Source organism: Bacillus rossius, chromosome 2, assembly GCF_032445375.1.
Source record: "Bacillus rossius redtenbacheri isolate Brsri chromosome 2, Brsri_v3, whole genome shotgun sequence".
Lineage (NCBI taxonomy): Eukaryota > Metazoa > Arthropoda > Insecta > Phasmatodea > Bacillidae > Bacillus > Bacillus rossius.
In genome coordinates this window covers 6,145,511-6,217,599 of record NC_086331.1, presented here as the reverse complement: position 1 = coordinate 6,217,599, position 72,089 = coordinate 6,145,511, and the positions used below count along the sequence as shown (strand labels likewise).

The 72,089-nt window shown below is 37.0% G+C and overlaps 1 protein-coding gene across 3 annotated transcripts; it reads left to right on the top strand.

Moving 5' to 3' along the window:
* Positions 1-43,741: 43,741 nt before the first annotated feature.
* LOC134529058 (protein artichoke-like) lies at positions 43,742-70,915 on the top strand. Of its 3 annotated transcripts, none has more exons than XM_063362760.1 (3): positions 43,742-43,897; positions 61,491-61,676; positions 66,949-70,915. In XM_063362760.1, the coding sequence occupies exons 1-3, from the start codon at positions 43,835-43,837 to the stop codon at positions 68,845-68,847; spliced, it is 2,148 nt and encodes a 715-aa protein (XP_063218830.1). In that variant the 5' UTR covers positions 43,742-43,834; the 3' UTR covers positions 68,848-70,915. The 3 variants fall into 3 exon arrangements, with proteins under 3 accessions (XP_063218830.1, XP_063218831.1, XP_063218832.1); XM_063362761.1 differs by lacking the exon at positions 43,742-43,897 and adding an exon at positions 47,577-47,697; XM_063362762.1 differs by lacking the exon at positions 43,742-43,897 and adding an exon at positions 47,577-47,697 and having other exon boundaries at positions 61,488-61,676.
* Positions 70,916-72,089: the final 1,174 nt, after the last annotated feature.

Genomic DNA, 72,089 nt, shown 5'->3' with positions numbered 1-72,089 from the left:
AGGCAAGCAGAAAACACGGAAAGATCCCCACGACCTTTGCCAAAGTGCGACGGTTCCTTCGGAAAGAAATGGACGATACTACATCAAGTGGCGGGGCTTCCCACTTTGAATTAAACAGTGGGTAACAGTAGTATGTAAATGGCGGTCCGGGGACTGGCTTCTGGGTGTGGTGCCGGTGGTGCCGACCGCCATATTGGATTGTGACGTCACGGCAGCCATCTTGGACTCAAAAATTCCTCAAAATTACTCAAAATTACTCAAAATGACTCAAAAATTCCCGTTTCGAGTGAAAATTTCCGGTTTTAGTACTTAAAAATACCAGCAACTAGAAATGTCCATATGTAGCCTTAAGCATCCATGTCTACAGACTCAGATAAACCTCTGACGTCAACATGGATAATGACGTCACCGTTGCAGTTTTCGTTACGCCCACCATCTTTAACATTTTATTTATTATCCGATTTTAATGAAAAAAATTAAATTTTATAAAAAATTCAAATAATAATATTTGAGTAAAAAATATTTAAAAAACATAAATCTACGACACGGAGCTCTGAGTCCTCGGTTCGAACCCGGTGAGGGCAGAAAAATAAAAATGGCGACAGATCCTTCCCTCGCAGTGGCTGCAGGAAAACTGAATCCCACCACTTTTTTCAAAGAATATATATCGTCAGTTAGCATGACGTCATGTCCGCCATCTTGAAAATCCGTAATTTTTGTGTTAGAAAATCGGGAAAAATTTAAAAATCATTAAAAAAATTAATCAACCGAATTAGATAGTAAATATCTTTAAAACCACCGTTGCACTTTTCGTGACGGCCGCCATCTTGAAAATCCGTAATTTTAATGCTAGATATGCGGGAAAAAGTTCGAAATTCATTTAATAAATTGGCAATAAATATACCGATTGATTAGTTCGATTCCTGTCCTTGGTTCAAAACCGCTAAGAGCAAAAAAAAAACCTTCAGATACTTCCTCCACAGAAGCCACCTACAGACTGATCTACTGCCACCAAAACCAAGGTATACAGGTATATACCATCAGCTGGTATGACGACATGTCCACCATCTTGTCTTCATCCGCTGGAGACCTCCATCTTGTTTTCGTCTGCTAGAGTGTGCTGATACCATGTTAGTATAATCTTCTAGTCACCATACCTTTGTCTTCAACTGTTGGCATTGAACTTTGACCTTGACCTTGAAATTTGACCTTGATCTTTAACTATGACCTTGACCTTCAAATTTGACCTTGACCTTGAAATTTGACTTTGACCTTGTCGACCATCATGGATCCGACATTTTATGTTCAGTACATGCTACCAGGAGCTACCGCCTGCTAGTGGTCATTGCCACCATCTTGTTATCAACTGCTAGAGTGCGCTGACGCCATGTTAGTTTAATTCTTACCCACTAGAGTGCAGTAATCATTTATTAATATTGCTGTGACACCCGTCATCTTTTCATTTGGCCGCCATCTTGGAATTGTGTAATTATTTAGCTAGAAATTCGGGAAAAATTCCAAAATTCACAAAAAAAATTGACAATCATTCTACAGATTGATTCGATCCGCTCATGTCCTTGGTTCGATACACGATCGATGTAATAACGTTTAATTTTATGTAAAAAAATAATAATTTCGTTAAACCATGTTCAAAATTCTTAAAGAGACTTTAAATCCTCTACTACCATCATCCTATAAGCCATCAAGACCAACATATTGGAAAATTCGTAATAATTAACCTAGAAATTCAGGAAAAAGTTCAAAATTAATTGAATAAATTTGCAAACAATATACTGATTAATAAGGTCGACTAAGGTCCTTGGCACGATCCTGGACGAAGCTAAAAGAAATTTAATTTAAATACCAGAAAAGTGTAAGGTTCGAAAATAAAACACTGTAAGTTCTTTCTCAAACATAATATTTATTACATAATTTCTATCCTACTACAGGATCACTTGCGAAAGCCAGCAATCTTATAAACATTTAGCCCTGCATAGACGTGCAACGACTACTTCTTAGCTCCAACAGCTCCAACTGCTCCAAATGCTCCAACAGCTCCAACAGCTCCAAATGCTCCAAATGCTCCAATAGCTCCAACTGCTGCAAATGCTCCAACAGCTCCAACAGCTCCAAATGCTCCAAAGGCTCCAAATGCTCCAACAGCTCCAACAGCTCCAAATGCACCAACAGCTACAATGCTCCAAATGCTCCAACTGATTTCAATTACTTTTTTTTATCGAACTTGACATGTTTATATGCATGACTTTATTAGTATACATTTTGGATGTCAGTGGTGACTTTTTTACACCTTTAAGTGATAAGTTTCATTTAGAAATGAGCTTTCGAGAAATGATAATATATATTTTGAAAAATATATTAATTTTTCTTCAAGTTTATACACATGCCTTAATTGAAACAATTATTTTATGTAGCCAGCTTCCCTCAGTTCTTTAAGTATGAAGGTTATTTCTTTGATGTTCGAATAGTTTCCTGCACAAAGCGAACCATGTAGAATTCTGAACCTGTCAACCAATATGTTAGGATCTTCCCATGAGGTACAATCAATCTCTTCTGCTACGTTCATCTTCCTTGTATGTTTATAATAAATATTATTATCCCTGGTTCCTTCTGTTTCCACACCAACTACAAGGTCACTTTCATCATCGAGTCAGTGATTATCACAAGCTTGATTAGGATAATTTATTTTGTTACGTAGTTTCAATCGTTTTGATCTCAAGCCACCATCACTGTCTTCGCTCTTGACCGCTTTAGGTGCTTCAGCACAGTACTCAATCATGTCAGCATCACTAGCTTGATCAGAATAATTCATTTTATTACGTCGTTTCCATCGTTTTGGTCTCAGGCCGCCATCACAGTCTTCGATCTTGACCGCTTTAGGTGCTTCAGCACAGTACTCAATCATGTCAGCCTTAGATGTGTCAGCACAGTCATCGATCATGTCAGCCTCAGATGTGTCACCACAATCTTCAATCATCATGTCAGCTTCAGATGTTTCATCACAGTCTTCAGTCTTGTTAGCTTCAGGTGGTTCTCCATCTTTCACATTTTCATGGAGTCGACTAAATATTGATGTAAATATATTTTCATTTCTAATGGGGTTGCAACTTTCTTCGTTTGTTTTTAATTTTAAATTATTGTCTTGATCTATATCAGTATTTTTAGCATTAGCTTTTTTATATTCTTCATAATCATTATTGTCGTCTAATATTCTGCCTTCGTTCCTCTTCCAAGATGTTGGAGCACAGTCTTCGTTATCTTTATTCATCTTAGTTGTACAGTTCTTGCAATGTCTATCCAAGTAATATCTTCTACCAAAGGATTTATGACACTGACTGCAATTAAATGGTTTTTGACAAGGACCCAAACTACACTCGCTTCTCTCATGTCGTTTAGCATTCTTTCTCAAGGTAAACACCTTGCTGCAGTATCTACAGTGATGTCGGTTTGATACAGCTACAGGCAACCAACCAGTGTACAAGTTAGCTTCTGCGACTAATGGAAGATGCAAACTAAGAAATTTAAATTAAAACCATTACTTAAATAGAATTTTTTAAATATTTCGTCAGCGAGAGTTAAGTTTACTCATGCAAAAGTACTGGTTGTAAGTAGTTCTGCTTTTCATCAACAGATGACGCCACGTGTTGCTTGCAGGCAAATAATATTTATTTCTTTTATGCGGGATGCGGGATGCTTACTAACGATCGCAAAAGAAGGATGGCTTCGCTAGACTCCAAGGAGAAGGAAGTTTGTTCTTCCAGTTAGTGTTACTCAGATTTCTCAGGGCTTATTATTATTTGACTGAATAATGATTTTTTTAAATTCCACCTGATAAAAATATTGCAAGTGGTGATTTAGTAGCAGAAATTCACTAATTAAATGTAACCTTGAATAAAATGACATGTCTCATTAAGAGTAAAACTCCTTCATGGAGAAATCGGTTTCTCAGAAATAACCAGAAGCACTTGGAGAAACCACAGGAATGATCGCAAGCACACGGAAAAAACCATTAAAATATTGACAAGAATAATCAGGAGCACACGGAAAAAACCATCATAATATTGACGTGGATAGAAGGATGGCTACGCTAGACACCAAGGAGAAGAAAGTTCGTCTTGCATGTTAGTGCTTCACAGATGTCTCATGGTATATTATTTGACTGAGTATCTGAATAAAATTACCTGTCTTAGCCACCAAGGTCAATGCAGTTTGTCTCAAAGCATATTATTTGAGTGAGTAATGAGTGTTTATTTTTTGAATTCCACCTGGAAAAAATATTGTAAGTGCCAATTTATTAGCAGAATTTCACTAATTAAATGTAACTATGAATAAAATGACATGACTCATTAAGTAAGAAATCCTTCATGCAGAGAAAGATTTCTCAAAAATAATCAGGAGCACTCGGAGAAAACCATAAGAAGTCTAGCCAGGAATAATCAGAAGCATTTGGAGAAAACTATCAAAATATTAACAAGAATAATCGGGAGCACACGAAGAAAAACACCAAAATGTTGACAAGGTTAATCAGAAGCACTCGGAGAAAACCGCCACACGTTTTCTTTGATATCATAAAATTACAGGGGAAAAATATTTAATAAAAATAAATAATAAAAAATTTAAAATGAAAAAATTACAAAAATACATCAATAGATTCTGCTAGCTTGTGAACATCTCATTGTTGAGCAAAGATAGAGTTCTAGTACAAGCCAGAATCAGTTGGAGAGTTTGGAGCATTGTAGCTGTTGGTGCATTTGGAGCTGTTGGAGCTATTGGAGCATTTGGAGCATTTGGAGCTGTTGGAGCTGTTGGAGCATTTGGAGCAGTTGGAGCTGTTGGAGCTAAGAAGTAGTCGTTGCACGTCTATGCAGGGCTAAATGTTTATAAGATTGCTGGCTTTCGCAAGTGATCCTGTAGTAGGATAGAAATTATGTAATAAATATTATGTTTGAGAAAGAACTTACAGTGTTTTATTTTCGAACCTTACACTTTTCTGGTATTTAAATTAAATTTCTTTTAGCTTCGTCCAGGATCGTGCCAAGGACCTTAGTCGACCTTATTAATCAGTATATTGTTTGCAAATTTATTCAATTAATTTTGAACTTTTTCCTGAATTTCTAGGTTAATTATTACGAATTTTCCAATATGTTGGTCTTGATGGCTTATAGGATGATGGTAGTAGAGGATTTAAAGTCTCTTTAAGAATTTTGAACATGGTTTAACGAAATTATTATTTTTTTACATAAAATTAAACGTTATTACATCGATCGTGTATCGAACCAAGGACATGAGCGGATCGAATCAATCTGTAGAATGATTGTCAATTTTTTTTTGTGAATTTTGGAATTTTTCCCGAATTTCTAGCTAAATAATTACACAATTCCAAGATGGCGGCCAAATGAAAAGATGACGGGTGTCACAGCAATATTAATAAATGATTACTGCACTCTAGTGGGTAAGAATTAAACTAACATGGCGTCAGCGCACTCTAGCAGTTGATAACAAGATGGTGGCAATGACCACTAGCAGGCGGTAGCTCCTGGTAGCATGTACTGAACATAAAATGTCGGATCCATGATGGTCGACAAGGTCAAAGTCAAATTTCAAGGTCAAGGTCAAATTTGAAGGTCAAGGTCATAGTTAAAAATCAAGGTCAAATTTCAAGGTCAAGGTCAAAGTTCAATGCCAACAGTTGAAGACAAAGGTATGGTGACTAGAAGATTATACTAACATGGTATCAGCACACTCTAGCAGACGAAAACAAGATGGAGGTCTCCACCGGATGAAGACAAGATGGTGGACATGTCGTCATACCAGCTGATGGTATATACCTGTATACCTTGGTTTTGGTGGCAGTAGATCAGTCTGTAGGTGGCTTCTGTGGAGGAAGTATCTGAAGGTTTTTTTTTTTGCTCTTAGCGGTTTCGAACCAAGGACAGGAATCGAACTAATCAATCGGTATATTTATTGCCAATTTATTAAATGAATTTCGAACTTTTTCCCGCATATCTAGCATTAAAATTACGGATTTTCAAGATGGCGGCCGTCACGAAAAGTGCAACGGTGGTTTTAAAGATATTTACTATCTAATTCGGTTGATTAATTTTTTTAATGATTTTTAAATTTTTCCCGATTTTCTAACACAAAAATTACGGATTTTCAAGATGGCGGACATGACGTCATGCTAACTGATGATATATATGCTTTGCTGGTAACAGATGCAGAAATCGAGAAAATCTAAAGACTTTAATGGTTGCTTTTTTGTACTTCCAATGTTGTAGAATTTACATAATAAAATGGTTTAACAAATGTGTTGTTTCGTTTCTTGAACCTGGTTTTTTTTTTTTACTTTAATAGTAAAATGTTAAATTGAGGTTATATTTAAATAAATATATAACTTAAAATAAAATTTGTTTTATGTTGACCAAGGATTGAACCGAGGACAGGAATCAATCGAATCATTTAATATATTAATAGGGATTTTCAAAATGATTTTTGGACCTTTTTTTTTTTTCGAATTTTTAGTTTGGTAAGTACATATTTTCAATGTGGCAGCCAAGATGGCTGAAAAGATGGTGGATGCTACGATTTGGTGATTTTCACTAAATCACTCTAGTGAGTAAAAAAATTTAGGCTGGCAACACTCTCTAACGGTTGTTAACAAGATGGTGGATATCACAGCCATGACAGCATACTATTTGGTACAATAAACATTCCTTTCTTTTAGTCTGGAGGTTCAGACTGCTGTTGACCTCCGTGGAGGCAAGACTCATTTCCATTTTTTGCCCTCATCAGGTTCGAACCGAGGACTCCAAGGTCCATGAGATAAGTGTGTTTTTTAATTAAAATTTTACTAAAATTGTAATTAAATCTATGTAGTTATAAATAGAGACCCGTAAAATTCGCGGGTTCAATGACCTCCAGGATATACTCCAATATCCTCTACACACTCAGGCAAATGCCAACTGTTCATTGGCTGCTGACTTCTGAGTCGTCTCGACTGGGTGGCCTGTGATTCGACACTTCTATGAGTGAGGATCTCTAATTGGCCCTCAGTCCTCCAGATTAACAGTGAACCAATGGCAGAAGCAAAACTAAGGTATAATTATTTGAATTTTAGCATAACACGAAATGAACCCGCGAATTTTACGTGTCTCTAGTTATAAATTAAAAAATGTTTTCAGTTTTTATGATAATTAAGAAATACTAACAGGCCGGCCGAACTTATAATACAAAATGTTGGAATTTAAAATGGCAGAATAATCTGGAAAACAAAATGGCTTCCAAGATAATGACTGTGATGTCAAATTTCTGAATGGCAATATACGAAATGGTTGAAAGTACTCGAAAACAATATGATTGCTGTGATGTAATAATTCAAAATGGTGAACGGGATTAAAGGAAAATGCCAAGGTCATGATTTCACCGTAACTAATTGTGCGATGTTTTGGATTGCGGTAAATGTCTTCCAAGATGGCGGCCAAGGTCATCTGATATGATGGCCGTGAAGTCACAGTCCAAGATGGCGGACCCCGACACCGACCCCACACCCGGCACTACTCAACATATCAATTTGTTAAAAAAAATATATTCCCTCAGGTTCCTTACCAATACGGGATAAATTAATTAAGTAAATTTCTCGATATACATTATACTAAAGATAACTAGAGACCGGAAAATTTCGCGAATTCATTTCGCGATAGGCTAAAATACAAATAGTTATACCTCAGTGCCGCCTCTGCTGTTGGCTCACAACTCACCTGGATGACTCTGGGCCAATGAGAAACACCCAACCGAAGCTTTATCGAATCACAGGCTGCTACGTTGGGACGTTTCACAAGACAGCAGCCAATGAGTGGGTGGCATTTTACCGAGTGTACGTAGAACTATGGAGTTCATCCTGGAGGTCATTGAACCCTCGAATTTTTCCGGTCCCTAAAGATAACCGATTCATGTTTGGAAGAAGAAGGACGTACAGATAATATTTGTATTAGGTGCTTTGCACATTTATTTCTCCTCGTAGTGGACAGCCTGCTACTGGTATATGCGTGCGTTAGTAACCCGCCAGGACTCTCGTGGCGGGAATATGTCCTGCCTCGGAGGACATCCGCCGAAGCTCGGGCGTATCCGAGCTCAGCTCCTGCATCTGTCATCGTCCGAAGCCGCGAGCCAGCCCCTGAATCTCTTTGCCGGGCTTCAACCCTCCCCCTCCCCCCCCCCAACACCCCTCTGACAAGTCCTGCGAGGGAGGACTTCTTTCCCTGCAAGGCTGAGAACTACATTCGTGCATCGCCTCGCCACCTACAGTTTCCCTTCCCCGTGGGAGGGACATAAACCCTGTGAAAAACGACGCCCTCTGTAATAACTGCTGTTATTCTTTCAGCCCGAGAGAGGTCCATGCGTGAAGCTCGGATGTATACATTAATGAAAAATGAAAATAGTTAAGGTGGTGTCAGGACGCTGTGACCTCTATTGAAGTCGAGTTTACTAACGCAACATCTTCAGGACCACGGCTTGGGTGAGCGCTTGTATATTCCTTCTTAACAAGGAAGATATTTTTGAAGTGATAACGTCTTGTAAATCGATGAACGCCGGCTGCACGCACGAAAAATTTGTGTCACGTTCCGCCTGAGCCGAGCGTGCAAGAACCGGCCAACCACCGTGCGAGAAAATCTTCTTTAATATCAAACAGGTTAAGGCGGGCTTTTTAACTAATTGTTCTTGATTATATGTAAACAAATTATTTAAATTCAAATTTGCAAAAACTGTGTCTAAAATTTGAAAATTAAAAAATTATGAAATTTTTTAATCAATGTTTTCCTATGACGTTATCGCGTAAAATTATCGTCCGTAAACCGACTTTACAGACAACCCCCCCTTGTTTTTGTTGCGTGTATACTACTAGGTAAATCCTTGTTTCCCAGATCTTCCAACTAGACTTCCACAGAGTGTGATTAATAAGAAATGACATAAATAAAAGCCGGTTCGTTTCAATTTTATATTTAATTAGTACTTGCATTCAAAAACCTCATTGAAAAGTCAAAGAATTGTTGACGTGACAACGTCTAATAAATCGATGAACGCCGGCTGCACGCATGAAAAAGTGTCCCGTTACGCGCATTGTTCCGTTACGCTGTGTCCCGTTACGCTCATTGTACGCTTGCGCCGCATCTATCTCTCTTCCACTCGACTGTTTATAAAGTGAAGTGAAAAGTTAATGTGGTTTTCATTGCTTATTACATAAAGTTTTATTATTCTTGCATTTTAAAAATCTGATTACTAGAATAATTTCAAGTATTTATTATTTTTTATTAAAATAATAATGAATCAATTTTATTCATAAAGTATGCAACCATTTCATCAATGTTTTGTTATGACGTTGTCATGTTAAACTATCGTCCGTAAACCGACTTTACAGACAACCAATTTTTTTTTGTCTTTGAGTAAGTAATTAAAAAATTATTTTAAAAATGTAAATGTTATTTTTGTGTAAGGGTGAAGAAGAGATGGGAAAAACTATTTGAACTAAGATATCATGGTACATGTTACAAGCTAGTGATTTCTATGGTTGAATGTCAGCTCAAAGAAACAGTGGCAATTATTATAGTTACACGTAATCTGTAACTTTATTTTAAAATCTTTGTTTGAGAAAATTAAAAAAATTGTGTTTTTGTTTTACTATGAACAACTCTATTTGGTCAAAATTGTTTAACATAGCAGTTCCAATTTTCTTATTAATTTTTTCATGACAAGTTTTAATGAATTGATTTAAAAGAGTATACTTATTTAAAAAAAAGTACATGCTGCAAAAAAATTATAATCAAATTATAGTATACGTATCTTAATTAAGTTAAAGTTCAAGCAATAGCACAAAATATTGTCTATTATACTGAATGAGTCTGAATTAGGTTGCCTCTTCATTACGACAAAATAAGTTGAAAACATCTATACAACTCATGGTCTAAAGTGATTCCTTAGGCTGATATACGTATATAAAATTGGAGATAAACAACAAATTTTTATTGTAAATAATAGAGAAAATGTGAAATTCAGAACACTAAGAATCTGAATTATGTTTAATGGAATGATCTTCTACAAATCATTTATTGTGTAAGCTTGATTTTAGTGAAACTAGATATCTTAGATTTTCATAAGCAAAGCGAAATTATTTCTTTAAATTAATTGGGAGTAACACATTTATTTTCCACTTATTTTTGTGACGTGTTATTAATCACAATTATTTCATTAAAGTGAATTTTCTATAGCCACAGGCCATCTTCACACGTGATTGGTGTTTATTCAAGAACGTATAATTTTAATAACGTGTGTAAATTAGTATTGTTAAACAGTGTTATATGAGTGTTGTTTTAGCTGTGTAACTAAATATTTTTTGCTGGTATAATGTTTTTCACACTTTGGTCTGACAGGATAATTATTTGTCACGTATTATTATTATTTTATTAACTAAATCACAACCGTATTATAATTATGAGCCCAAAAGCGTGTAAATATGTTGTCACAATAAGAATAAATTAGTTTAAATTTTTTTTAACACTTTTATTTTCACTTTGTGCAATATGGTTATAATGTAAAGAATTAGCCTACTGTGAGGAAGGTCAGTGCCGTTTAGTTTTCGCGTCGCGGAGCGGCGGACATGTTAGACATTGTTCATTCATTCGACGGCAGAACATTATCAATGCCTATGAATACATTGCAGTATGTCTGTGTAGCCTATTGGCAGAATCTGTTGCACTGTAACTCAATGATAAGGTGATATTTGTAAAACAACACCATCAGTCTAGAAAAATGCTCGATCACATCTAATCTATATCTTAATATAGGGCCTATATAAATCCAGTGTCCTGATGTTTGTTTCCAGTGAACTTTTCACCAAGTCAACCGATTTCGATGAAAATTGGCATTTATGTCTAATTTTTTTCCAACTTGAGAGAAAGGATAGTTTTTATTTCGATTAATGGTCTTAATAATTTATAATTAATAATAAACTGATTATCAATGTTGATTGGTGTTATTAATCGTAAGTTTCATAAGTCTCAAACAGATGGAACCTTAAATCAGTTTTTTACAGACAACTGTTGTACTGTCTGACATAAATATCTCATAGATGGCGCTACGTTTCAATTCAAATTTTATTTTTCTCCATATTGTGCACATTTTCGTTGATCAATGTACTACGTAACCTCGCTTTTTTTGTATTATTTTTTATTTTATTCTCACGTGTTTACAATTATTTATATATTTTTTCAGCTGTCAATCTACAGATATAATAATAAAACAAATAATATTAGCTAGAGAATCAGAGTTCATCAAATTTTATTTCATGTTAAAAAATTTGTAAGTATTAATTAATTCTACTTTTCCTGCAAATTTTATAATCAAAGTTTATAAAAATTACAAAAATATCTATGTATTAAGTGCTTGCTTTTTATTTTCTCATTTTGATTTAATTTTACCAACTTAATTATTATTTTCAGTAAAATGCCACCAAAAAAATCGAATCTCACTCAGCCACAGCAACCCGTGGCCGGGTCTGCTAGTACAATATAAAATTAAATTAAAAACTAATATATTGTAATAAATCCTAGCTTTGATTAAAAACTTTTTTATGGTCTTAGTACTTCAACAGTGATCAATATTTATTGTAAATTAATCAATATTGATTGATCAATAATTATTGATACCCTTACCTGGTGTATTGAAGTGAGTTATAATTTTGTTAATTCGTGTTTATTTATTTATTTCTATTTGAAACAAATTAATAATAATTACAAAAAAATTAGGATACTTAAATACTTGAAAAATAATGAAAACTAAAATTTCAGCGCTGTGTTATCTTGTTGTTAAATTGTATAAATTGTTTTGTTAAGTAATAGCTACTAAGTTATATAATAAATGTGGTTGAGAATAAAGTTAATCGAATTAGAATTACTTTTTAAATTGCAGTTATAATTATTTATCGTGCTATAGTTGGGGGTCTTGAAAATCTTAATATAACATTTTATGGTATGATTATTTAAACATTATTATTGTTAATTATCCATTATTGATTGATCAATAATTATTTATATCCTGAGCAGTTATTTTGAAATGAGTAATAATTATGTTTATTTAAAAAATTGTCTTCTTTCTCTCTTTTTCTCTCGCTGCCGTTTTACCCATTACAATATACTTACAAATCGAGGTTTGAATTACCAAAGAAGTTTCACATATATCACATGTACTGAGTCACACGCGGTATTTTTTTTTGACGTGATAACGTCTTATAAATCGATGAACCGGCTGCACGCACGAAAAATTGTCACGTTCCGCCTAAGCCGAGCGTGCAAGAACTGGGCAACCACCGTGCGAGAAAATATCCTATAATATCAAACAGGTTAAGACGGGCTTTTTAACTAATTGTTCGTGATTATATTATATATATTATATATTTAAATTTAAATTTTCAAAAACTGTAAATATATTTGAAAATTAAAAAGTATGCAATTTTTCATCAATGTTTTCTTATGACTTTATCGCGTAAAATTATCGTCTGTAAACCGACTTTACAGACAACCCCCTTTTTTGCGTTGTTTTTCGCGCGCTTTTTAAAACCGGCCCTGGGGCGGGAAGTTTTGTGAGTGACCTCTCCTGCTGTTATGTCGCCCTGATACCACACCGGCGAAGCAGAGAGCGGCATCTGGCCGGCCTGCCTGGTAGCAAGCAAGTAAGCGAGCTTGGAACAAAAAATTGGTTATCTGTAAAGTACGTTTACGGACGATAGTTTAACGTGACGTCATAATAAAACATTGATGAAATGATTGCTTACTTTTATGAATAAGATTGAATCATTTTTATTTTAATAATAAAAGAATAAATACCTACTTGAAATTATACTAGTAATCAGATTTTTAAAATGCAAGAATAATTAACCTTTATTGCCGAAATTGTTGTTGTAATAAGCAATGAAAACCACATTAACTTTTCACTTCACTTTATAAACCGTCGACGAAACAGTTCACGAATAGATGACTTGTAATTAATTTTAAAAACTGGCGTTTAGCTATAAAGTTTAAATATAATTATGAACAAGTTTTCATATAAATAAACTGTAATCCAATATCTATCATCAATTATATGAATCACCATAATGTTTTAGTCAATTGTAACATAACCTATTACTACTGCACTCGCCGACAGAGTAACGGAACAATGAGCGTAACGGGACACAGCGTAACGGAACAATGTGCGTAACGGGACACTTTTTCGTGCGTGCAGCCGGTTTTCATCGATTTATTAGACGTTGTCACGTCAAAAACAGTAAGTACAGTAAGTAAACTCCCTATTATCCGCGCATGCTACGAAAAAAATACAGCACATATGTAAATCTGTATTTTATTACAAGTGAGCAAATTTGAACTGTACTGACGAGTGTATTGTGTGCAGTATACAGTAAAACGCCACAGGCTAGCTCAGTGCGAAGGCGCAAATAACTCACGAAGCGGCTTTGCAACACATCGTCGGACTGCTTCACTATTTAGAGGAACAAGACGATGCGCAGTTGGCTGAAAAACTTATGTTGCGGAAATTCAATCAAGAATTAAGAAAAGATGTTTACAAAGCAAGGAACAAAAACAAGTGACTTATTTCTTCTAAAAGTTATAAACTTAAAGAGTGCTTTTTTAGAGACTAATAAAGTCTCTAACTACGTACAGTTATGTACTTACTACTTACTGTATCCTTGTTACGAAGTACGTACCAAGCACTTTTATGTTTACAACACAAAAATGTATTGTATGTTTATTATTCAGTAAAATACTCCAATTTTAGCATTATATAATAATTTTTACTGATAATTGTAACTTTTACTGTACATACATTTGTAGATTTTTAAGATGAAATTATTAATGTTTCCTTTTCTGTTTCCCATTTTCGGCTCTTTTGCGGATTATCCGCGATTTTCACTATCCGCGGTGGCCCTGCCACTTAATTTCGCGGATAATCGGGAGTGTACTGTATATTTTTACTCACACACTTTCTTCACTGCTTCTGCACTTGCTTCTTCTATAAGCAGGGAGAAAGAAGTAAAATAATTTGGAGTCCATACACGTGAAGGTGCGCCTTCCTCAACGCCACTTGCTCGCTACCAGGGCGACATGTCGAAACAAGAGGTGGCGACATGTGCAGACCTGTATGTGGCTAAGTGACTTCAACCCCAATGCGGACAAAAATGTCCAAGTGCCCGCCCTTGCTTAGTAGATATTTTATACTCTTCCAACTCTTCTTCCTGAGCCATCCTTCTATTCCCGTAGCCAACCCGCATGTAATTAATGCATGAAATTTTGCATCCCTCATGTAAGTGCCCAGGGTTTTCCCTGTGTCTATGCAGGTTTTACCTGGGCCCAACTTATATAGTTTTTAATATAGAATTATCAGTGAGGGGAATTAGTCATGGCGCCGATCGCTGCCATGGCTGGCCAATCACCCTCCTAGAATATGATGCATGCATCCTTTCCCGCATGGCTTAAACCCTGCATGATTTGAGCGTATGGGCTTCGACCTGAGACGCACTTAGTCTCCCTCCCTAACCCGGAACCTTCCCCAACACACTTAGTTTTTAATTTAGGTTAAGGAAAAAAAATCGTTACTTCAAGAACACAGCGATACACAGTCCCTGGGCTGTTTCCGAATACATAGGGATGCGTCCAAAGTGCTCGCATCCCTCTTATCCCTTACCAAATGCAACCACGATGTAAAGGATGTATTTCCGAGGGATGGGTGGTATCCGAATGCTTTAACTGCTAGCGCCACGTTTACACTTAGTCGTAACAAATGTGGATGGAGCCATTTTGAGCTTTGATATCTAAGGAGATTCAGCCAATAGTAAATAACAACGATCAGCGGTAAATACAGTTACACAATTTTAATGCAGTGTGGATATTATAAAAGTTAACCATAAAAAAAATTGGTTGTGAATACCAAAATATTAAAAATAATTATAATGAGCATTAAATACCTTTAAAAGTACACCAATAGGTAACACTTTTATTTTCTGTATCTATAATTGAGTTATAAAATACATAATTTATTTTTATAATATATGCTAAAACTCTAAAGGAATATTATGTACAAACAAAATAAAACACAATTAAGAAGCTAATGGGCGTAGGAACGCATCTGTGGACGCAAATGTCACATCCCTAGAATTTTCGAGTTCAGTGGACGCCTGTATTGTGATAATTTGGAAGCCAATCAAAGATGTCTAAAAGAACATCCTTTTCCTTAAATGCACTTTCTCTTTTAATCTGTTTTAAAATGTGCTTCTTTTTAATGCATTTCCAAATTTGGTTCTATTTTCTATAAATATGCTTCCTTTATTTGAATGAGCTATTAAACATGCTTCTTTTTTCAATTGCATCCAAAGTGATTCCTTTCTAGAATGTGCTTCCAAAGTGCTTCCTTTTTGTCGATTGTGCTTACAAGTATGCTTCCTTTTTTGATTGTGGTTCCAAAATGCTTCCTTTTTTAATGTGTTTCCAAATGTGCTTCCTTTTTTTACTGTTCTTCCAAATGTGCTTCCTTTTTTATTGTCCTTCTAGCGACCGTGAGTATAAAAAACGATTCCTAAACGACAGGACCCTCAGTCCATCTCTGGTTATGGTACAGTGCAAATCGTCTAGTTTGACTTGTCTGACATGTTATTCCGGTATCTGGCTATTGTTGAGAACTTGTTGGCATCATTAACATCGAACTCGATGGAAGTTGTACCATCATTGATGGGGACCCTGATGGCAGCGATGACAATGGCGACGCAGATTCCTGTGGCATCGTTGACAACAACCACAAAGACCTTGATGGAAGTTGAACCATCGACAGTTGAGATATTGTCAGCGGCGACGCAAATCCCAATGAAATGCGTATTATTGTCACCGATAATACTAGAGGATACTTCAACAGGCAAGGTTCCACCAGCAGAAAACATGTGGATCGATTGCAACTGAGAACAGACTCTACTCTTTGAAAAAATAACTTTTATTATTTTCTTGCGTTTGTGTACTCGTATAAAGTATGTAATAAAGTTTCATTAGTAATTTCGTTGTTTTTATCTTACACTTGTCACATTTATGTTAAATAGATGTGATATTTAATTAATATATTAATGAATTAATTTTTCGCATTTGTATGTAAATAACAACTAATTTTAAAAATATTGGTCCAGATGGCCGACGTAGTAAATAATACTGAGCACTAGTGGGTAAAAATTAAACTAATATGGCGACAGCGCACTCCAGCAGACTAAGTCAACATGGCCGCCTCCAAAAGAACAGAAAATACAAGATGATGGTCGTGAAGTCATAGTGTCTGACTTAATGTCTGCCTTGACGTTATTGGTAGGAAGTCAGTTGCCTGTTAGCCTCAGTGGAGGAAGTATCCATGGACATTTTTTTTTTCCATCCTCAACATGTTCGAACCTAGGACTTCATGACTTGTGTTTTTATTAAATTTTTTATTAAATTTGTAGTTTAAGGGTTTTAATATTGGCGTATTTTCAAGTTGGTATACGTGACATCATTTATGAGTAATTTAAGCCGCTTTGGAAACATGTACACCCTTTGACATTTTTGGGAAATAAAACAGGAAATTTTTCCTCAAAGTGGGAATTCTTTCCTCGAAATAGGGAAATTTTGAGGAATTTTGAGTCATTTTTGAGGCATTTTAAGGAGTTTTGAAACCAAGATGACCGCCGTGACGTCAGAGGTAAGTCTGTCATTTACCCCACCACACACTACGCAACAACACCAGTTTACGGACATACATTTACATACTATTCATGAGCTGTGTTTTACTCGACTGGACCAAAGATAATGTGGCTGACTGCACTGACAAACGTCAATGATTCGTTGTTTTAAGCTTTTTTCTATCAACCATAAAGTACCATAAAATACAGTGGATTGAGAAATACATTTTCATGAAAATCCAGGCGTCTAACAATAGGACTTTGTCTCATGTTGAGGCGTGAAATTTTATTTCTTAATTTGTTCTTGCCTGAATGTACTCTTCACTTCAAGATATATGGGCTGGGCGAAAAACTGCACGAGGCCACCATTCACAAGAAAGAAACACTGTCGCAGGCATAACTTATTGCAGTCTAGTGATCGTTTGGATTTTGTTTTTTTACTCAAAGTATGCTAACCTGCCCCTAGATATAATTCTAACACAGTATGCGTAGCTGAAATTTTTTTGGAATGTTTTCGCGTCTTACGGTAACGCACAGAGATGTACAGTAAAGGCCCCCACGCATGATCAGTCCAGATACCAGTTCGGACTGCTCAGTCCGAACTGACAATTTGGACTGAACTAAAGACTCCCCACACACGATCAGTCTTGTGGTTGCTGTTGGATGTATCGTTTCATTGTAGAATGTGGAAGAAACTTCGGGTGCTGAAATTGCAGTTTCAGTTGCACTTCTAGTTAGACAAAGGGAGAAAAAACAAAGAGTGTAAACAAATAGGTCCGCCACTACACTCAGGTGATGGACAAATTGTTTGGACTGACAGTTTGGACTGGCGTGACGCTGTTCCCACACACGTGAGTTCGGACTGAGGGCTCTCGAGTCCACAGTGTGGTTTGATGGGAAGCCATCAGTTCGTCATTCCATCAGTTCCGACCGATCAGTCCACATCCTTGATCACACACGGGAGTTCCGACTATGTTCCGACTGATAAGTTCTAAGTGTGAGGGCCTTTAGGAGACAGGACGGCCAAGATTAAGGTGGGTTCCGAACCACGGTATCGACTCGGTGCTCATAAATACGGCCCGCCGGAATTTTGGCACAGAGCAATTCGATGTGGGGTAAATGCAAACCAAACATTACTCTAAGTTTGTGTTTCCATGCACACTCTTTCAAACGTATCTGAGTGACTCGCTCTAAATCGCGCGGTTGGGAGTGTGCGCCTGAAGGTTGCTGTTGTATAAAAAAGATTTAAGATATAGGATTTGGCCTCACATGGTCACGCGCATAAGCTGGTGGTGAGGGGTCCTCCAATATTACAGTCGACTCTGATCTACTGGGTCGTGTTTCAGAGCTCATGAATATCCTGATGTAGGAGGATGGGACCATAGAACAAGGAGGGAGATATAGAATTGCGGTTCTTACAGTAGAAACTGAAAACCATGTTTCGCGCGATTTACGACGCTATCTGTTGGGTGGGCCCATAACTACTAGCAAAATAAAATTCGGACAGGGGTTTCAAATCCAGTGTTCGATTTATAATATTAATTGAATTGCTTGACGACTATATGCTTTCTAACAGAAATCTAAACTGTGCGAGAAACAATTAATGATGTTTTATAATGAAACTTCATGTTCTAGATACGTGACTGTAAATGGTGCAAAATTTCTGGTATGACACACCACAAAATACGTGGCTAAAAATAAAGTGAATACATTTTCACTGGTTTGCATGCCTGATAATAACGTATGCATAACTTTTGACAATTCGATAAAGCTATGTTAGTAATATATTATGTAAGCTACTATCTAGGCTATGGGTTCAAAACTACTTCAAAAACCTAGGTCTCAGTCTCAGCAGTTAGAGTTGCTCCCACGAGGATTGGGAAGGTCATTTCTAGAGACCTGCAAAATTAGTGGATTAATTCGGTGATAGGCTAGAATTCAAACACATATACCTCTTAGATAATTTTGCTATTGGCTTACTGTTCATCTGGACGAATCTCAACCAGTTATAAACCCTCAACCAAAGAAGGAACGAATCACAGACAAACCAGCTGAGACGACTTACAAGTCGGCAGCCAATGAACTTGCGTTATTTTCCCGAGTGTACAGGGGTATGTGCAGTCTATCCTGAAGACCATCGAATCCGTGAATTTTGCAGGTCTCTAGTCATTTCGTGCATTAAAGACGAGAATACAAAAACAATAATACATTCTGAATGACTAGACAGAATTCGAAGCGTTTGGTTTCTTATGCTAGGTATTTTCATTACGGACACCTCAATGTAAAAAAAATCAATCCAGTGGATAGTTTTTTAAAAACAATTACGAACGCTTTTTCATTATATAGGTTTTTGAAACCACAAAATAAACAAACATGAAGAAAAAAAAATGGCTTTCAAATTATTAATTTCACATAAAAAAATCCTCAATGGAACAAAACCTTATAAAAGATATATATGTCAATTTTAAACTAATTTTAAACTATTTAAACATTTTATTATGCAATGTTAAAAGGAGATTTTTGAAATAAATTTCTTTCTAAGATTTTTTTACTATAGAGATTTTTCTTATGTGATTTTAACAAAGTAACGGAAAATTTTATTTTTCATATTTGTTTATTTTTTGTGTTGGTTTCCAGCCCTTATTTGATGAAAAACCAATTGCAATTTTTTGACGTGACAACGTCTAATAAATCGATGAACGCCGGCTGCACGCAAGAAAAAGTGTCCCGTTATACACATTGTTCCATTGCGCTGTGTCCCGTTACGCTCATTGTTCCGTTACGCTGTGTCCAGTTACGCTCATTGTTCCGTTATGCTGTGTTCCGTTACGCTGTCGGCGAGTGCAGTAATAATAGGTTATGTTACAATTGACTAAAAAATTATGGTGATTCATATAATTGATGATAGATATTTGATAACAGTTTATTTATATGAAAACGTGTTCATAATTATATTTAAACTTTATAGCTAAACGTCAGTTTTTAAAATTAATTACAAGTCATCTACACGTGAAATGTTTCGTCGACTGTTTATAAACTGAAGTGAAAAGTTAATGTGGTTTTCATTGCTTATTACAACAACAATTTCGGCAATAAAGGTTAATTATTCTTGCATTTTAAAAATCTGATTACTAGTATAATTTCAAGTAGGTATTTATTCTTTTATTATTAAAATAAAAATGATTCAATTTTATTCATTAAATATGCAATCATTCCATCCATGTTTTGTTATGACGTTGTCACGTTAAACTATCGTCAGGGACTGGAAAAATTCGCGGTTTCAATGACCACTAGGATATACTCCACGATTCTCTATGTACTCGGGCAACTATCGCCTGGTCATTGGCTACCGACTCGGGGCACCTGTTTCCTGCGATTCTTATGATTCGATACTTCTTTTGTTGAGTGTTTGCCATTGGCTCAGAGCCCTTCAGGTAAATTGCGGTCCAATCACTGACGCAGCATTAAGCTAAACGAGTTTGGATTCCAGCCTGTCTCGAAAGGAATCCGCGAATTTTTCCGGTCTCTAACTATCGTCCGTAAACCGACTTTACAGACAACAGATTTTTTTAAACTATCCGCTGTATTGAGTATTTACGTACATTCAGGGCTCCGTAATGAAAATATCCAAGCCGACAAAACCAACCCCATGGAATTCTTTGAAGTCGATCAGATTCTATTATGGTTGTTATATTCTCGTCATTCATGTACCACGCGACACATGAGGCGACATGCTCTAGTGACAGGGCATAGGCTCGGTGCCTCTAGCCCGGCTAGACTCGAGTTCATGATCACACAGTAGAAACTATTGTAAATGATACGTGGAGACCTGTAATATTCGCGGATTCATTTCGCGATAGGATAGAGTCAAAATACTTTTGACATTATTTTGCTTCAGTGATTGGGCCACAGTTTATCTGAAGGACTCTGGGCCAATGAAAAATCTTTAACAGAAGAATTAGCGAATCACGATCATTCCAGTCAACAGGTGTTACGAGTCGGTAACCAATCAGCAGATGTAATTTGCACGAGTGCATAGAGGATCATGGAGTCTATCCTTTAGGGATTTGAAATCGCGAATTTTACAGGTCTCTAATGATACGAAAAGATTTTCGTTAAAAATTTTTGTATAGTTACAATAATTTTTATGTAAACTGTGTCACCCATGCAAATAAAAAAAGCAATAGTAGTAAATAGAAAAATAATTTTTATTTTAATACACAACTTCTGTAAGCACTCATATTTCGGTCAACCTATCCAGACCTTTGTATTGCAAATTGTTATTATTGTCAGCAGCCAAACCCAGCGTGTAACTACATATATGTTAGCTCCTGGGACTTAGTAGTTTAAGATGCCAAGTTATGTAATATTTTCCTGTTCACATTAATAGTAGGTATGTAAAAGTATATCCGGGGACAGGCTTTAATGCTGAGGAGCCAGGAGCCAACCGCCATCTTGGATTGTGACGTCACGGTGGCCATATTGGATGAGCTTGACCTTTGACCTTGAACTTCAAATTTGCACAAACTCTCCAGAAATAACCTTAAATTTGCACAAAATTCGATAAAATTCCCCGAAAATTCCAGTTTTGTGAAAATAAAATTCCACTAAAATAATCTAAAAAAAAAGAAAAATAAGAATTTCTTCTAGTTCGAGAGAAAAATTTCGTATTGAGGGTAAATTTTCCGTTTTAGTCTTCAAAAATTAAAAAATTCTGACTTCGAAAAACCTCAAAAGACATTTGCCTTAGAAAGAACCAAAATTCCCAAAATTGCTTAAATTTCCCGACGACAAGCCTCCCCTAAGCCACCGAGGTTACGACCTTGACCTTGACATTGACCATATACTTGAACGCTTTAATTTTTGACTAAAAAATTCGAAAAAAATTCCAAAAAAAATTTTTAAAAATTGCTTACTTCAAATGTTTAGTTTCTTAATCGATTTCGGTCCTAGTTAAGATTCCCGGCTAGAGTAAACAAGTAATTTATTATTAATATACTGTATTTCAAAAATTCTTAATAAAAATAAAAAGTAATAAAAAATTTTTACATCACCCTGCCATTTGAATTATAACGTCACCGTTGCAATTTTAGTTACTGCTGCCATCTTGAAAATCCGTAATTTTGATGCAAAAGAATCGGAAATTTTTTTAAAATTTATAAAATAATTAACTAAACAATTTTTAACTAAATATTATTTAGAATCTCTATTGCACATTTAGTTACGGTTACCATATTGGATTCTAGGAAAAATTGTACGTTTCTTTAAGCCTGCTATCTTGGATGTGTATGACGTCATCGTTGCAGTTTAGTTACGGCCGCCATCTTGATAATCCATTATTATTATCAGATTTTAATGGGGAAAAATTTAAAAAATATATAAATTTAATAAATAAATTAAAAAATATATATTATTTAAAAAAACGCACTTATGTTTTGGAGTCCTCGGTTCGAAATCGGTGACGGCAAAATAAAACAAATGGCGACGAATCCTTCCTCCACTCAAGCTATTGGCAGACGTACCTACCACCACTAATGCCAAGACAGATATTACATGTCAGTATGATGTCATGTCCGCCATCTTATTTATGTTTGTTGGAGGTCACCATCTTGTATTTGTCTACTAGAGTGCACTACCGACATTTTAGTTTAATATTTACCCGCTAGAGTGCAGTAATATTTATTACTGTGGTGCCCACCATCTTGACATTTGGATGCCATTTTGGAAATTCGTAATTATTTAACTATAAATACCAGAAAAATTCCAAAATTCATTGAAAAAAATTACTAACTAATTTATTAATTGAAACGATCTATTCCTGTCTTCGGTTCCATCCTTGGTCAATTAAAAAATGCAAATTTTGGTAAAAATATTCTTATTTAATCAATCGTGATCAAAATCCTAAAAGAGGTTTAACTTACGCATAAACCAGCCTCAAGTAAGCCGTTATTACCACCATCTTGGAAATTTGAATTTATTGACCTAGAAATTCTGTAAAAAATATTCCAAAATGTATCAAAAAAATTACTCATAATTTACTAATTTATTCTATCGATATACTTCCTCGGTTCGATCCTTGTTCAATGCGAAAAAAAATTAAATTTAATTAAATATCACATCAATTTTTCAATTTTTTAAAAAATTTTTGGTGGAATTTTTTTCAAAATCTGGAAATTTTAGAGAATTTTTGCGAAATTTGGGCAAATTGTGGCAAATTGGGGGCCATTTCTGATAATTTTCGCAAATTTGAAAGTAAAGGTCAAAGGTAAAGGTCATCAAAATGGCCACTATGACTTCACAATCTAAGATGACGGTGTGTTTCTGGCTTCTCAGCCTTTAACCTGTCCCCAGAAATACTTTCCTATACTACTCATGTTTATACAATAATTCTCCTAATGTGTATGTACCGAACAAATGTAAATTTTCATTTCATATATTCCCATGAAAAACTGGCCCATGTAAAAGAAATGAAACATTAAATTCGAATTAGGTCCCAGACTTCAGACTTGTGACATTACAAACTAGCGGAGGTCTAAAAAGTTGTGTTCCTTTGCTTCAGTTCCAGGGTTATAACAGTTATTGAAAACGTACAAACACTACCGCATTTCCTTTTATATTTGCCCCAAAAATATGCTGGAGAATGTGCACAATTTTTTCTTGTGCTTTTACAAAAAAAAAAATTCTTGCGTTTGGTTTCCAAAAATATTTTTCTGTCTAGATTACAAAACAAACTGGTCGGGTACACGCCAGAATCTTAGAGGCACATTTCGCCTTCGGCCGCCGCGCCAATGAATAACTAACCACTTTGAGAATGACTGAATCAGAGGTTTCAGGACAGATATGAGTAGGGACACCTGTATTTCGCGAATACATTTCGCGTCAAGGTATGTCACAAAACACTGTAGATTTTTCTTAGAGTAATGGCGAATCGTGTGCGTGCAGCAGCACGGTATCCACATTCCCATTGGCCCCGTCAAGTGCGGGAAAACACCTCTCGCCGACCACAGCCGATAACTAGAGACCCGGAAATTCCGCGGATTCATTTAGTCGCAAGTTAGAATGCAAACCTTCAAACTCTCGCACTGTGTTCATGATTGGCACGCAGTTGTTTGGACACGCCCCTCTACGACCGTGAGCCAATGATGTCCAGCTAGGAGAGAAGTAGGCGAAACAGGCAGTGCCAAATAAAAAGGATAAAAATGTTCTCGCTAAGAAATCAACCAATGGGAAAGTTAACATGGGTCGAACACACCTATAACTTTGAATTCTATCCTGAGGCCAGAAGAATCCGCGAATTTTCCGGGTCTCTACCAATAACTAGAGACCCGTGAAATTCGCGGGTTCATTTCGTGTTATGCTAAAATTCAAATAATTATACCTTAGTGTTGCTTATGTCATTGGTTCTCTGTTAATCTGGAGGACTGAGGGCCAATTAGAGACCCTCACTCATAGAAGTGTCGAATCACAGGCCACCCAGTCGAGACGACTCACAAGTCAGCAGCCAATGAACAGTTGGCATTTGGCCGAGTGTATAGAGGATATTGGAGTCTATCCTGGAGGTCATTGAACCCGCGAATTTCACGGGTCTCTACCAATAACTACAAGAAAAAAAAACTACGGTGCTTTGCGATGTACCTGGACACGAAATGTATTCGCGAAATGCAGGTGTCCCTAGATATGAGTGGCTCGCAGATGTGCGGTGCCCCAGGGGGGGGGGGGGTACTGGGGAGACGCCGGCGGGGTCATCACCCCCTCCACTTCGCTAATTAGCAATGCCGCGAGAAGAGACGTCCAATTAGCAGGCGCTTTGACCAGGGTCCGAGGACGGACCGTCAAAGCGGCAAGACGCCATTCAGCGCCCCAAGACGGTAATGGCATCAGGACAAGAGTCCCGCCACCTGCGGTAATCCTATTAAGATGTCGCTTTGGGCTGCGCCGGCCCGCGCTAAGTCCCGGCGGCCGCGAGCGAGCGTCAAAGACGCGGCGACGACCGGCCGAGCCGGTGATTCTTCCGGGGGACTCCTTGCGGGTCCCGGGGTGCGCCCCTAACTAGCAGGGGCACCCTCTGTCCCCCGCTACTTGCCGCTGACTTGCTGCGTGATCACCAAGACTTGACTCGACTTCGTGCCGCGGTCGGAGCGCACTTGAGGTTCGCTGGGAGAATTCGAGACGGAACGCAAAATGCCGCAGCGCTATCGCCGTGAATTTAACGGGGTATATAGGCCCTCAAACAACAGCGATGACAAGAAAAAAAAGGGGGGGGGTTGTTGTCTGTAAATTCGGTTTACGGACGATAATTTTACGTGATAACGTCGTAAGTTAAGACCGGAAAAATTCGCGAATTCATTTCGCGATAGGCTAAAATACAAATAGTTCTACCTCAGTGCCGCCTCGGCTATTGGCTCACAACTCACCTGGATGACTCTGGGCCAATGAGAAACACCTGACCAAAGCTTTATCGAATCACAGGCTGCTACGATGGGACGTCTCACGAGACAACAGCCAATGAGTGGGTGGCATTTGAACCGAGTGTACGTACAGGTCATTGAACCCGCGAATTTTTCCTGTCTCAACTTATGACTAATTTTTCCTGTCCTTAGTCATAAGTTGAGACAGGAAAAATTCGCGTATTCATTTCGTGATATGATAAAATCCAAATAATTATACGTTTGTGCTTCTTCTTCTATTGGTTCACTGTTATCCTGGAGGAATCTTAGCCAATTAGAGACCCTCATTCAAAGAAGCATCGAATCACAAGTTACCCAGTTGAGACGCCTCACAAGTCAGCAGCCAATGAACTGGAGACGTTTACCCGAGTATGCAGAGAATCGTGAAGTCTATCCTAGAGGTCATTGAACCCGCGAATTTCTCCAGTTCCTGGTCATAAGAAAACATTGATGAAAAATTGCATACTTTTTAATTTTCAAAATTTATTTACAGTTTTTGCAAATTTAATTTAGATAATTTGTTTAAATATAATCACGAACAATTAGTTAAAAAGCCCGCCTTAACCTGTTTGATATTATAGATGATTTCCTCTCGCGGTGGTTGGCCGGTTCTTGCATGCTCGGCTCAGGCGGAACGTGACAATTTTTCGTGCGTGCAGCCGGCGTTCATCGATTTATAAGACGTTATCACGTCAATAAACCACTGCTTGTGAAAACGAGCTGTAAACCATCTCGTTCCGTCATTTGGGTAGAGTTTTGTGTTGGAGGAAAGCGAGGAATAAGTGTTAAGTAAAATTATCACACAACTGATAAGAAGAGGACTCTTGTTCCCTATTCGCTACATGAAATTCGTATTTCAGATTTCGTTCTTCCCTAGGAAATTATTTTCTTACTTAAAATTAGTGATACTGAAGTTAGTTTTGTGTCAGAATCACGCGTGCAATTAGGACACAGACACACACAACACACATACACACACACCTACGCAGGAGAGGATTTTTTTAATTTAAAATAAAAATACGATTTCTAAAAAATGTTAAAATTCTAACATTGTACGACTATGAAGCAAGTAATTATTAAATAACAGACTTTCAGGGCCAGTTATTTTAATGTTTCTTGAATTAGGGAAGATTGATTGAAATATATATTTTCTGGACATACACTGCTAGTTATCTCTGTACGACATAGAGGAAACCCGAAGAACGGACAAAGAAAGATGAACACAGAACACTGAAAACAAGTCAAAATCAACCGATGTCATTTTTTTTTCCAAATGTAAAGACAGCTCAGAAAATTCCATGGAAGTAATTAGAACGATATCACAGCACAGACGAACATAGTAAATACAATGGTTTGTTAAAATTATTTCCGAAAGTATTCCGTGTTCAACTGAAACACATAGTAAAATTTCTGTCTTCTACGTCAAACAACAATATAAATCAAAGTTTGCAAAGTTATGCCAAAAAGGTTTTTTGTCATGGTTTAGACCATTCCTGTATTACATCAGGCACATTTCCCTCCATGAATTTTATCGTACATCAGATGTGTGTTTTATTCATAGGGAAATCCGAACTTCTTTTCTGTGTATGATAAGCGGCCGTAAATCTCTGTAGGTGTCTTAGTTTATTTCCGTATCTTGTCAACGCGACTTGTTTTGAGGGCAGTTTGCTAGCCCTGCTTTGTACGTGGTTGTAATGACAATCATGCTTGCTACAGCGGTCAGTTGCAGATTCGTGTGTTCGGAAACATGCTCATAGAGTTAAATTTATTGTTAATAAGTCTGTATTCATTAAAGAAATTCTAACAGTTTCTAAAACAGAAATATTTTATATAGCCTTGGGTTACGTAACTCGGTGGACAGAAATCCTAATAAAAATGTGTAGCAAAACGTCAGTACTTATGGATTTTAAGTCCATTAGGTAATTTAGTGACGATATAAATGAAAATTGAAACACGGCGATATTAATTTTTCAAAAAAGAAAATTTTAATTGTAATATTCCGTTCATGTTTAATCAGGAAATGAGGAAAGTAATTCTGCTAAGGTCTTACTTTTTTTTCATGCAGATTGCATAAAAATTTGTAAAATGAAAGTAACAAATATATTTTTTAACTGTTCAAAATTTATCGGGTTAGTAAAAGGCAATCACTAATTTTGTAATAAGAAGCAATTCAACCTTTCTGTCCTTTGCGTCAGTAACTAGTCACACAAATTATGTCGACGAGTTATTATTTTAGACGTCAAAATCTGCGTTCGCAGCCATCGAAAACGAAGGTGAACTTTCTCAAAGTAAGTGTGTCGACACTAGAGTCGCCATCTCACGTGCCATTTCAAATGAGAACTATTGCACAGTTAAAAACTGTTCTCAGGTCGCTACTGAAGTTCCAGAAGAGCTCTCTGCCACACGGTATCAAGACCGCACTGAAGTGTTTGTGGGAGACCATCAGTTTAACTCGTTGCAGTCTAACCTGTTTGCGCAACTTAAGAAACGTTATTTATGTGTCCTGTTAATGCTTCCTCAAGAGAAGAGGAAAGGCGTGAAACTTAAGTTTTTACGAGTTTGCGTTTGGTGAGTCGGTGTTCAATTTCCATGCAGAAAACAAATACTCATTAGTAGAGACCTGTAAAATTCGCGGATTCATTTCGCGATAGGATAGAGTCAAAATACTTTTGACATTATTTTGCTTCGGTTATTGAGCCACAGTTTATCTGAATGACTCCGGGCCAATGAAAAATTTTTAACAGAAAAATTGGCGAATCACGAACATTCCAGTCAACAGGTGTTACGAGTCGGTAACCAATCAGCAGATGTAATTCGCACGAGTGCATAGAGGATCATGGAGTCTATCCTTTAGGGATTTGAAATCGCGAATTTACAGGTCTCTACTCATTAGTAGAGACCTGCAGAATTCGCGGTTTCGATGGCCTTCAGGATAGACTACACATACCCCTGTACACTAGGGCAAATAACGCAAGTTCATTGGCTGCCGACTTGTAAGTCGTCTCAGCTGGTTTGTCTGTGATTCGATCCTTCTTTGGTTGAGGGTTTATAACTGGTTGAGATTCGTCCAGATGAACAGTAAGCCAATAGAAAAATTATCTAAGAGGTATATGTGTATGAATTCTAGCCTATCACCGAATGAATCCGCGAATTTTGCAGGTCTCTACTCATTAGTAGAGCCACGGAAATTTCGCGGATTCATTTAGTCGCAAGCTAGAATGCAAACATCGACACTGTCGCACTGTGTTCATGATTGGACCGCAGTTATCTGGACACGCCCCTCTACGACCGTGAGCCAACGATGCCCAGCTAGGAGAGAAGTAAGCGAATCAGCTAGAGCCAAATAACAAGGATAACAATTTTCTCGCTAAGAAATCAACCAATGGGAAAGTAAACATGGGTCGAGCACACCTATAACTTTGAATTCTATCCTGAGACCAGAGGAATCCGCGAAATTTCCGGGACTCTACTCATTAGTCATTAACTCATTAATAATGAAATCTGAAACAACACAACCCTAGTTTACTATGCTTCAACGGGAATGCACGAGTGAAAGTCTATAGTCGCATAAGGTTTCCGGAAGTGGTCGTGAAAGACCGGAAGCCCTGCGCACGCCACGGAGGCGAGGATTGTTTCCGGGAAGACCAAAATCACGTAGACTACAACTTCACGTTGGTTGCAATTTGAGAGAGTACAATCATCGATTGTTCAGATAAACTATTCGATTATATGTATTCCACAGGATGATTTCGTATGGGTTACAATAGCTTACACTGTTATGTTTGTAGTTTTACAAGACAGTATTTAGCCAACTATTGTCTGAAGAAAATTTAAAGTTACGAAAACATTCCGTAGAGATGGCAAAGCAGTTATTTAGTTTATTCATATAGGGGAGGACGGGGCAAGTTTGCGATGTTAAGAGTTCACCATTTTTTATATTTTTAATTTTGGAAATACGATTTCCTTCTTTCCAGACACTATTAGAATAGTCTTTTGTCGTGGTGTAACTACATGAAAAAAATCTGTATTTCTATATTATCTCAAAAATTCTGCCCTTTTAAAAATATAATGCAAATGTGCCATCTTGCCCCGTTACCGGGGCAAGATGACTTTGACTACGGGGTAAGATGACATTTTTGACACAAGTTTAAACATATTTATTCTTAGAATGCAAACTACTGTAAACTAACTAATTTAACATTGTTACATGCGTTTTTACATATAAGGCATGTTATTAAAGGCTTGGTTTGTTGAAAATTACAATTAATAGTTAACTTACATAACTTATTCAGAGTTGGTGTTTTATAAACAATAATCGCACACAAATTTTCCTCCTTCAAAGTTCGAGCAGTCCTCGTGCCACCATGTGTGGCATTTGCAACACTCGATCCAGTCTTCTGATGGAGGATTGACATAAATCTCATCACACACTGGACACTGCACTTCGGATATTTGAGCTGAAGTCATGCCTGTCGAAAGTTGGAGCTTCTTGGATTTTTCTCGAGAATCGAGCTTCAGTTTCTTAGTAACAGTTCCTTTTTTGGCTTCTCTAGACTCTTGTCTTTGTTGCTTCAAACGTTCTTGTTCTATCCTCTGAGCTCTCCTCTGAACCAGAATCGCTTTCATGGGTGAGCTTGTGATGACACTTGCATTTTGCTTATGAGATTATAAAGCTCAGAAAATCAAACAAAAGTTATAAAAGACTTGTATTTGGATACCACAAAAACCGTATAAAGCACTTGGGGCAAGATGACGAGTCGTCATCTTGCCCCAGTCAACTTGCCCCGATCAGCAATGTTATTAGTATTGGATTTTTTCGCTAGGAAAAAAAATAAAAGGTTAACAATATATAGTGGTTAAGAAAAGTATATAGTCTAAGGTAATAATGTGTGGCATTGAATATCCAAATATCTTACCTGTTTGTCCATGAGATATTACTTCGAAGTTCTTGAAAATTACAATACGTCAGACCAAATGTACGAACATCATCTAACAAACAACTAAATGGTGGCAGCGGCTTCACTGTGCGATTCTTTAGTGCCCACCAGTGTGGAGCGCTAGTAGTGTCTGTTAGGTGGTGCTATCTAGTGCCATGACGTGGAAATAAGTCATTCGTCATCTTGCCCCGCTCGTCAACTTGCCCCGTCCTCCCCTAAATTTATTTTTAGTCCTAGGTAACAGAAGGGGTCGAAATCAGGCTGGCAGTAAACAAATAGAAAAAAAAGAATACGTAGACTGATATAATGTAAGACAAATTACTAATGTTCACAGGCTTTCACGGCCATTGTCTGAAGTAGCTTGGCTTCTGGGTTGTAGCCGTGTCCTTGGCAAATAACTCACCAACGTTTCAGTCGACATTGAAGTCGCCATCATCAGGGAGCAGTTACCTACTGCAGTAGGTAAGTGCTCCCTGATGATGGCGACTGCAATGTCGACCGAAACGTTGGTGAATTATTTGCAGTAGGTAACTGCTCCCTGATGATGGCGACTGCAATGTCGACCGAAACGTTGGTGAATTATTTGCAGTAGGTAACTGCTCCGTGATGATGGCGACTGCAATGTCGACCGAAACGTTGGTGAATTATTTGCAGTAGGTAACTGCTCCCTGATGATGGCGACTGCAATGTCGACCGAAACGTTGGTGAATTATTTGTAGAGACTCGTAAAATTCGCGGGTTCATTTCGTGTTATGCTAAAATTCAAATAATTATACCTTAGTGCTGCTTGTGTCATTGGTTCACTGTTAATATGGAAGACTGAGGGGCCAATTAGAGACCCTCACTCATAGAAGTGTCGAATCACAGACACTCAGTCGAGACGACTCACAAGTCAGCAGCCAATGAACAGTTGGCATTTGCCTGAGTGTGTAGAGAATATTGGAATCTATCCTGGAGGTCATTGAACCCGCGAATTTTACGGGTCTCTAATTATTTGCCAAGGACACGGCTACAACCCAGAAGCCAAGCTACTTAAGACAAATTACTACAAAAACCAGGTCTGAATGTTTTATATCCTAGGAACGTCCAGCAACTAACAGTAATTATCATAGTAAATATTGCAAATATACACTCTGAATGAAATGCAGGAATGTTCAAGAAAACAAATTGACGTCATCCAAAATGGCGGATCCAAGATGGATCCAAAATGGCCGCCAAAGTCAAGGTCAAGTACAAAAGTCAAGGTCACGGTTCTTATTGTCCCGTTACGCTGTGTCCCGTTTCGCTCATCCAAGTTGGCCGCCGTGACGTCACATTCAGAGATGTGGCTCGGCACCTCGCACCTCAGCCTGAAGCCTGTGCCCGGCGCCCCTTTTTTATACTACTTTTTTGACGTGACAACGTCTAATAAATCGATGAAAACCGGCTGCACGCACGAAAAAGTGTTCCGTTACGCTGTTTCCCGTTACGCTCATTGTTCCGATACGCTGTGTTCAGTTACGCTGTCGGCGAGTGCAGTAATAATAGGTTATGTTACAATTGACTAAAATATTATGGTGATTTATATAATTGATTATTGATATTTGATTATAGTTTATTTATATGAAAACTTGTTCATAATTATATTTAAACTTGATAGCTAAACGCCAGTTTTTAAAATTAATTACAAGTCATCTACACGTGAACTGTTTCGTCGACTGTTTATAAAGTGAAGTGAAAAGTTAATGTGGTTTTCATTGCTTATTACAACAAAAATTTCGGCAATAAAGGTTAATTATTCTTGCATTTTAAAAATCTGATTACTAGTATAATTTCAGGTATTTATTTTTTAATATTAAAATAAAAATGATTCAATTTTATTCATAAAAGTATGCAATCATTTCATCAATGTTTTGTTATGACGTCTAGTTAAACTATCATTCGTAAACCGACTTTACAGACAACCAATATTTTTTTGTTGCCATAATTGTACCCGCAATGCTGAGATGAAGAGAGGTTTCGCCCGTGTCCGAGCCCAGGTATGAGCTGGGACTGAGACACGAGGCTGTCTGCAGTCCTCGCAGGCGGACGAACTGTTCGGACGAGGAGGGTTGCGAAACAGCGGAGGAATGCATCGGCGGGGCGGAAAGGGAGCACGCCGAGAAAACCCACCAGCTCACGGAAACGTCCGCCGCGTTTCCCACTTTCTGCGCCTTATGGACCGCGTCCCTGGCGTGTCAGTGGTAGTGCAGTGGTGTCACGGTAGTGCTGTTAGTGCTCCTCCTCGGCCGGTAACACCGTGCCTATCGAAGTGGAGCCGCCCGTCTTAGACACTCGTTCTGAAAGGATGCTGTTTTTAAAGGATACCTCTCTAAATATTTTCCTTTTAATATTAAGTTGTTTAAAATAGTTTAAAAGCCCCCCTTAACCTGTTTGATATTATAGAAGATTTTCTCGCACGGTGGTTGGCCGGTTCTTGCACGCTCGGCTCAGGTGTAACGTGACAATTTTTCGTGCGTGCAGCCGGCGTTCGTAGATTTATAAGACGTTACCACGTCAAAAAAAAAGAGCTGGTGTGCTGCAAACACCTATAGACCACCGCTGCGGGCGCCTATTAGGTGATTAGATGTGGCGACCCTGTGGAGTTGTTGGGGAGGGGCCGCTGTTTGCCGAAGACGAGCGCTGTTTGCGCGGCAGACTCCCAGTCTAGGTGCTCGCTAAACTCCGCCAGCCCCCAGGGGCGTATGTGTGTGTGTGTGTTCAGCGCACTCCACGAACTTGCTCCGTAGCTTGCCTGCTCGCGTTCGATGCGACAGCACCGGGAACACTCTGGTGTCATTGCCTCCGGCGAACGATTATTTTTTTTCCGAAGCGAAACATCTAAACAGCCGAAAGCTTTATGTTGGGCGAACACTCATCGGAGCGTAACGAAACAGGAAGTGGAAGAGGAGTAACGAAACAGGAAGTGGAAGAGGAGGCATGGAATAGGAAGTGGAAGAGGAGTTATGAAACAGGAAGCGGAAGAGGAGTAACGAAACAGGAAGTGGAAGAGGAGTAACGAAACAGGAAGTGGAAGAGGAATAACGAAACAGGAAGTGGAAGAGGAGTAACGAAACAGGAAGTGGAAGAGGAGTTACGAAACAGGAAGTTGAAGAGGAATAACGAAACAGGAAGTGGAAGAGGAGTAACGAAACAGGAAGTGGAAGAGGAGTTACGAAACAGGAAGTGGAAGAGGAATAACGAAACAGGAAGTGGAAGAGGAGTAACGAATACAGTTGAGAGTCAGACACCTAATTTTTATGTCACCATGTTTGTTACAGTGTGAAGCTCCGTTGTTTGGTTTATCGTCCATTTTCATCGTTTAGGTGAATTATCAATTTTTTTGTATTATCGCTCGAGTGAGAGTTACACTTTCTGCAGACATCAGAACAAGAAAGGAACTCTTCGAAAGCAGATTGACTCAACACATGCTTCCGCCGTTGAAAGGTTTAACTGGACAGGTCCCTGACTGCACAACACCCTCGGAGGACTTCAAGAAGATTGCAAGAAAGAGGGTACACACAACACCAGACCACCAGCGGGGAGTAAAGGTCTGTTGGTAAAGACTCCAAAATCCACTGCAGTGAATGTATTTGGATGTATGCTTGCATATTTAATATAATAATATCCCAATAGCAAAGATATATGCGTATTTGTAACATATATATTCAAAGCATATTATTATGCAAAAAACAGCGGGAACAAAGATGGCGAACATTACATCATCCAAGATGGCAAGCTCCAGCAGGAAAAATAAGACAAGATGACGGCTGTGATCTCATAATACTATATGGCGATCTCCTGCAGACGAAAACCAAAATGGCGAAGTGATGTAAGAATCCAAGATGGCGGTATCCAAGATGTCGGCCGGGTTCAAAATCACCCAAAATGGCCTCCGCGTTTAAGGTCAAGGTCAGAGGTCACAGTTAAAGTTATAGAAGATGGCTGTCGTGATGTCAGACTCCAAGGTGGCGGTGCCCGTTGCCACCAACAACCATGATTCAGAGACTCCGGTAATACATTTACATACTACTCATGAAAAGGTTACATTTTTGAGACTTCTCTCCTTCATCGATCGCCCCACTCCTATCGTCGCTCTTCTCGTTACCCTCTGAGCGTTACACTTTTCATTGCGCTCTGATGACTTGCGAAAGCTTGTGGCGGCACAGAAACGTGTTTTTAGCTGGAACTGAAGTTTGCAAAGTGGCGGGGGAGTATGCTCGACCGAAATCCGGCCAACCACGGATGCCATTTCACCCCGAGGGGTGGGGCGGCGGATGAGTAGACGTCTTCTTGTCGTCCGCTGGGCCTCGCTGGGCCTCGCTGTGTCTCGCTGGGCTGACCTTTCACAGGCCACCGAGTTAAGCCCGCCCCCTCGACGAATCCTCAAGTACCCGGTCCGCCGTGCTGCGGAAATGCAGCTTATGGCGGAGATTTCAGGCACACGGGGAAGAATCGAAGCATTAAATTTCTTGTCCAGTCCTTCGGTCATTTGGGGGAGAAAAAAAATACATCATCTTCCCATGTAAAACATCGGGGCAAGAGCAACTCAAAAGCCCTGCCTTCGCGCTTTGCGAGTTAAGCTAACTATTCGCCCGCACGTCTGAGTATCGTAAATTATTTTCCTTCTACTGTTTAGTGTTTTATTTCACATGATTTTAAATAAATTCGTAATATAACCATGCATTATTGTTAAGAAAATGTTTTTTTTTTGACGTGACAGCGTCTAATAAAACGATGAACGCCGCCTGCACGCACGAAAAAGTGTCCCGTTACGCACATTGTTCCGTTACGCACATTGTACCGTTGCGCTGTGTCCGTTACGCTCATTGTTCCGTTACGCTGTGTTCCGTTACGCTGTCGGCGAGTGCAGTAATAATAGGTTATGTTACAATTGACTAAAAAAAATGGTGATTCATATAATTGATGATAGATGTTTGATTACAGTTTATTTATATGAAAACTTGTTCATAATTATATTTAAACTTTAAAACTAAACGCCAGTTTTTAAAATTAATTACAAGTCATCTACACGTGAACTGTTTCGTCGACTGTTTATAAAGTGAAGTGAAAAGTTAATGTGGTTTTCATTGCTTATTACAAAAACAATTTCGGCAATAAAGGTTAATTATTCTTGCATTTTAAAATCTGATTACTAGTATAATTTCAAGTATTTATTCTTTTATTATTAAAATAAAAATGATTCTATTTTATTCATAAAAGTATGGAATCATTTCATCAATGTTTTGTTATGACGTTGTCACGTTAAACTATCGTCCGTAAACCGACTTTACAGACAACCAATTTTTTCTAATAAATGCGCCCTTCGTTAATGTTTTACGAAATTAATGACAAATTGTTATGTCAATCCTAATATGAAATCACGTGGTATGCAGTTCTGGATTAAATGTGCGTATTTATCCTTCCTCTTAAAACTGTCTATTTCTATTAACTATATACTTAATCCAATAATTAAATAATCATCAGATTTTCCGCAAAACCCTGGATAAGTAAGGTTTCTATGTTTTTGGGAAAACATAATTTTTATTGATTTCATATACGATATACTTAAAATAAAGTGTTTAAAGACGAAGGCTTAACTGTACAAACTACCACATAATTTCCTGTTTTCAGGAAATGCTACGACAGGTATAAACATTTAACGTTGAGGTAATAACATCAATAAATAAGTTTGTGTTTGTTTAGTAGAAAAAGCCTTTCCTAAACAATTTAATATGATTATATCATGAATTTATTTTAACTCATGTGCAAAAACAGAAATATTAGATGCAAAATAATTTATTATAATATCCCCTAAGAGAATGAAAACATTCGTAGGTACATACTTATTTTCAAAGAAATTTTACAAATTTAATAGCATTTAATTCCTAGCCGCTAAAAATTTCTCCTGGTGTCCTGTTGTATTTAATGTTGATCATTTCACACAATTTTTTTTTCATTTGAGTTTGGTGTATTTCGTACGATTTATTTTTATCAAGAATGTAATTAAATGTTTTATCCAACACAATGAAAAAAAAATCATATTAATGACAGTTTTTATTTGCGACAGCGGTTACATTTTTGCAAAGCTCTTTCTAAAGAACTGTGCAAATCTATTGGCAAATTGTATGTCTGAGTTCTGTTCGTGGTAGTTTAATCCAGCTACTTAAAATGAATGTAACTCAGGGTTTTTATCGTATTACCGTAAATAAACTGTAAAATGGCATTGAATCCATAAAAGGATTCGGTCTCTATGTATTTCTTATTTTAAGACTAATAATGTATAGACATAAGCTGAAATCATAAATTATTATTTTTTAAATACTTGAAAAATGTTTAACAAGTATTGTAGTTTACATTTAAATTACAACACCCTAGTAAATTTTTCGCATAAGAACCAGATAGCCCGTTATGCTTCTGGGACCATGATACAGAAAAAAAATCCTATTTATAAATGATGCAGAAAATCCATAGTGACCGGTTTGATAAATCTTTGTACTTATATATGTCTCCAGCCTGAACTCTGATCTCTTTGTTTCTTATTATTTCTGTTACATCTGCAGCTTTTGCTGTCCAGTTCCTACTTTTACTGTCCTTCTCCACCTCTGTTTCTCTCTCTCTATCTATCTATCTCTTCTTTTAAATCTTCTTTCAGCCAAAAGAGATTTTATTCGACCGAGATGTAGCGCTTGTTGTTTGGAAGAAATAAATTGCATGCGAACTTAAAATATTTTCAGACTGTTCAAGTTTGTCACTTCTTGACTTGAAACTATCGAATTATAAGTATGTTACGAGTCCACGCTTTGAAAAGACAAAATGTGATATTCAGACATAAGAGGAATACACGCATTCATACGGCTTGCGTTAGGAATGTTAGTTGGATTCATCTAGTATTTTTGTCGAAACAAAAAAAATAACTTTATAAATAACTATCAATTTTCGTTAACACAGCAAACCCTTGTAAAAAACCAATAATTAGTAGCTACGTTCCTACATTTAAGTTTTGACGTGACAACGTCTAATAAATCGATGAACGCCGGCTGCACGCACGAAAAAGTGTCCCGTTACGCACATTGTTCCGTTACGTTGTGTCCCGTTACGCTCATTTTTTCGTTACGCTGTGTCCCGTTACGCTCATTGTTCCGTTACGCTGTGTTCCGTTACGCTGTCGGCGAGTGAAGTAATGATAGGTTATGTTACAATTGACTAAAAAATTATGGTGATTCATATAATTGATGATAGATATTTGATTACAGTTTATTTATATGAAAACTTGTTCATAATTATATTTAAACTTTATAGCTAAACGCCAGTTTTTAAAATTAATTACAAGTCATCTACACGTGAACTGTTTCGTCGACTGTTTATAAAGTGAAGTGAAAAGTTAATGTGGTTTTCATTGCTTATTACAACAACAATTTCGGCAATAAAGGTTAATTATTCTTGCATTTTAAAAATCTGATTACTAGTATAATTTCAATTATTTATTCTTTTATTATTAAAATAAAAATGATTCGATTTTATTCATAAAAGTATGGAATCATTTCATCAATGTTTTGTTATGACGTTGTCACGTTAAACTATCGTCCGTAAACCGACTTTACAGACAACCAATTTTTTTTTTAAATTTATAAAAATAATGAATACCACTGAGATTGGGCGAAGAATTTTAGTAGGCACCATCGTAAATTTATATATATATATATATATATATATATATATATATATGAGCGAGTTTTCAGTAGTTGCCAGTGATGTGTAAACATCTAACCTTAGTAACGAGCAAATTCACGAGTTCACGTTTAGCAAATAAATTTACTTATAATTCGAAACTCGGACACCAAATAATCGTTTAATCATCAAAAGTAATACTGAGCTGGATAAATATACGAAAAATACTCATTTTCGGGGAAAATGGTAAAAACTTTTCCTCTTGTAAGAACTATAATTCTGTTTGAATTAATAAGACGGTACTATTGATTTCTCAGGGATAGCCGAACAACAGGAGTAGCAATCGCGTCGAATGTAAATGCCTCACCGCTGAACCTGTGACATTTCCCTCGTGACCAGAACTATCATTGCCGGCGTTTTTAAGGTTATACTTCTTCAGGCGCGTTGAGAGTGACATTTTAGTATGCGCCAGAAATTCAATGAATTAATCACGCATTACAAAACGGAAATTTAACAGGTTGAAAGTCAAATGCGCCCATGCATGCAGAAACTGCTATGAGAACCCTGAGATGTACATCAAGTTATGTCCCTGCCCGAACACGCCCGAATATTCACCTTCGGGCAAATTCGGGATTTGTTTTATTTTGCGCAGGACAAATGAATTCAAATATTAAAAGTGGTCGTTTAGGTTAGCTACATTAAAACACTTTAAAACACTATGGACGGTTAGTTAGGTTAGTATAGCTACATTAAAATAAACAGAGAAATATTATAAATTAACCCGAGGTGGGCCGAAGGTGAATATTCGGGCGTGTTCGGGCAGGGACAGAACTTGATGTACATCTTAGGCTTCCCACACTGATATAGCATCGAGCCGAAGTCGCTATGTTGGCGGACCCACGTGTGGCAACATGCACCCGTACATATTGACTTTCGCGCACATTGGGGGATGTACTAAGCGTATTGTTGTGCCAAAGTAAACTTTATGTTAGTTGAATTATCCTGGAATACATTTTTTAAACTTGAATTTTCATAACAAAATATAATAGCAACTTTAAAAATATTTATATTTTATTAGCCAGGGAAATGGTGTTAAGACGAACATGGCGTCAAATATAGTTTTTTAAATGTTAGCTATCTAAAGTATTACGAATGTGACGCTTTTAGGCCTTTTTTAAACTAAAAGTTTCATTCCAATAGATTCCGGCTTTGGACTTTATTTTCAATGAGAAATTTTATTAAAATACTGCCCATCTTGTTAAAACGCACTAAACAGTTAATATTTTTAAGTTTCCGCACATGTCAGAAGTTATACTTCTATGGCATTACTAAAATATTAACCTGAAACATTTTAAAACACATATGATAACACTAAGTGTATGTATGTAGGCAATATTTGTTTTTGCTCAAACGACAGAAATCAGTATGTAAATACTTCCCACAAACAAACCTTAAACTTATTGGGTTGATTAAACGTTGTTATATTGCAATGTTTTTTAAAAAAATAAAAATAAAAATTTCCAGTGACGTGCTGTGATCAATGCTCTTTCAAGATATCACTCGCTCGTAATACCAATGCGCTATCAGGACTATCACAATTTGAAAAGAGAAAAAGTAATATTATAATAATTGTATTTCCAGTTTTCCCACTTTTTTTTTAATTCGGGATTATTTTTTACTATGACTGTTTTCTTTAGAACATAATCAGCTGAAAACGGGGATTATAATGGTTCGGATTTTTGTTACACTTAAGCCTAACTACTTTATTATTCCTTTTTTACCACAAATTTACATTACTAAAATCCTAAGACCTTTATTAATTTTAAATCATGTTCTAATTACTGTATTCGGGCTCGGATGTACGCATCAGACCACCGCTTTCTTTGATAGATCGCTGAGTTCGAGTTTGAAATAAATTTTTTTTATTATTACAAGGATGTTGAATTTCTACAACAAACTTCAGTATGGCCAAAGACAGGCACAACTGTCGCTAGTTGTGACTTTGATTCCTTTCGTTGACCTCAGCAAGCATGTGTCTCGAGCGCTTTCAATTTTGTTTTGAAAGCAAAATGTAGACTCACATATGCATACCTTTCTCTATTCGCGTGTGCCATTCATTACAAAAACTGGCGGGAGGTACATAACCTTCGGAAGAAACAAGTTACGAGATTTATAGCACAAAAAAAAGATAGTTATGAACAATAATGAGTTGTGCTCAGGTTTCCAATTTTAAGCCTGTAAGTTAAGCATATTGAAGTTTACATCTGAGTTTGAACCTTAATATGCATAATTAACTTATCAGCGACTCGAGCCCAGAATCTTCGGTAACTCAAATCTCGTATTGTTGTTACTCGTGATTTTTATTAAACTTATAATTTAACAAAGTTAATTTTCATAAGAGATTTTAGTAATTCCATAATTATTAATTAAAAAGTTTATATTAAACTAAAAGTTGAATTACATTTAAACCCTAGCATAAACTCACATTATGAAATCGTTGGCATAAAGTTATAAATTAAATTTTTGTACGTAACCTTCGTCTTAAAATTTTTCAACTTTAAGTTATCATTCATAAATCAATAAAAATTTTGTCTTCTCAAAATCCTAGAAATCGCAGTATTTCAAAATTTTGAGAAAACATATATTTTTCTTTGATTAATCAATTATAATTACTAAAAATAAAGATATTTGCTTCTATGTATGCATACAAACTGTTAGTAAAAAAATTGTAAACCATGCGATTTTATGCACCAATGTATACTAGGAGGTAAATAAAAAAATATATATACCTATATTAAGGTTTTCAAATACTGTAAATACTATATATTCACTTATAAAACAATTTATAAACAAAATAAAGCTATATTTTGAATTTATTTGAGATCAAGGATATAAATATGAAATTATAGGAGCAAAATAATTATAAATACTATCATAACAAACCTCTAAGCTGGCATTCCACCAAAACTACACCGCATATGACGCCAACAAGTAAAGCATATTTGTAAGTAGTGCTTTGCCTGTTGTTATGAAATTGCTTAAAGAAATATATCTCGTGTGTACCTCCGCTCATTTATTTTATATTGGTAATAAGTTATATCAATTTAATAATCAAACATAAAATTTTATGTTTACATTTGTTTCTTTCGCTTATAATTCTTTAAAAAATTACCTCTCATAACCGCAGCAGAAAACTGAAAATACCCTGAAAAACATAATGTCGTGAGACGAGATATACACTACAATCCAGCCTGTTCGATCACTTTATTTTAGTAAAATAAGGTGCTAAAATACAAAACTTCTTGTCCCAATACGTTGAAACAGAAGTGAGGCAAGCTATGTTGAAGTTGTATTTTGTGGGAAATTGGACAGAAATGACTATAACAAGTTAATTTCCGAATGGTTAGTTTGAGGCTAGAAGACTCAAAACCCAATTACCTTGGGCATATTTGTTAACAGTGAGGTTTGGTATGCAAGGAGACATGACGTTAGTAACAGTAGATCATCTATTTCATAAACTTTTATTTATATCATTTATAATCACCCGCGGAGCAAAAAAAAATACTTGAGTCACATTTAGCTTAGCTATGTTTATTGCCACTATTATACATTTTTGAGTGTACAAGTTCCCACAAATATATTGGCCAGTGATGTTAAACAAAATACAAATAAACAAAATACAATTACAACATGTTAAAAATCAAATAGTTAACTATTTATTTCCTTTTTTACATTTTATTTTCTGAAACCGCCAATGACTACAGAGAATATAACCAGTCAGAAATCTCTACAAGCAAAACATTAAATAATAAAAGAGAGCGAGAGAAAGCTAAATGCACCAAACACAATTTACCTACAAGTTCATGTTTGAATGTATTTTCAATTCAGTCTTAACACATAACGTCTGCGTCTTTAAAACTTTTGGAGCACTCCACTTACATTATGGAAGGCGGAAACGCAAATCGAAACGCAATGCAAGACGATGAAACTTGTGCAATACTTGCATTGCTTTTTTACGTCTTGCGTAGCTTTTAAACAGGTATTTATAAACTTTGTTATTGAACTTTCTGCGTCTTGCGTTTATTCGTTTTAGCGGTCAACCTTTATAATTGATCGTACTCCAATTACTGATGTTATCCTTTCTTCCTGACAGCTAATATAAACAATAAAAACTTTTCACGCGACCAAAATAGCTTGCTCATGTAAAGTTTTTATTATTATTATTTTTAATGAATGAAAGTTATGTACGAAGACGGTTTAGAAAAGCAGACGCCACTACCAGTTACTGGTGGAATATAATGAAAGACCAATTGAGAATTCTTTTATTTGTTCTTTAAATAGATCCTTTTTAAAAAGTATGTTTTTGTAAGTGTAGAGACAGCTTGTTGTGAACTTTCAAGTGTGAAATTTTCCTTACTGAAAATCTACAATATCTTAGAAATGTGTCTGGAGCTCTTGCGCTATATTGCCAGTACAATTTACTTTAAAAAAATGCTTCGCCTATATAATTCTATGAGTTTGAAAGGATCAATTGTAGCACTAAACTAGACAACAGAGTAGATAAATAAGTAGTAATGTAACTAATGTGTATTACTCGATCAAACGTTTAACCTACTCTTCAATATTTATTTCGAAGAACCTGCGTCGCCTGGTACGTAGTGGCGTCTGCTTTTCTAAACCGTCTTCGTACATAACTTTCGTTCATTAAAAAAAAGAAGAAAACTTTACATGAACAAGCTATTTTGGTCGCGTGAAAAGTTTTTTATTGTTTATATTAGTAATGCTGGTAAGCTGATGTCGCTAAGAAAGGATAACATCAGTAATTGGAGTGCGACCAAATTATAAAGGTTGACCTCTAAAACGCATAAACGCAAGACACAGATAGTTCAATAACGAAGATTATAATTACCTGTTAAAAAACTACGCAATACGTAAAAAAGCAATGCAAGTATCGCACAAGTTTCATCGTCTTGCATTGCGTTTCGATTTGCGTTTCCGCCTTCCATAATGTAAGTGGAGTGCTCCAAAAGTTTTAAAGACGCAGACGTTATGTGCATATAAGTCCACGATGTAGTTTTTATTATATGCATTACGCTTTAACATGTTCCACTTTCGCAAAGAGAAATTAAATAACTCCTTTAAGACAAATAATTGACAATTCCCCGTGTTTTCATGATAAAAAAAATTGTCAAAAGGAGACCAAGGAAAAAGATTTTCAACTGTTTTAAGTGTTCCGTTGTATTGCCCGTGCGGTCCTTGAGTCGTTATAAATCCTAAGGCCGGGCTACATTCGCAATAGCACGCAAATAGCACACAGATAGCACACACGCACAGAGTTGGCACAGAGCTTGATGCTACATTCACGCACAACACAACACAAAAGAATATCGGAAGCATTCAAAAAAGTTTTTTTAAATGTATAACTTCCGTTAACAATTTTGGTCACTGAAGTTGGCATAAGTGACGTTTGTTTATGTTATGTTTGTTTAGATTCGTGTGTTGTTATTGTGGTACGGTTTTCGTTAAACCCAGAAATATTTTAAATAAGACTTACTTCAAAGTTTACATACAAAACACAATGAGCATTCAAAAATAAATATCGCTGTTTATTTCAAATCCGGCTTCTTTAACACATTCATACACGGACTTCCAAGCATTTAATTTAGCTTCTTCATTTTTGTATCCTGCGGATCCCCTGTCATACAAAATATTTTTACTTTCTATTACAGCTATCAAAAAAATATCAAATGTGCCTTCCATTTTTATGTTATCGTGTGTTTGAAAACAATAACAAACTACTCAAGTCAACAGCACCAATACTTTCGTGACAATTGTTCTTTTATAAGCCCGCTAGAGTAGTACTTAAACTGTTTGCTGATTGGCTAACACCAAGGTCGCGCACAGAAAATAACCTTAAAGTTAAAAGTTAATGAATTTTCTGTGCGCCGATCCTGTGCTATTTTTCTGTGCGCGTGCTATTTGCCAATGTGGCAGCTCTCATCTAATAGTGTATGTTGAACTTCTGTGCGTCTGTGCTGTTTGCGTGCTATTGCAAATGTAGCCCGGGCTTAAATGTGAGTACAAAATGTATCCTTAATTTTCTCAAAGTTCAATAATAGTTTAAAAATATTTAAATGACTGGGTTCCAATTTTCATTTTCTAACGAAAAATAATGTTAATGTATTTTCTTTGTTCCTCACATTTAGGAATACAAATAAATAAATAAATTGGGGAGGTTTCTCACATTTCAATTTGTACGTACGTTGTAAGCAACGAGCCACTGCAGCCATCGAAAAACAGAAGACGTAGTACCTTGACTCGCCACTTGTAGCGTCTCGGGGAAATGGCTGGCGATAGCAGCACCATCTACGTCGCTTATGCAGGGAGTGAAGTCGATGTCGGTGTCGAAAGTAGATGGCGCTGCGGTTTCGAAACCAACATTAACGTTTAAAATAAAACGTTGTATATGTAAAATACACACTGATATATTTAATGATATATTACACACACCGGGAAAAAAAAATTGCTCCAGTGATTCTTTAGATGTTTTTTACACGTAAAAAAGTTAATGACACACGTTATTGATACCCACAGTCCACTAAAACAAACCCGATAGAAAACCCAATGCAAATAACGACTTTGAAAAGAGGTAATTGTAATTTATTCAACCACAGCTTGAAATTTTGTAAAATAATTTTAATGTAGTTTCGTTGTAGTGAAACTGATCTACATTACAAGCATTTATGTTACAAAAAAATTTAAGTCTTAAAATCCATTAAAAATAAAGTTTTATGAAAATAATTTTTTTTTTAATATTTTACTACATTTGAAACAAAATAAATTTCAGTGGTAGTTTTCAATACATCAAAATCGCTATACTTTTTTATATCGATTTTTCAACCATATAATATTTTTAATAGCGTAAAATTTACATAAGGTAATTATTTTCATATCTACAGTTTAATAACTTGACGGTTGTTCTGTACAGACTCATAAAAAACTATTAAATTCAATATTAAATTTGAGCATCGTCTAGATTACAAGCATATTACACTTTAAAATTTGCAGAATTATAAAATAAAAATAAAATATTTTCTTATTACCTGAAACAGGATCATGCATTGAAATTGCAAGACCTCGAGCTAGCGCTTAATCACTGTATAAGTAGGTACATCAATTTTTTTTAATGTGATTTTTTACTTTCGAAGTATTTGATTACAAATTCACCTTTTATTTTACGAAAGCATGTTGAAATAAACTCCTTCAGTTGACGGTCTCGCACATCATGTTGATTTATTATTTTTTTCGTAATTGTTCTATTTTTTTATTTAAGGGCTCTTTCTAAATTTTTAACACGATGCCTACGATAACGTCGAAGGCTTGCACGCCTTTTTACGCACATGATATTACCATAGGCGTGCCTACAGGGGGGGCCAGGTGGGCCATGGCCCCCCCTAATATAAACACTCAGATCGGCATTTTCTCCAATGCATTCTTTAATATTCGTATATTTCTGGCACTGTGACACTCAAACTGTTTTTCAGTGTTGCAGCGTGCTAATTAAAAATATTTTAAAACATTTTATCGTTCTGGAAATACAGCCGCCTTAGTTTATTTAAAACACGAGGTCCCTTAAAATGGCCAAGCAAAAAAAATTAAGAGGTTTGTTAAAGTTTTGCTGTCTGAATTGCTGTGTTTGCATTCACTAAAACGAAGTTCATTTCAAGGTATATCTGGACCAAGCTATTGGAAAATTCGAGGGGGGAAAATGTGTAAGTACCCTTTAAACATTGTCTATGAAAAAAAAAAACATATTTTCAAGATTGTTAAAATTATGCGGATATAAATATTAACTATTAAACATATCTCGTTGATACTGCACAAAAATATAAACACGGCAATGAGTGAATGTATTTATGTTATTTAACATTCTAAATCCAGCTTTTGATTTAAAAATTTAGCGGGGCCCCCCCTAATGGAAATGTCTGGGCATGCCCATGGATATTACACTCAGTGAATATCTGTTGAAAATATTTGTAGCAGAACAACTAATGCAAGGTAGGTATCCAGTTATATTTAGAAATAGTTCTTAAATAAAAGTAATGATGGAAAAACGCACGGCAGATATTTATGTGCAGGGGCGTAATCCCAGGGGGGGATGCCCTTTGGAATTAAAAATCCCCTCTCTACGTGGGTCTGCTTGCTCTTACAAAATAGTAACTGTGAAATGGGAAGGATGAAAGTAATTCCCCCTCCCCCCTTTTTTCCCATAAAACCACCAGGGAATTCTACAGATTTTAACAGGTGTGTTATAACTTTTAAAAAAAAGGGGGGGGGTGTTTGACTGTAAATTTGGTTTTCGGACGATAATTTTACGAGATAACGTCATAAGAAAACATTGATGAAAAATTGCATACTTTTTTAATTTTCAAATATTATTTACAGTTTTTGCAAATTTAATTTAAATAATTTGTTTAAATATAATCACGAACAATTAGTTCAAAAGCCCGCCTCAACCTGTTTGATATAGAATATTTTCTCGCATGGTGGTTGGCCGGTTCTTGCACGCTCGGCTCAGGCGGAATATGGCAATTTTTCGTGCGTACAGCCGGCGTTCATCGATTTATAAGACGTTATCACGTCAAAAAGTGTTGTACAGTTTTGTAAGAATTTTTAAGGGTCACTTTGAAGAAATCGTCACACGGACCCAAAAACGTTTGCCAAACTGGTTCCTGGGAAGACCGCAACCCGCGCAGCAGCCGTGCAGAGAAATCAGCCGCCTAAACAGGGTATTCATCGCTAGAGAGCAGCTCTGCGCAGTTACCGTCTCGGCCGCTAGAGTTCAGCTCTGCACAGTTACATCCTCAGGCGCTAGATTGCAGCTCCGTGCAGCGGAGGCTGACATCAAATAGCAACTACTCAGCTCTTATTTTAAGTTAGTTCCATACAATGCTGATAATTTATCTCGAATAAATTCAACAACTCGTATGATTAAACGTATGCTTTATCTTGAAGCGAAAATAATGTTTCCAACAACAAACATTTTTTTTGCATCTATAAATATTAAATTATTATTTAGCTACTTAATTTTTATGTACGTATCAAACTTATAGTGGATTGATTTTAATTAAAATTTTAGTCCGTAAAAGAAAACCTTTAGACCTGCTGTGACGAGTATGTCGTTTTTTTTCTCAATAGATCGTCTTAATATAATTTGCCCTAAAAAAAAAGGACAACAGACTTTAGGGAAAATCAGTTTCGTATGAATGAAATAAGGGTGAATTACGTGTCAGGACAAACGAATGAAGACACCATGCTGACTGAAAACTCCTGCCACAGGCATTGTCTGCAGGGTGTCCACAAGGAAAAAATATTTCGTACTAACTTAGGCGAGAAAAAAGTACTAGATTTGGAGAAAAAAAAAGTACTAAATTATAATTTGTTATGTTTTTAACAATTTAGGAAGTTAATATGACATTTCACTGCTCGAACTTAAATATCACAACACACACACATACATTCCATAGTTTTTAAAAATAATTATGCTTAATAATAAAACATATTGGGGTTACTGTAATGTTATTATATTAAAGAAAAAAGTACTAGATACGAGCGTAAATGTACTAGACCACTAAAGAACTTATAAAAGTACCAGATCTAGTACGAAAGTACTAAATGTGGACACCCTGATTGTCTGGTTCTCGCCCTGAGACACAAGGAGAGCGAGCCGTGTAATCGCGGCCGTAATCGCCTTCGGCGTGAGCCTTATCGCCGCCTCGTATCTCCCTGTGAGCCGCGATAACTGCCTGGGCTGCGGCAAGGGCGGTGCTGCCTCGCCGGGACTCTGCACAGCGCTGTTCCCAGGACCGCACAGGTACTGCTTCAAGCTACTGCATCTGCATTTAGTCGTAGATCGCGAGTATCGCTTGTGGCCTGCATTCCTTCTCCCTCTTGCGATCTAAAAACAGCTTTTGTTTAAGATGTAGCTACATCCAAGTGATTCGTGGGTTCGGGCTTGCATTTTTTCGAGATAGGATTTCGAGTCTACCTGTGTGGTTAAAAATTTTTGTTGTCTCGTGATTTGTTGAGTTTCTCTCAGGTACAGGAAAAAGCACTCCCAAATAGAACGGCCGCCAACAACGAGGAAGAAACTGCTAGCGCAGGCATACTTTTTTGCAGTCTAATGAGGTTTCGGATATTTTTATCTCAAAATTCATGCCCCTAATCATGGGCAATGTGTAGACACCTGAGAAAATCGCGGATTCTTTTCGCGATAGGCTAGAATCCAAAAAAACGTTTGCCTGTTTGCTGCTCCAGTAATTGGGGCACATTTTAGCTGAAGAACTCTGGGCCAGTGAAAAACCTTCAAAAAAAGGAGTATCCCAGTTAGCAAGTGTCATTAGTCAGTAGCCAGTGAGCAGGTGTAGCTTGCCCGAGTGCATAGAGGATCATGGAGTCATTGAAATCGCGAATTTTTCCAGTCTCTACTCATTTGTCGATAACATGGTGAATAGAGGATCATGAAGTCTATCCTATAAGTAATTGAAATCGCGAATTTTTTCCGTTCTCTAGCAATGTGTAGGATAAATATACCTGTAAAATGCACGTTGTTGTTTGACGACAGCCTGTAATGCAACTGTGTCTCTGCTCTTGAATGACTCTAGTCACGGGATCACGAGTTATTCTATACGTCCTAAAGGATAGAAGCCAGCCTTAGGACACTATAAACAGCTGACCGAATCAAGTGCGACCCGTGGAATACGTCCAATGTGACAGCAGCCAATGAACACTTCACAGCGACTTTACAATGAACACGTTTGTGTAATGTAGCTCGACACCAGACAATAACGAGAATTTTGCATGTCTCAATTAATATATCAGCTGCGTTCTAATTGGCTGAATGCAGTACGCAACTAGATCCTCTCGCAGATCAGTGACAGAGAGGAGAGAAACACATATCATAACCTACAAACAGATAGTTGGCCATCTGTAGGTAATTCACTGTCACGTCAGACATTTCAAAACTATTGAACTGTACAGAGATGACAAGGGTGACTCATTCCTTTTGGTTCCTGAAAAGAGAAAAGGATTTCTAGAAGAGTCACGTGTAATTAATTGCTTTTTTATTTGTGATTAAACTGTAATGAAAAATGTAGTAATTTTTTTTTTACAGTTTTAAAAACCTCGTGTATAAAAGATTGTACAACATTTAGGTACAGATACTTTTCTACGCTCTTGTAAATGACAGCGTGCACTTTAAACCAAATTGTTACAGGTCAGATTCCCATGTTTTTGCGTAACAGCAAAATGTCTACTTGCCAGTAACAAGGGCCGAGACGCACTTAGTCGTACATTTAGTAATCCACGCCCTTGCAAAGGCATGCTGGACTCATTACGTCACCACGACTTGGCTTCGCCTGTTCTGGCGAATTGCACGTGTTCATGAAGAAATATTTCGAAGATAAGAATTGTAGAAGCACATTTGTTCGTGTTGCCCAACTGCGAACAATCAGGCAATTAACTGTCAGTGAGTAACTGAGATGATATTAGACAAGTATAGATAGTTAAAATTTTATATGTTCGATAAGAATTGCATGGTCATTAGCTTAAAATCGACCAAGATCAGGTAGAGGTAGACTTGTGCTGTGTTGCTAATGAAATATCCAACGAAAACAACATACCCATTTACAATTATAAGCTAAGCATTAAACAAATTTACTTATTCCTTGCGCTTAAGTTTGAAGTAACCAAAAAAAAAAAAACGTTCGAAATTAAAGATTTTGGTGATGTTCAGAAGATTTGCATCAATTTAGAGACGGATTGATATTGTGTCCACGAAAATTATTTTTTTGTTGTGCGACCTCATTTTAATCGCCTCTTGCATTAATGGTTGGTCGTAATAATTTTTTTATTCAGACTAGTTAAAAAATAAGTTATTTAGAAGGTTTACAACAACGCGGACCAGAATTGGTGCTGGGCCTGCAATAGGAGTTAACGAATTTTTTAGTATTTCAGCGTCTATTATTTCCAAGCAATGGAGTTGTGGTTGGTGTTATCTAAATGCCATTAGAACAAACGTTTTTGTACTATTTTAGGAGGTATAATAACTGTAAAAGTATGCAATATTTTGCACATTAAGGGAGTTTTATAGTTTTTAGATCAACTCCATTTCAACCATTTTGGTCCGATTTTGTTTTGTATCGAAATCAGCAGAGATTTTCCATCCCTCTATTAAACGTATCAGTGTAGAAGTAATAAGTGCAAAATTACGGAAAATATTCTACCCATACATATATATACTCTTAATTTCTACGATTATTTTGGGTCTAGGGACCTTGAAATTAAGGTAGACATTACATTTTTTTAATTGTTCTTTTAATGGGAGAGATTGATTTAAAATGTATTTTTGGACATAGGCCATTACTGGTTACACTGTATGTCATAAGAAACCGCAATAAAGGACGTTCTTCAGAATTTTTACTGTGGTTACGACTGAAAAGGTAATTTTTCTTTTTAATAGTCCTAAAATTGAAGAGTTTTCAGCAAAAACAACCCACGTAAATAACATTATTTTTCAGGGAACCAAAAACAATAATAATTGCCACTCCCTCTGAATCATTAGTATTGTATGTAAAATTCGTGTGCTTATGTACACTTCTATTAACACATCCCACAAAGTTGTCATGCATTCTTGCATCCTACAGTGCAAAGTGACAATCATAGCATTGTACACTTTTCCTTCCCCTCCTCATTTATCTCCGTGCATGTGACGTCAAGCACAGAATCTGACTGGTTCATATTCCCCAGAAGCTGAGCTATCAGAGATAGGGTTTAACCATTTCCTACAGCCAGCTGCTCGACTACTCAATGCTAAACTATCGACTGCTCGACTACTGAATGCTCGAATACTGACTGCTTACCTACTGACAGCTCAACTATTGGCAGCTCGACTACTGACTGCTCGGCTACTGACTGCTTGACTACTGACTGCTTACCTTTAGACTGCTTGACAACTGACTGTTTGACTACTATCAGCTCGGCTACTGAATGCTCGAGAAATGACTGCTTACCTACTGACAGCTCAACTGTCGACTGCTCGACTACTGAGTGCTGACTACTGACTTCTCGGCTACTGATTGCTTGACTTTTGACTGCTTGACTACTTACTGTCCGACTATTGACTGCCTATCTACAGACTGCTTGACTATCGACTACACGGATACAGGCTGCTCATCTACCAACTGCTCGGCTAATAACTATTTAACAACTAACCGCTCGACTTATAACTGCCCAGCTACTGACTGCTCGACTACTGACTGCTTTGTTCCCTACTGCTTACCTACTGATTCTTGGTTACTGACTGCTTGGAAAACTGACTGCTCATCTACTGACTGCTTAGCTATTGACTGCTCGGTTATTGCCTGCTCGATTTCTGACAGCTCGAGTACTGGCTGATCAACATATAATTGCTGGAAAACTGACTTTAACTATTGACTGCTCAACTATCCATTTCCCGGCTACGGACTAATCAACTACTGACTGCTCGATTACTGACTGTTCGAATACTGACTGCTTGTCATCTGTTTGCTAGATTACTGACTGCTTACCTACTACCAGCTCAACTATCGACTGCTCAACTACTGACGCTCGACTACCGACTGCTGGCTATTGACTGCTCAAATATTAACTACCCGAATATTAACTGCACTACTACTGACTGTTCGGCTATGACTGCTTACTTACTGACTGCTCAACTATCAACAGTAGATGGAAATAGTGCATACAGGGACAATGATATTATTATGTGACTATGGCTTGGTAGCTTACTCAGTTGTGACTTACCCATCGTGAGGAACCGGTCATCTTCGAGCATGTTCGCCTCTCGGTGCCTATGATATGGTTTTTATTGGTCATCTTGTATGAAATCATGTCCGCCATATTGGAATTCACTATTTTGAAAATTTGTAATTATTTAGCTAGGAATTCAGAAAAAATTCCAAAATACGCCAAAAAAATCAATTATTAATTAACTGAATGATGAAATGGAAATCAGTCCTTGGTTCGGTGCATACTCAGTGCAAAAAAAATGTTTCTTTAGGGATAATAATTATTGAAAAGTGATGGTGAAAAATCCTATAAGAGACAGATTCATCGTCCACCAGCCTCCAATTGCTTGATTGATTCCTGTTATTGGCTGTATCCTTGCTTGGTACTTAAAAAAAAGAAGGTAATTTTAGGTAAGAAAAAATATTAAATAAAACATGGTAAAAAATCCAAAAAGCAGCTCCAGTAAGCTGCCGTTTATATATTAGCCGGCATCTTGGAAATTCGTAATTATTAACATAGAAGTTCAGAAAAAAATCTAAAAATAATTAAAAATCAGCAATTAATTTACTGATTTATTAAATTGATTTCTGTCCAAGGTTCGATCCATGAACTTCGCCTGATATTTTCTAAGTGATTCCGGTTTTCCTAAGAAAATAATCCCTGCATTTATTTTTTTCATTATGAGAAATGCAATTAGATTCAGTGTCATTAAATTAGTGAATTTCTATAACCAAATCAGCACTTATAATATTTTTATCAGGTGGAATTCAGACAAAAGAAGATTCACAACCACACAACTACTCTTTCTTAAAGAAACTGAGAATCACTATCAGGTGGACTTAAAAAATATTTTTTTCTCAGTCAGTTACTATGCCTTGAGACAGCTGAGAATCACTGACATGCAAGGCTATTTTCCCTTCCCCTGAGGTCTAGAGAAGTTCTATTGCGATCGTGAATGATCATCCTGGATCCCACATAAAAAATAATAAATAATATTTACCTCAACACAATATCTGTTGCCAAGAATATGGTCTACTTGCGACAAGTTCTTTGCATGAAATAAAGTAACTCTCGCTGCTGAATGAAGCTATTGTATCCAGTTCGAGCCTTGTGGATAGGTACCCTCGTAAATCCGTAGCCTTGTAGCCTCGTAGCTATGTAGCCTCGTAGCCACATAGCATTGTAGTCGTGTAACGAACTATCGTTGAAGCAGTTGGAGCCCAATACAGTTGAAGCAAAAGATAGTTGGAACAGTTGGAGCATAATTTATATTGGCGATCGTATCATATTGATAGGATCGCATCCTACTGAGTTGATTGTTCGTGTACGTGTAGCCATTTTTGTTAAAGGCAGGTAGTCAATTCGGTAATATCTTATCCTACTGATGAGATCATATCCATTTGATGAGATCGTATCCCTCTGATGAGGTCGTATCTCTCTGATGAGATCTTATTAATCTGATGAGATGTTATTCCTCTGATGAGGTAGTGTCTCTGATGAGATATTATCCATCTGATGAGATCTTATCCCTCTGATGAGGTCGTGTCTCTCTGATGAGATCTTATCCATCTGATGAGATCTTATTCCTCTGATGAGGTCGTATCTCTCTGATGAGATCGTATCCCTCTGATTACATAGTATTTTACCAATTTGAATTTTCGTCCAAATGTGCGTCCTTTTCGTTAAATTTTCTTCCTTTTTGACGAATGTGCATCGACAAGTCTGTAGTAAGGAAATGATTGGCCTCGTGGATCGAAGATACCTGGACTATACGCCTGATATTGAAAAAAAAAAAAAACTGTTTAAATTGTTCGCAGAGTATTGACGAAAAATGCCTCTTAGTTCGGAGATGCTTGGCCTACACGTCTGACGTTGTAAATGACTTGTTTGAATGGTATTCCAAGTATACAAATATTAGACCCCTTGGCTACTAACTGTATGTGCCTGACCACCAAACTGGAAATGCCTGGCCAACCTTCTAGATGTGTCTCTCCAACTTATTTGACATGCCTGGTAACATACTGGGCGTACCTTGCCACCAACTGGGCTGGTTATCCTGATCAAAGATTTTTTGAGGATATTTCACCATTTAAAATCAGATAATTTTTTAATAAAACAAACTATTTTGCACCGAGTAAATATCGCACCAAGAACGGAAATTTTTTTTATCAATCAGCAAATTAATAATTGATTTATTTGATGAATTATGGAATTTTTTCCGAATTTCTGGTTTAATAATTACAAATTTTCAAAATAGTGGATTCCAAGATGGCGTGAGTGACGTTATCCAAGATGGCTAACGAGGTCCCGATCATAGGCAACGAGAGGCGAACACGCCCGAACATGACCGATTTCTCACGTTGGGTAAGCCACAACTGAGTAAGCTACCAAGCCATAGTCCATAAGAATAAAATTTTCCCCGTATGCCCTATTTCCATCTACTATCAACTGCTCTGATACTCACTGACTGCTCGACTGTTGACTACGTGACTACAGACTACTGACCATCTGATTGTTTACCTACTGACTGCTCAACTATCGACTGCTCGAATACAGACTTCTCGATATCTGATTGCTCTACTACCCAATGCTAAATTACTGTCTGCGCATCGATCGACTGCTCGACTATTGACTGTTCGACTACTGACTGCAATTTACTGACTGCTCAACTACCAACTGCTCGGGCTCTGGCTACTCGAATACTGTCCGCTCGATATCTGATTGCTCGACTACTCACCAAATTAGACAAAAAAAAGTTTATCAATTTGTTATCTTCTAAAATTAAATTAAATTTTACCCGAAATATACCATTTACCCTAAATTGATAATTAATTGTTTTTTACATAACTTTTAGGCTGATATTATGACATTCGCGATTTGCTCATTTTAAATATTTTCCTAATGGCAGTTATATTGCCGAATGTTCGTTGTCGATTACTATCACTTTGTTTAACATATAATATACATAATCAGCCATAGCTCCAAAAATTATGCATTCCAACTTTTTAACAAGTATTCAGTTTAGGTACCTTATTCATACGAATAGCATAAGACAATTTAAAGAGTGTGAAATATTTGGTCTAGTTTTATTAAATTCGATTACTTCCACCAGAATCATTTTCACGATATTTTGTGTTAAGTCATATTTTTAAAAATATTTATTCAATAAAAAAATTAGAATGTTTCTTTCAAACCCAAAGACTTAACTATGGATTTTAATTTACTTAATCTACAAAACATTTAAAAAATATTTCAGTGTCTTTAAAAAATTGTCAGTTTGTTCAATGTTTTGTAATGATTGCCTTAAAACTTTTTACAATTTTTTTGAAGTTACAATCCCTGATTTTACAGTTTACTTAATCTTTACAAAGGAAAACGGAAACAAGGTCAAAATACGCGTCTAAAATAAAACTGTTTTTTTTTGTAAAAAAAGTTAATTATTTAACGTAATAACTTATTGTTTTTATTTTGCAACAACTAGGTAGTAATTATTTTTAGCCAATTAACTTAGTCAATTTGTGGTGATCAATTCTATTAAAGTATCTTTGGAAGGTGTGCACATAAGTATAGTACATGACAGTGTCTTCCTTGTCATTATATACTATACATGGATCCTTGTGATCTAGAAAACGTCAAGCGTAATATATTCTCCTTATTTCCTAAACGTATTAAAACTCGTAACGTTTTTTGTTGATTTTTAATTTGTACAGACTGAATCATAATTTTGTGCATTATTTTGATTGATATTATTTATATTTTTATTATATTATAATTTATATTATTATATATTATTTCTAACTTTAATTTTGAACTATTAATTATTAAAGAAAATTTGAGCGTATCTAAAAATTATCCCAGAAAGTGTGTTATAAATGAACACCATATTTTTTACACTGAAATGTTTTTGTTATTTAACCCAAAATTTATTTACAACGAGATGCTAAAATACTGTATTGTAAAATTACAATAATAACAAAGAAAATTTTACAACATATAATTCTGTGAAACATATAAAACTAATCGTTGAAATGATTAATCAATTATTGGTGTCCCTTAAATTATGATAAACGTTGAGTTGCGGGAAACATATTTTTTTGTTCCAGACAAATGAGTTATTAATTGCTCAATTATTTATTTGTAGCACTTCAACATATTTTGACAACTATGTTGAATAGAATTGTAACGAGTGCGTAAATATTTTACTGTTTATTATATAACTTTCTCTTAGTTAAAAGTATGCATTACAATCACATGGTTCCAAAAAAACATTAGGAAAATTACTTTTCAGTAACACTAAAATTTACGTCATGTTGCTATACCAAAATATTGTTCATTGAGTTTAGACATCTGAGAGTGATATCTATAAATCTACAAAACACAAGCATTTTTATTTTAAATCGGGGCTTGGCTTTACGAAAAATTTTAATGAAACTTGGTATTTTAAATATATGACTCATTATTCATTTCATGCCACGTCAGAAGGTCTTCAAACTGTCGTTTCAATCAACAAACAACTCTCTCGATAAGAGGAGTTCTCAGAATCGATAACTCGCCTGAAAATTGTTTCAGGCCGTATTGGGCCACTACTTTTCAGTGCAACTGTAGGGTTTTTTTTTGTCAGCATATCGCTACTGTTCCTTCAAGTTAGCATAGGTAGAGAGCTTTTTCTTTGAAAACTTGCAGGCTTTAATATTACCACAGACTGTACTTTTTTTGACGTGATAACGTCTAATAAATCGATGAACGCCCGCTGCACGCGCGAAAAATTGTCACGTTCCGCCTGAGCCGAGCCAACCACCGTGCGAGAAAATCTTCTGTAATATCAAACAGGTTAAGGCGGACTTTTAAACTAATTGTTCGTGATTATATTTAAACAAATTATTTAAATTAAGTTTGCAAAAACTGGAAATAATATTTGAAAATTAAAAAGTGTGCAATTTTTCATCAATGTTTTCTTATGACGTTATCTCGTAAAATTATCGTCCGTAAACCGACTTTACAGACAACCCCCTTTTTTTTATTATAAATGTCGATGTGAAAATTTGCTGAGTTTTTACTCAGTTTAAATGTTACATTAATGTAGCGTTATGCTGATCCTTTGATACTTGTGTCTGAGCCTTGTGCAACCAGGTAGCAACGCCTGGGCGTTTCATGCCGTGTGTTTCCCCAGCCTTCCGTAATATGGAGATGAGACTACACAACTTCCAGTTCTACACAGGTAATCAAATCTGGGACCTTTGTCTCAAAAGCCTGGTGCGCTTACCACTACACTGTATATTCTGTAAATTTTTGACGTGACAACGTCTAATAAATCGTTGAACGCCGGCTGCACGCACGAAAAAGTGTCCCGATACGCACATTGTCCCGTTTCGCTGTGTCCCGTTACGCTCATTGTACGCTTGCGCCGTATCTATCTCTCTTCCACTCGATTGGAACAACCATCGATTTGACTTTTTCGAGGCACATTAAACTTGAAACACTCCCATTCGTTTCCTACTTTTCCTATCATCGTCCTATCCTTAACAGAATAACACAGGTTGGAAGAAGTTAAATAGCAAACATGTATAAAAGTTATAGTTGAATTAATCTCTTCGTTAAAGTAATAAACATATTATAATTAATGAGTGCAAATAAAAGTAAATTTATCAATTAAATTGTAGATTTCATTTCACTCCTTCTTTGTATCCATACAAAATAGTGATAATTCAATAAAAATCATTTAATTTTATTCATAAAAGTATGCAATCATTTCATGTTATGTTATGACGTTGTCACGTTAAACTATCGTCCGTAAACCGACTTTACAGACAACCAATTTTTTTTTAACTGAACTGAAATAACCATGTAAAATGACAGGTATTTGTAAATTTGCAATGAAAGCATCTGTGTCGCTACAGAAAATGTTTTCAGTAAAACTGGGTTCGGATTCTTACCTGGGCATTTATACTTTGCGATGTCCCAGGACCTGTATTAGTTACAAATTTTTTGGAAACCGTTCCCTGAATAACTTTTCATTAATGACTGAGAACATTAATAAAGTAAAAAAACAACAGGGTGAGTTGGCGCACATTTCGTTTCAATTGCCATTGTAAATTGTATGTTCATAAAACGTTGCAACATTATTCGTTAATTTTTACTTTAGTTCTTTAATTTTATGAAAAATACTCCTACAGGTAAAAAATATGAATTCAAATTAAACATATTTTCATTTTTTCAAAAGGAGTGTTTTATCTCTGCTTGAACGTTTGGGATAGATGGTGCAGTGTGTGTGACAGATAGCGTAATTATTCATATAAATCAAAACATCGGTTAGTATTTATATCTAAACATAGAACATACAAAAAAAATTCTCTTACAGCAAAGTGGAAAAAATTTTTAAAAATTAATCGCTTAAAAGAATATTTCTTGGTAATAATTAAACAGTAACGTGGCCGAATGACTTGAGATAAGTAAGTATTATCCTACTTAAAAAAATATATATTTATCTAAGCGAATTTCAGTGTGAAATAGAACACTGTAAATGTAAATAGACACTTAAATATTTTCCGTTTGTAGGTTTTTTGGCCGTATTAAAAGGTAAATTTACGTTTAGATCTTTATATTTATTTCCTCATGTTATCTCTGCCACTCACGTAGAGAGAACATGTCTCGTGCAATCACTTTCCGCTCTTACAAAACTTTATCCTGTATCCACAATTCTGATTAAAAAATCGTTTTCCCGGCATTCTGCACAATCATTTGCGTCATCCAAAAGCGAATCACCATCTTTACTTGGTTCGCAAATGCTAATAAAGTGTGTGTGTGTTGATGAGCTCGGATCTTCTTTCATTGCCTTTTTCCTCAAAACCAAGTTTTTCTTTGCAATATTTTCAATATATTGGTAATCACCAATTACGATTACACTCTTTGATTTTCTTTTGCTGTTTTCATTTGGAGCGCTGAACTGGTTCAAGACTTCAGTAGGTATAGAATGGTTACTTGAATGTTTTGAGGTGTATGAAGAGAATGTGCATCAGTCGGGGGTGTTGAAGAACCTGGGTAAACTGAAGAAGTATGTGTGTTCTGAAACAGGGACTGGTACATCCGCTACAGATGAGGAATCATGCTGGGTTGTTTGAGAAGACTTTGAAGCTTTCGTAGAATCTGAAATGGCAAACATGTACCCATTGCAGTGCATAGATATTGAAAGAATGTAGGCTATCCCTCCAGCTCTACTTTATCTACTGATGCTGTCAGTACGTATATCTTATAATATGCTTAATAAGTCTACAAACTGAAATTTTTGTGTGTTTATTTACCAGTTACTGTGTTATACATCACACTGAAATTGGCTTAGGTATATTATTTTTATTATTATTTAAGCGGGTAAATATTTACTGTTCTCTAATTATTCAGCCATGTTATTTTCAATTAATACTTATAAATATACTTATAAGTGAATTAATTTTTACACATTTTTTCAATGTTTCTATAGAAGGAAAAGTGATGCGTATTAACCTATGTTTTAATATACATATTAATTATTACGCCATCTGTCCCCAATAGCTGACCGACTGAATTATTTAGTGAGTCCATCTTTAACTTTTTTGTTTCATTACAACCTGTGTTACTTATTTGTAATTCTTCATCAATGGGCCAATAAAGACATGATTAATGGCTGAAAGGTATGCGTTAAGTGGCTTGGTAGACAAAGGATTACCATAATTTTTTGATGACCCAGTTCAGTGTGAGGAATGACCATCTGAAATCAATAGGTTTACACCAAAAAGTTTCTTTAAAAAAATCTTTGAAACTGTTAATGAATAACTCATAACTCAGGTAGGCTTTTTTTTTTTTTTTTGGCATTCATGTGTCTAAATTTATAATTCGGAGAAAGCCCATTACTAAACTCTATTTTCTTATACACTCCATTGACAATGACTGCAGGTAGTAACATACACTCTCTGAATTATTACATGCTACAATAGTGATAGGCTCACCTTTTTTCCCAGATGTCACAGTACAAATACATTTTTTGAGCCCTTAGCAGTCAAAATATGCCCGGATTATTAATAATTTGGACGCCAGACCAATCCATATGGAAGATATGTCCATGCTTATCATTAAGTGGACACTTGCTCGTGGTTCCCTGTAACAACTCCCAATAACCATCAATCAGCCAATCACAGCAAAGCACCAGCGCCCTTGCGACAGACCGACCCCGTGACTGCCTCAATCTGTGGTCTTTGTTTCGCGTCATGAATGATTCGAACAATTTAAGTATTGCTTAAATATTTCAGCGAAATAACGTAAGTTTAAGAACAACATTTGAGACAGAAAATGTTCTGACATTAGGTGCGCTGTCTGTAACCGTATTTCATGGTTATATGGAAAATTAATTTGCTCCCAGAAATTTATTTTGATAAAAATTAAACGGGTTAGTGGTACTTGTCATAATAAATAGCAGTGTCTTTATGAATTTAAAGACTAAAGAAAAAATTCAGGTGTTGGACTGAGGTTCTTACAATAATTATTCACTATTTACCGCATATAAGAGGGATCTAAGGCGGAGTAAGCACGGTTTCTTTCAAGCTGTATACCTAAAGAACCCTCACAACCTTATAGTGACATCAATCCAATAGCAACAAAAACCATAGGAGAAGGGACCACCTCACCCAATGCGCCAACCCACGCTGTTTTACCGTAAGCATAATGCAACAAAATAAAGTCCAATAGTTGCACATTCAGTTTCATTACACGTTGTTTAACCATGTATGCTTGTATGAAATATCAAGCTTAAATATTATTTGGCCTCTTTCTGATAAAGCGACAAGAAATATTCAGTATTGTTTCGAAGAACGTATTTCACATACACAAAAATAACCATAGCAATGTGTAGTATGTACAAATTTACAATATTTTTCTTGCGGTATTACAAGCTATTTCTTGGCAACTGGTAAAAGTCCATCTAGTCGAGCCACCCCCAAGCTGAATATCTGAGTGTCCATGTAGTAGTGCATGTAGTAATGCCACCATCTGGCTTTGGGCCAGTGCGTCCATGTAGTAGTACATTCATTAGTTAACCTGCCTGGCTGCAAGCCTGAGATTTATAGTAGTGGTGCATGTAGTTGTGCCATCACCTGGCTTTGGCCAACAGTGTCAATGTAGTAATGCATGCAGTAGTACCCCCGCTTGGCTAAAAGCCTAAATTTCATACTAGTGTAGGTAGTAATGCGCCCCTGGATGCAAGCCTGAGTTTCATAGTTGTAGCTCATGCAGTAGTGCCACCAAATGGCTGTGGGCCACATGGTCCATGTATAAGTGCATGTTGTAGTAGCCTCGCTTTGATGCAAGCCCTAGTTTCATAGTAGTAGTGCAAATAGTAGTGCCACCACCTTGTTGTGGGTCACAATGTCCATGTAGTAGTGCATGTTTGTAGTTTAACCACTTGGCTTCAAGCCTGAGTTTCATATAAGTTAGTGCATGTAGTAGTGCACCACCTCCTGGCTGTGGGTCGCAGTGTCCATGTAGTAGTGCCACCTCCTGGCTGTGGGTCGCAGTATCCATGTAGTAGTGCCACCTCCTGGCTGTGGGTCGCAGTATCCATGTAGTAGTGCCACCTCCTGGCATTGGGTCACAGTGTCCATGTAGTAGTGCACCACCTCCTGGCATTGGGCCACAGTGTCCGTGTAGTAGTGCCACCACCTGGCATTGTGCCACAGTGTCCATGTAGTAGTGCCACCTCCTGGCATTGGGCCACAGTGTCCATGTAGTAGTGCCACCTCCTGGCATTGGGCCACAGTGTCCATGCAGTAGTGCACGTGGTACTGCCGGCCTGAAGGTGCTCGCTGTTGCCAGCAGGCCGCAGGGCAGGGATGCATCGAGATGAAGACCGCCGTGGCCTTGTTGCTGGCGCTGCGGGTGCTCGCGCAGGCTGACGAGCTGCAGTGTCCTGCCAGCTGCAGCTGCCACGAGCTGGACGGCCTGATGGTGGTGGACTGCTGGGGGCGCCGCCTCGTGTCCTTCCCGGCCGGCGTGCACCCGCTGGTAGGTCCTTCTGGCTGACGTCAGCCGGCAAGTCTGCACGGCTTGCTGTGGTTCGCCAACCGCCACTGGCACACACATGTCATGAAGCGACAGTAATCCACTGGTAGAGACCTGCAAAATTCGCGGACACATTCGGTGATAGACTAAAATTCAAACACATATACCTCTTAGATAATTTTGCTATTGGCTTACTGTTCATCTGGACGAAATCTCAACCAGTTATAAACCCTCAACCGAAGAAGGGTCGAATCACAGACAAACCAGCTGAGACGACTTAACAAGTCGGCAGCCAATGAACTTGCGTTATTTGTCCGAGTGTACAGGGGTATGTGCAGTCTATTCTGAAGGCCATCGAAACCGCGAATTTTGCAGGTCTCTATCAACTGGATCGTTGGTACCATCTGAACAAAGGTGGCAATGCTGACAGGGGTCCGGCTTCATTGTGAAAAACATGTCCTCGCCAAATATTTAGTTCCCACTCCTGAATTTCATGGCTATCCCAGCGGCATATTACCTACCGCAGTATGGCAGAAATTATTTTTTACAATGGAGCTTTGGCAGCTGCAACGAAACGTAGTTCTAATGTTACACATAGTATTAACAGAGTAAACAGTAAACCTAAGCTCTGCTATCATTTTGTTACTCATAGTAATAACAGAGTAAACAGTAAACCTAAGCTCTGCTGTCATTTTTTACACTTCACTCTCTCTTGATGACTTGTGTAACTGGTGGATCTTTTAGTTTCAAAAGGCAAAATAATGATTTCGTCTAGATATTAGTACCTCTATGTTTATTTGATTTTTAATTACTTTCAAATAGAATAATAAACTTGATAAATTGATTGACAAATATATTAAAATTATTCAATCATAAACATGGAATTAAAATTATATTATCTAAAGAATGGGCCGACCCTAATTAGAAAATTATCATTAATCATTGGACCTAATTAAAATATAATTAGAAACAATCAACAGATTAATTTTTTTATAATCCCAGTACGCTTAGAGCGATTAAACTCCCAAAAAAAATTCTGGTGTTCCGATCTTTTCAACGTCGTGATTTTATATTATTCTGAAGATATAAAAAAACTGAAGGACTGGAGGTTTGACGTTCGTTGGCCGAAGTGAGCTGCTAACGAGGCGTCTGGGCGCCTTAGTCGTCCTGATTGCTGGAGGGAGGACTCGAGGGTGGTGTTGTTAGGTCCGCATCCAGCCCTTGGACCCTGTCTGTGAACAGGTCCGAATAAAACATGATCAGAACATGATCACAGACAGTTAGCAAAGTAGGCAGAAAATGCCTACTAACAAAGATGATTGTGGTCGGGGAATAAGGTTTGTCAAAAACTCACCATACAGGAAGATGGCTTCTAGAGTCTGCCAGGGTACGGAGCTCGCGAACAGGTGGTCGGTGCGGACGTTTCCATGATTCAAAAGATAAAAAATATTATGAAGTATTATTAACGAAGCATGACTACTTCTACGAGGTACGCAGACTGACTAATTACTAATTACTAAAGTTGTAGGGAGAACATCCCTTGCCTAGCTGATTTTTAAACAACGACCTGAGTGAAGTCTTGATGTGTGGCTCGCCGACGATGCGGTGTGGTTAGTCTGCTGTCGCGGCGTGAATTAGGTTTGGGGCGGCAGCGACTCGTAATTAAAAGACGATGTCAACAAAAGAAAAAGGGGGGAGGCTTGGGGTTTGGACCGAAAGGTTCCGAAGATTTCCGAGGGAGTGGTCAAGAAATACTAACTTCGATATATCGAAGTTGGTGGTACTAGCCGATGCCAGCGCGACCTACTGAGGGGTGTCCGAAACAAGGAGAGATCGACTCACACGAGGCGACTGCTAGAGCATTGGGCTTATGGAGGGGACAAGTGCAGCGCTCTGGTGGCTTGGAAATTAACTACAGGGCACTGTTTGTTGCGTGAGGCGCCAGGGGGCAGGCGTTTAGACGCGTTCAAACACCCAGGGGAAATAACTCGCAACTCTGCCACGAGAAGCGATACATTGGGAGACAGGTGTCGTGGCCTTGAGACAGGCTCGGGGTTGACGCCCGGCCATTGCACTGGGCCTGGTTCCCTGGAAAGGCTGAAAGGGGGATGGGAAATGTGTTGCTGTCAGTGGGAAACACTCTCTGCAGACGCCTGCGACGTATCGAGGGCTCAAGCAAAATGACCCGTGCTCGTGCCTGAAATCGCTCGCGTAAGGCTGGCTCTCAGAATCTAGCTGCTCTAATTGCTTGCAGGACATAGCACTTCTTGTCACAGCTCGGGGGAGAATTACAGGCGACGGATGTGCACCAAGGCGGGGATAAGACGATAGCACATGCTGGGCCATTAGATAGTTGGCAAAATGATATGTATGCTGGGAAAGATTGGGCAGACAGATCTGAAAAAGATTAAACGGGAGTGTACAGGAGGCGGAAAAATTTTAAGTTCTTGCAGAAAAAAAAATGACTAGCGATATTATTTTTCAAAAATTCAAATTTAGAATTGTGCCAAAAATACTAATTGGCGGCACACTAAGGGTTATCCAACATGTGTTTTTTGGGTCTATCTAACTATTCTGCTAGGCTTACATTTACATGATATGTTTTCATAACTATAATATTTTCTTTTTGGGCGTGTTAATTATATAGGCCAACGATGAATAAAACTGTTTTAATATTTTTAGCTCATTCTTGTGTTATTTGGTGTGCTGATACTGAAAACAATAATAAAAAAGTCGTATCACCCAACAATTTCTCACATTTTAATATTTTAAGTACATATAAATTATTTTTAAAATATATATATATATATATATAAACATATTTGTAATCATAGAAATATCAGGTTGACAGTATATTTCAGTGTCATAAGGCAACCAATACAATCAAATGTTATAAGGTTGGTATTTCTGATAAACTACACAGCAGTTCATTTTCTTCTAGTTAATACAACCTCGAATTTCTGTGCTTAACCTATGTTCTTTTTGTTCACTTTTTAATATGGTTAATCGTGTTTGTAAATACTCTGCTAACACTTTTAGTTATATATGTGGTGACTTTGTAATTTAAAAAAAAAAACATCCAAGGAACATTACAGACTTTGTAAAAAAACGTTTTTGGGCAATGTGAAAGCCCCTAACTATAAATTTATTGTAGCTAATATGATAAAAAAAAGTTCAAAACTCTTGGTTGTCTGATGAGCCTTAAAGTACACTTTTTGCATAATCATCTTGATTTTTCCCCTGAAAACTTAGGTAATGTGAGTGAAGATCAAGGGAAATTGTTTCATCAGGACATACATTAAAAGAGATGGAGAAACAATACCAGGGACAATGGAATACCAAGATGATGGTTGATTACTGTTGGTCACTTCACAGAAAACAACAAAATGCATCACATCGAAGAAAAAGCTATGCAAGAAATGTTACCGAGACGAGGGAGAGAAAATACAAATAATTAGCACCTAATATTCGCCTTAAGTCATTTAACATTATTTTAGGTGTTATTGTAACTTAATAAAAAAATGAATTTTCAATTTTTTATTTAAAATTTTTCCTACTTTTTGAAATTGGTTGTGAAAGTTGGTAATAAAAAAATTGTACCAAATTATGGTTTCAGCACCCAAAAATACATGAAATTTAGGTGATATAGTTCAAAACGTTTTTACAATTATTTTTTTACGTTGGCCTGTGTTTTTACAGTTCCCACAGCAGAGCACTTTGTTCCTACTTCTTACAGAAACACATTCAGAAACATCTTGACCGTCTCTGCACTATTGAATGTGCAACGTATAACATAACATTCTTATACTTGTGCTGGAGCTTGGTTGCCGCAACCTTACATACTGATAACTGATAACAAAACCTGTGTTAATTTCCCTTTGCTTTTTTCTCTCAGCGCACAGACGTTAGGCAGTTACAAGCTGTTGAGTGATCAGCACCAAGTCAGTCCGAAATAGTAGGATTGTCCGGAGCTCACTGTTAACACTGACACCTCGTTGCAGTCAGCACATAAATATGGCATTCCATTGCAACACTATGGTTCATTTCTTCACGTGTACTGGAATGCCAGCATTTACCACACTTATATGATGTGCTTTTTTTAATAGCAGCTGGCCTCTCTATATTATGTAAAATTTTCGTTTCCTGGGTACTATTTCCAGGTCACAATTTTTCTTCATGTAAAATATGCTGACGTAACTGTAACATGGGGAAGATTATTATTTTATAGGAAACTTTTAAAACAACTTATTAATAAATGTTTGTATTTATATATGTGTGTGTAAAAATATCCCTGGGATAAATACAACAAAAAAACACTGGAAAGAGAAGTGAAAAATTATTATTTTAAGTTTTTCTGTTAAAAATATCTGTATATACAAACGCACTTGCACATAGGTTTATTCATCTATTTATTGCCTTATTTAAGGGTAGGCCTTACGAAAATATGGTTGGTCTTCCTATCCAGAAATTAAGGCAGGTATTCGTGTCTATGTCAATAAAAACATATTGTCGTTCTGTTTTAGGAAAGTGAATTGCTGCATGTTAATTTGTTGAGTAACATTAAATTTATCATTGAAATAATGTTCATTAATTTAATTGTTTTCATTATGTCGTTTTTAGGAACTCTTGAAGGTATAACTCACCTGAGTAATGAACTTTTGTTGCTGGGGTTCTGAGTACTAAATTCGTCCGGGATCTAGAGCTGAATAACTGATAACACATTAGTCGCTAGGTGTCATTGAGGGAGCATGGAAGGGCAGGATAAAGAAATATTTGGACTTGAACTTCCATTTTTTGAGACTCCCGATCTATTACCTTAGAGACCGTGGTTGGTTGCACACACCCAAAGTACAAGGAAAGGGTCACTGCAGGCTCCTACTTTACCGAGGACTAAACCAAGGACCTCCACGTTGACACCTGCAGCTTATACCCACCGTTAGTTTTCTTACACCTGCACTAAAGTATGGCCTACGAGACAGTTGTTAGAACTATTGAGTTCATGTCCATACAGATCGCTCATCTCAGTGGTCAGTTCGGAGTCTAAACAGAAACCTGGTGTTTTAATTTGTTTTATTCTGCGTTTTCACTTGATGTTTTTGCCTAAGTCTTTCCTGCTTTGGTTCTTTATGTGCTCAATAAACCATGTATATTATCACATATGTTTTCAACATAATCATATAAATTTATAATTTTTGTACAACTAGTTAATAACATTTAAAATGTTTTGGGTGCATTTTGATACATATGATACATATGTTTGTTGTATGCATTTCAGGTTCAGGTTCTGGATGTGTCGAACAATGCCATTCGCACAATTGTGGACGACGTGGGTCATTATCCGGAGCTACTACGTCTGCACATTTCGAGCAACCAGATACAGGCTGTGCCACGCACGGCATTTCAGAACCTGCCCAAGTTGGAATACTTGGATCTCTCTTCCAACAACATATCTGACTTGAGCCAAATAAACGCTGACACATTCATCGAGAACAACACTCGACTCACAGAGCTCAACTTGGCTGGCAACCCAATCACGAATCTCGGCACGGACACAAAGTCAGTCACGTCAGTCTTAACGAGTCATTCATTGGAAAAACTGCACTTGAGAGACTGCAAAATCGACAGTGTTGCTGGCCTTGCCGCTTTGAAGAACTTGCCAAAACTAACATACTTGGACCTTTCGAGGAATCCTATAAAGTGGATCAGGAATTTCGGTTCGCCATCGCTTACCTACCTTGATCTTAGTTATTGTGAGCTGGACTTTCTTTCGCCGACTGCGCTCGTGAAATTCCCTGCACTGCGGAATCTGTCGTTAAACGGAAACAATGCACTTTCACTTACAACTGGGGGCCTGATTTCAAGTTCTTTGTCTCACTTTGAGGCAACATATTGCAGTATTACCCGTCCAAGACTTGCTGGGTTGCCCAGTTTAGTACATGTGAATTTCAAAGGGAACAAAATATCTGTACTGCGTGAAGGAGAATTCAAAAATAATAGATATCTAAAGGAGCTTGATTTGTCGGACAACATAATTTCTGAGATTCATGCAGATGCATTCAACGGGGCAGAATACCTTGAAAACTTAAGTTTAGCTCGCAATTCAATCAGTAGTGAGTTACCTCCTCAGATTTTCTCAAGAAATCAATATTTAAAATATTTAAATGTCAGTAAAAATGATATACCTAGTCTGAAAAACTTCGACAATCCCTCTTTGAAATATCTAGATGTGGGCCAATGCCAAATAAGAAGTCTAGACAAAAATGTGCTGACTAAACTTCCTTGGTTGGTTTCGCTTTCGTTGTCTCAAAATCTGCTGGAAGCCATCCCAAATTATCTATCTTCAACTACGCTAATGGATTTAGATTTGAGCTATTGTAGAATAAGCACAATTCGCAACGAAACTTTCGATCGATTGCAGCTGCTTCGCAGTTTAGATCTGACTGGGAACCGCTTGACTGAACCAATCGATGTCACCATACTGGAGAGACTGCCTCACCTGTCGAGCATCTGGCTGGGAGACAACCCGTGGCATTGCAACTGCGAGTCGAAAAAATTCAAAAAACTGTGGGACCACATAACGGGCGGCGACCGGATTCTGAAGACGGACCCGAAGACGGTGAAGTGCCAGACGCCCGAAAGAGCCCGCGGCATCTCGTGGGAGAACTCGTGCTTCAACGAGTGGTTCCCGGAGCCCGCGAGCGGCCAGGAGAGGTTCACGCGCTACGGGGTGATCTTCCTGGTGTGCTTCTTCAGCGTGGCGGCCGTGCTGGCGATCGCGTCCACGATCACGAAGAGGATCTACCGGCGCAAGAAGAGGCGGCGCACGGGCAGACCGGCGCCGGCGGCTCACCCGGGTCCGGCGCAGAGCCGGCACAGCTCGGAGTCTGAGGAGGAGGCCGAGGTGGTCGTCAGGCTGAGAGAGTCTCCCGAAGCGACCGCGCGCTGGGTCAGCCAGCCGCCCTCGTACGAGGAGGCGCTGCTGATGACCCCGGCGGTGGAGGAGGCCTCGACGGCCCGTGGTGCGGACAGCACCAGCAGCAGGGAGGACATCCCGGGCACCACCGCGGCCCACAGCGACTCCGCCAGCGACGGCGAAGACGGCGACCAGGCGACGACGGCCCCCGTCAGGCCGAGCAAGAGCAGCGCTGGTCCGGCGCTCCCGGAACAGGAGTGACCACCTGCGGACTGCAACTTCGAGTTCCATCGCCTGCGGGAAGCACGCCGGCTACCTGTGGATCCAACGACACCGCTCACCAAGAATTATTTTATAAATACATTCTTAACTTGTGGATGATACAAAACTACCCGAAAACACTTCGCCAAACACTGTTATGAAAAATATGTTTGACACCACAAAAAAAAAACTTTTGAATATATTTTTTGTACAAAGTAATTAGTTTGGGATAAGATTTTACTATTTAAAAAATCTTAGAGTGTAGATTGTGAATCGTCATGGATAGGGACATGAAAAATTCGCGGTTTCGATGACCTTCAGGATAGTCTACGCAGTCCTCTGTACACTCGGGCAAATAACGCCAGTTCGTTGGCTGCCGACTTGTGAGTCGTCTCAACTGGTTTGCCCGTGATTCGTTACTTCTTTGGTTGAGGGTTTCTCATTGGCCTAGAGTCGCCCAGATGAACAGTGAGTCAATAGCAAAAGCAGCTTAAAGGTATATTTGTATGAATTTCAGACTATCGCAAAATGAATCTGCGAATTTTTCCGGTCTCTGGTCATAGACCATTTTGGTCTATGACGATTCACAAACTGTACTATTTAGTTCATTAACTGATTCATGAAAGTGTTTCGTGTTTAGAAGAAGTAATTTATTAGCCTTAGTTATTGAGCTCTTATGTTGAAGATAACCATTGTGACCTCCTTACTGTAAAATAACCGATATTTTTAATGATAGTAAACAGTACAGCAATAATGGTCAAAAACTAATTGGTGGATAACACATGATGATATATTTGTAAAAGTTAAATGTTGTGTCTTCAGCCACCAGGCATTTAAACCTGTGTTTTCTTGGAATAATCTAAATTAGATATTTTCTACAGGATTAGTTTTCTAGAAGAGCCATTCTATACAACATAGTTTTATTTAACGAGATGTCTTCATTTGAAATTCTCCTCGCTTTTGTCTCAATCAGTGACAACTGCTGGCCTATTTTCAAGTGTTATGGTATAAATTTTCGTACGAGAAACTGATTTGACATTTTAATAGATTCTCGTAAGTTATGCATTACACTTAATTTCAAGATATGTTGGCAACATTATTTCTTTAAAAAAAAAAATAATCATCACTCCTTGATAAGTGTAAAATCATTACAATCATGTATAGCTATTTCAGACATTGAGTTTTCAAAATCTCTATTTATTCGTAATATTTTTTAATGATAACCTTTGTGTGAACTGGATATGAAGCTGAATTTCCTAGTATTTACGTACATATTGATTTACATTCAAGTAAAATTATAGGAAAAATATATTGTAGGTTTTCAGAATTCTCATGGTACAAATACTTTTAGCTGAGCAAATGCTAAAAGTTTGTTTCTTCAATGAATATGTCCAATTTTTGTTAGCAGTGTCAGTGCCAATAAATTTACACGATAAACTGTAAAGTTGTATGAGAATATTAATACATTGTAGATAATTTCATGTTTATTGGCTGTAAGCCAAGCAACTTTGTGTATGCTTATAGAAACAAATATTACTGGCCTTCAAAATATTTTGTTTTAAAGAAACTATTTCCAGTTTATAAAACTACTTTATCTTTAAGTCTACAAAATGCTGAAAACGTGTTTTAGCTATTGTTACATGGGTGGCAATAGGTGTGTACAACTGTGTATTTAAAGTAATTTCTCCCTTTTAACTCTACAAAAAAACAATACAACCAGTAATACGCAACTTACAAGCAAATTTTTTACGTTAAAAATTAAAGCAATTTGTTGAGCAATGATGATTATGTAAACAAACACCTGGCTACCTTTTATAGGAAATTAAATACAACTAAAGTTTCGCTTTCATTAAAAATTTGCCTTAAATGGTTATAACAAATTATAAAATATTTACAATATTTCCCAAGGTACAAAAAATTATCAATTATTTTTAGATATCTGTCAACCCAGGCTTATGGCAGCCCATATTAATCTTTTTTGGGGTAAATTTTTTTACAAATAGGCTGAAAATGTTCTAGAAAATTTAAAATTGTTGATTTTGTACGAACAATAATTACTTACTTGAACCGATTATATTTGTTTCGTGTTTTATTTTATTTTTTTAAATTATATATTTTTTCTATACCGTAAATATTATTTATCAAAATAAGCTAATAGGCTACATTAATGTTCATGGTTCCAGCAATGACAAATAAACGAAAAATTAGTGGAATATTGACGAAAGAAACTTTACATCAGTTAAGTGTCTGAATAAAATCGTTTCGTAGTGTCTACATGTGCCTTCAGATACATATTCTTAGTTTCGTCTTTGAGTAAGAGAGTTACTGGAGTCAGGAAACGAACCAATCGAAAAGGACCCTTATATTTTAGGGCTAGCTTACTACTGAATTTATCAGCTGCCTTACTCAAATAATGGGTTTTGACTAATAGTAAATCGTCTATTTCATAGGGAACGTCCTCCCTATTCTTATTGAACTGCTGTTTCATCCGGGAATAATATTGTTTTAGATGCTTAGTGGTTTCTGCCCAATATTCCTGAGCGCCTTTACTTGAGCCCTCCTCCGCGTCACCGACGAATAATTCCCATGTTATACTTAAGGGGTGTAACAATTCCCTACCCAAAAATACTTGAGAGGGGGTAAGTTGTGTGGCTTTATTGACACTACTATTAATTCCCAACAACAAACTATGTATGTTTTTGTCCCAATTTTGTTGGCTATCATGATAGTAGGCTCTGAGGATAGTTTTAATCACCCGATTATACCGTTCTACCATATTCCCGGATGGATGGTAGGGGCTAGTTTGGACCATATGTATTCCCCAAGAGAACGCCATACTTTTGAATTCATCTGATACAAAATTCTTGGCATTATCAGTAATGAGATAGGCAGGAGACCCAAAATAGGGAAAAACCCTTTCCGTTAATATTCTTGTGATTGTGGTAGCCTTTTGATCCTTCATGGCAAATATCATCAAAAATTTGGAGAACCCATCTACTAACACTAACAGGTTATTATTCCCTTGCTTGGATCTAGGGAGAGGTCCAAAGCAGTCTCGGTAAACCCTTTCCCACACAAATGCTGGGGGACTGCTACTCAGCAATCCTATGGGCGTAGTATCTTTTTTATACAAAATACTTAAACCTTCAATTACAGATCAAAATTAGACATTGTTTTAACAGTACCAGAGACTTAGGAACGAGATATTTCTAACACAATTTAAATTTCAACACTTCTCCCCA

What these genes read in the sequence shown, in the direction of transcription:
- LOC134529058 (XM_063362760.1), top strand. Translation starts at nt 43,835, where the DNA reads ATGTTGAACTTCTGTGCGTCTGTGCTGTTTGCGTGCTATTGCAAATGT. An exon ending in AATGTAGCCCGGGCTTAAAT is followed by an intron (nt 43,898 to 61,490) that starts GTGAGTACAAAA and finishes TGTTGCCAGCAG; the next exon opens with GCCGCAGGGCAGGGATGCAT. An exon ending in CGGCCGGCGTGCACCCGCTG is followed by an intron (nt 61,677 to 66,948) that starts GTAGGTCCTTCT and finishes TATGCATTTCAG; the next exon opens with GTTCAGGTTCTGGATGTGTC.